The sequence below is a fragment of the Phaseolus vulgaris genome, chromosome 11 (genome assembly GCF_000499845.2).
Source record: "Phaseolus vulgaris cultivar G19833 chromosome 11, P. vulgaris v2.0, whole genome shotgun sequence".
Classification (NCBI taxonomy): domain Eukaryota; kingdom Viridiplantae; phylum Streptophyta; class Magnoliopsida; order Fabales; family Fabaceae; genus Phaseolus; species Phaseolus vulgaris.
Window position 1 is genome coordinate 48538721 of NC_023749.2, and position 71725 is coordinate 48610445.

Below are 71725 nucleotides of genomic sequence, written 5' to 3' on the forward strand. Positions count from 1 at the left end.
AATGCAGCAAGCTGTGACTCATTGCAATGATCCCTATCTTGATGACTATTATCACCAAGCTTGTCTTGCTAAAAAAGCTGGGGCTAAGTTGAAACATTCATTTAGCCCAACACAAATAAAGGAACTTCCTCCACGAGCCCGTGCCAATCTGGACTCCCATGGTTTTCTTCAGGTTGATACTTTAGGGAGGGTTTCATTCCTGTCTATTCGTCGACCTCAGGCTCTTCTTGAAGTTGAATCATCAAACTCTTCAACTAGTGGTAGTTCTGAACGTAATATTTCAGAGAAGCCCCTTGAACAGGAGCCTCTGTTTGCAGCCAGAGTCACAATTGAGGATGGTCTTTGTCTTCTTCTTGATGTAGAGGATATTGATCGTTTTCTACAGTGTAATCAACTACAAGATGGTGGGGCTCAATTAAGACGAAGACGGAAGGTCCTTTTGGAAGGACTAGCAACATCTCTCCAACTTGTTGATCCACTGGGAAAGAATGGAAACAAAGTTGGGCTTGGTGCTAAGGATGATGTTGTTTTCTTACGATTAGTATCTATACCCAAAGGTCGTAAACTCATTTCAAAGTATCTTCAGCTACTTGTTTCTGGTAGTGAGCTTATGCGGATAGTCTGCATGACCATCTTTCGTCATTTGAGATTTTTATTTGGTAGTCTACCATCTGAACCTGAAGCTGCCATGACTACAAGTGACCTTTCTAAGATTGTTTGTAAGTGTGTTCAGGGAATGGATCTTGGTGCCCTAGGTGCTTGTCTTGCAGCTGTGGTTTGTTCCTCAGAGCAACCTCCTCTACGTCCCCTTGGAAGCACAGCTGGAGATGGTGCCTCCCTCATTTTAGTATCTGTTCTTGAGAGGGCCACTGAACTTCTTACAGATCCCCATGGTGGTTGCAGCTATATAGCCAATCGTTCATTTTGGCAGGCCTCATTTGACGAATTTTTTGGCCTTCTCACAATGTATTGCATGAATAAGTACCAGAGTATCATGCAATCACTGCTTGTACAAGGGACGCCAAATGTGTCTGTAATTGGATCAGATGCTGCTAAAGCAATTAGTAGGGAAATGCCTGTTGAACTCTTAAGGGTAAGTCTTCCTCACACCAATGACCACCAGAGGAAATTGTTACTAGATTTTGCTCAGCGCTCGGTGCCTGTGGTTGGATTTAACAATTATACCGGGAGCAGTGGTGGTCATGTTAACTCAGAGACTGTGCTAAGTTGATAGATGATTGGAGATAAGTTCTCCAAACATAATAGCTGTGCTGAAGGTCTCATCAACTGTACAACCTTGCATCTGTACTTGTTGAGTATATATGGAGCAATCTGAAGTGGAAGTGCAAGTTGCTTCTATGGCAAAGTTTCTGCCCCTTCTGTATATTTATCATAATGCCATGACAATGTAGTAGCATTGTGATATATTTGCAATCAGGCTCTCCGTGTATCATGATATACTCAGCTTGATCTGTTCCCTCTTGTCTTTTCTTTTTCTCATGACAGGGGAGCTTACTTTGTTACTTTGTGGCTGGTATAAACTTTTAGTGGTTAGCCTGTACAGGTTTAGGCACATTTGATTCCCAAGTTCCCTTTCTACTATATATACAAGGCGTGGGGTGGGGTGTATTCAAATTTACTTGTCACCATTCTACTGGAAGTGGCACTGGGTGCCATAAACTTTACTGGGAAAACATGTTTACAAGTTGGTGGTGTACTGAAAAACATAGGAACTAATGTGGAATAAATTATGCTGATGCATAATTTTCTCTCATCATTTCCTAAATTGTCAACTTGCGTATATCTTTTCTTATAGCCTCCCTCCATTTAATTTCTGATTTTTGGTTTAAGTTTCTTTGGAAATTTAGAGATTCGTTATATGTTCCTGTTTGAGGAAAATGTGACTTTATCTCTGCCGATGCCCGTTTATAATGAGATAAGAAAGGTTAAGACTTTTTTAGGTTTTTGTATGGTGGCTGGATGCTCTCTTTTTAAGGACAAAGAGGGCTTTTGTTTTCCGGTATCATTTTTTATGGCTAATTCTCCCTGCATCAGATCAATTGTGATCTGCACCCAACATTTATTTTAAAACCCTAAACTGCCTTTGTCACAAGAATAAGGCAAATAGTAGTAAACTTTGCCACAAGAGAGAATATACGAATAAAATTATGACCCTAAAAAGATGAACTTTGTATCCTCAATTGAACCATCTGAGTTATATTTAACCTTGTAAACCTGGTAAATTAAATGAAAATTTTGTGAGGAGGAAGACCGTGGATACCAAGCGTTATTTGTTTTTAAGGGTAGTGATTTTGACATGCATGGGTTTAATAAAGGAATTGGGTTTCTTAATAGATGAAATGGAGAAAATAAAATGGCAAAAAGATTTTTGAAGATATTTTCTCTTTATGTTTTATCAAAATGTTTTTGAACTTTACCTAGAAAGTGCCTAACAATAAGAAAATTACCCTCATGGGGTATTTTAACCTCACTATCACTAGAAGAAGGAGATGAAGATGATGAACTAGAAGAGGAGGAGGATTAAAATCTTCACTTTTCAGTTGTCCCACATCTCTTAAAATCATGGTTTCCTTGTTTGGGTACTTAAAATCTTTATGACCATGGCCCAAACATCTAAACAATTTAACGAACTTGAGTTTTGAGAAGTGGAAGGTGTGGAAGTTTTATGGTCCAGAATTACTATATTAAGCAGAATCTTTATATAATAAGGAAGAATTTTTATCATACTTATTTTGATTTGTATCCTTGTTTTTACAATATAAGAGACCGAATATCCTCTATTTTCTGTCTCCTCCCGTTGTCAGTTCGTTTGATCCGAGGGATAGGGTACCTGCCAATAATATGTAATTCGTTCATTACGTCTCCGTCTTTCCTAAGCATTTGAGTATAGATGTTGAGAATCCCCGCTTGTACAAGTCTTGTCGATTGACATAAATCTTGATACTTTTCGTCTCAAACATGGATCCGGTATGTCCCTTCCGGCATCTCGGTCTTGCACTGCTCTCTTCACAGTGGACAACCAGTCTTGTGGCGCTGCATCTGTGTTTAGGCATAACTTTGTTACCACTGTAGGTCCGGGGAGTATTTGCTGTATAACTGTGTCGAGTCCTTTTTTCTTTCCACCACTAGATTAAACAACATGTCTACATGGGTGTTTTCCTCCATTCGAATATGATGGATTACTATTTCTTCGAATTCACCCATGAGAGCTAATACTCGATGGAAATACTTTAAAAGTAGGGGTTTTTTTACTTGGTATTCTCTTTGGACTTGGCTAACCGTTAGTTGCTAGTCGCTTCGGCATCGGACCTTGCGTGCCTCAATGTCCTTGGCTAATAGAAGACTGACCACCAATGCCTTGTACTCGACTTGGTTGTTTGACGCTCTGAATAAGTTCAAAGATTGTTTGCTCTTTATGTGTCCTGGTCCTTTGAGAACTATCCTGGCTCCACTTCTGGATGTGTTTGACGACCTGTATACGTACAACGTCCACCATTTGTCAACTTTCGGAGTATCTTGTAATTCCGAGATAAAGTTTGCTAAGCATTGGGACTTTATAGGTCTCCTAGGTTCGTATTTGATCCCAAATTTGGATTGCTCCACAGACCATGCTATCATCCTTCCCGTGAGTTCTGGCTTCCTAAGCACCTTACTTATCGGACAATCGATTTTTACTATCACCTCGTGGCTTTGGAAGTAATGTTGGAGCCTTCGGGCACCAGTGCCAGTGCAACTTTTTTAATAATTTGATATCGTGTTTTCGAGTCTTGGAGGACGCGACTTACGATCTTGGAGGGTGGCGTTGCTAGTCCTTGTTGGACCGAGAGAATGTAACTTCACACACCTCATTCCAATTGAATTTATTTGCCTTCCTTAACTTGAGAATGGGCTTTATCTTTTCTGTCACTAGGGACGAATCTAGATAGCGTTGTCAGTTGGTCGATAAGCCTTTGTACCTCTTTCAAGTTCTGGGGACTCCTCATCTGTTCCAAGGCCTTGTATTTGTCCGAGTTGGCCTCTGTCCCACTACTTGTGAGTAAAAAATCGAGAAACTTTCCTCCTTCAACCCCAAAAACGCACTTCGTGGAATTACATCTCATATCAAACTTTCGAAGCCGACCAAAAATCTCTGCTAAGTCCAAGGCGTGCTGTGCCGGTGTATCGAACTTTACGATCATATCATTAACGTAGACCTCCACGTTTTGCCCGATTTGTTCTCGGAATACTTGGTCCATCATTCTCTGGTATGTGGCTATGTTGTTTTTCAAATCGAATGGCATCACCTCGTAACAAAAGTTGAATTTTCAATCATGAAGGCTGTCTTGGGCTTGTTGGCTTCATGCATATGAATTTGGTTGTACTCGAAATGTGTCTAGAAAACTCATGATTTCGTGGCCTGCGACGCAATCCACCAATCTGTTTATGTTTGGGAGGGGGTAGGCATCTTTTGGACACGTTTTGTTAAGGTCAGTATAATTCGTACACATGCGCCATTGGCCGTTGCTTTTCTTTACCAGAACTATGTTTGCTAGCCTGGTGGTATATTGTATTTCATGGATGAACCCGGCTGCCTGGGCAACGAGTCTTCTTTCTTCTCCCAATCTTCTTTTATTTTAGGATATCGGCTTGGCCTCTTGGCAGATAGATAACCTATGGGACATCACTTGCAGATCTGTCCCCGACATGTCTGTCGCCGTCCATGCGAAAAGATCTTTATTGTCAGCAAAGACATGAATAATCCTCTACTTATCCTTTTCTTGAAGATTTGCGTTGATCTGCGTGTCTTGTCTAAGTTTCTTGATCTACTAGGGAATGATTTCGTCTCTCGATTCCACCTGTGGCTCGTAATTCGGTGTCGGGTCAAAGTCGATGTTTCCTGCTATTGCATTTACTTCTTTCTTTCGAAACCTGTACCTTAGTGAAATTTTTAAATTGGCTGCGTAGCATTCTTGCACGATCATTTGGTGCACCCCTAGCGTCGCAATACTTCCATTTTCTGTCGGAAATTTCATGATAGACCAATAGAGAGAAGTGTCTATATTTTCTAAAATAGATATAAGGTCAAGATATCCCCATATTAGAATAAAATCAGAAGATGTACAGAAAACCGCTTTTCAAACAAGATATCAACATTATGAATATCAAGTGTTGCCTTTTGGTATGACTAATGCTCCTACATTATTAATAAGTTACATGAATATGATTTTTCCATCTTAGATCATTTTATAATTATAGTCATAGATAATAACATTGTCTATTATGAGACGCATGAGGAACATTTTCTAATTGTTTTTCCAACTTTAAAGGATAAAAAATTGTAAGCCAAATTTTATAAACATCGCCAAAGAAGGTATATTAATGGATCCAAGTTTTATGAATATGATTGTTTTGTCTTGTCTTAAATTATTTTAAAATTATATTCATAGATGATATCATTGCCTATCTTGGGACTCATTTGGAACATCTTAGAATTTTTCTTCCAACTTTAAAGGACAAACAATTTGATTTTTTCTTCCACTTAGTGAGGGTCTAGCCTACGCTATTAGCTTCAAGTTAGAAAGGGCTCAAGCCACAATATTAATGTCAGTCTTTGCAAAGAATGAGCACACTCTATTAGCCACAAGTCGAGGCAAAAAAAAAATTAGCTTCCACGTTCAAAGCGTTCATTTTAAAACCCACCCATGGTTGACTCAAAAATACAATTAGAGTCGATTTTTTTATCCTTTGAGACGATTAGTTACCCACTCTATGTTTTCTTGTAATGCATCCTTATGTAATTATATAGGAGTAGGTAATTATATACGAATTTAGTTTGTAGGTAACTCATATGGATTTAGTCCAGGTTAATTTGCAAATTCAAATTTAGTTTATTGGTAGTTAAATATTAATGTAGTATGTAACTAAGTACATGTGTACATTATATATGAATATCGTATATGAAATTATTTTTAAATTTCTAAAATTCGTAGGTAATAGCTTTTTAAGAGGGAGTTACAGATAACTCTTAATGTTTTAGTATTTTTCTAGATTAATTGCGTTTTCTTGAGGTTTCTTCTGTTTTTATTTTTTATTTTTAAAATAAATTTTCATTTTCATAAAAAATATAGACTTTTTAAAAAATGTCTTTTTTTAGCTTATATATTGTTTGATTAGTCTAATGTAAATTTTTTACCTTTTGTATATGACTTTGAACTGAAACTGACTTAGGAAGCATGACCAAAGCCATTTAAGAAGGGAACTTAAAGACCAACAGCTTAACTGAAGAAAACGTATTGGAAACCTACAATATAAGGTCCATGAAAAGCATTGACTTACGTTAGACAGTCAACAACAATTGAAAAGGAAAAGTCAACAACAATTGAAAAGGAAAATTTACAAAGTTATTTAAGAATGTAACTTGGAATTTGAGGTTGTTGACTGTTAAATCTGAAACTCCTTCCAAAATAGAAACTCTATAAAAGAGCATAAAGAAGAGACAGAAAAAAATCACACAACGAGGGAGACTAGAGTCAAAGTAGATTAGTTTAGTTCCTTTGCTTTTAGTTATCTTCTTTCCTATGCGTTCTATGTTTTGTAATTGTTTTTTGAAGTTAACTTAGTTTTGAAAACGGGTAACAATAAAACAAGAATCGTGTCAAATGATGTACTCTATTAGTATTTTTCTTCTTAAAAATCTATTTGGGAACTCTATTTTCGATTGAAAAGTAGTTTCTCTAAGAATATTCGAATCTATTGGCTTCATTTTCTTTAGTGACAAGGATTCCACATTTGAGTCTCTTGCAAATTGAAGATGAAGATTACTAACCATGATTTTCAATTCGTTTTAATTCTTTTTTGTTTACATTAATGCAGTTTACAATTCCAATTTATAATTTCTTTTCATTTCAATTACATTTTAATTCAATACCCTTTACATTTCTCACAATATCCTATTTTAAGTTCATACACTACAAGAAAATCATGAAATAGAAACCAATTTTTAGAGATCAATATACAGAAGCTTAGGGAAATGAAATGGTAGAGTGTAATGAAAAGTGTTATAAAAAATGGGAGGTTGATAAGTAGGAAGAAAGAAGATAAGGAAGGCGAAAGTGGAAAGCATAAACATAGCAGCAAAATATGATTTTCTGGAGATGAAATACAACTACTGTCAAACCTATAACCACTGCCTCAAACTGGAAACACCTTGGTTTCACTCACTACTAAGAAAAACCTAATGAAGGGATAGAGGTTAATATTGTAATATAGCAACATTGTTCACAATTTTTTTTTTAAAATAAACTAAAGTTAAAAATATACTTAATATTATAATTAATTAAAATTAAATAAAGTTTCTATAGAGGATAGAGAAAATAAAAAATTATGTTTTATAATGACTGTCAGTATTATAAGTAGATAGATAACTTCTTATTTATTCTTTATTTTTTTCAAGTAATTGTTTTTAATTTTAAAAATAAAGAAGTTTTATTCAATTAATCTATGACGTAAAAGGGAAAATATTGGGTTTTTTGACCATGATGGGGTTTTTTTTTTTTGTTTTTACCAAAATGGGGTCCGTTTAAAAAAAAATTACAAATTTAGGCAAGTCGTGCCAATTCGATACGACTTCATATGCAGAAGTCGTCCCAATTAGGCACGACTTCTGCCATGTCATACTAAAGTCGTGCCAACTTGGCACGACTTCAACCCTGTCATACTGAAGTCGTGCCAACTTGACACGACTTCTGCCCTGTCATATTGAAGTCGTGCCAACTTGGCACGACTTCTGCCACATCATAATTTTTTTTTAATTTTATTGTTTATATATTGGGTAGTAAGTTATGTAATGTTAAAAACTAATGATACATCATTTTCTAAGAGTGTTAGTTTTAAGGAACAAAAAATTGGATAATCATGTATGGATCATATTAGACGGTAATGTAATACAATAACTTGATTATTTGATTAATTAAAAAAATGAAGAAAATTGTTATTGAATTTGGAAATAAATACATAAATGAAAATTTATTGTATTTGAAAAATAAATAGAGAATTATTGTTGTGAATCTGTAAAATAAATAGCTTGAGAAGTAATGATTTTACAGAACACGTAATAATGAGAAGAGATTAATTAGAACTAAACAAATTAGTAAGATTCATTACAAGATATAAAATAAAACTATAAAGTTGAACTAGAAGTAAATTATTTATGGGAAGACGTGACACAATGTGGTCTTCGTATTTGTCGTCGAGGTCTTCGTGGAAGAGGATCATCAACAACATGTTCATCATCGTTGTTATTGGCTTCATTATGAGATGCTGGTGAGGGCATTGTGGGTCGATAGTGCATGGATGATGTTGGATTATATGCAAAACGAGGGGTGAATGCCAAAATTCCAAATATATTTGGTGGAGTGGAAAAAGTACCTGAAGGAGAAGGTAAAAAGTTATACGTGTAAGGAATCTGATGGTGTGGAGAATGAAGTTACAGGGTAGAAGTCGTGTCAACTTGGCACGACTTTAGTATAACAGGGCAGAAGTCGTGCCAACTTGGCACGACTTCAGTATGATAGGACAGAAGTCGTGCCTAATTGGGACGACTTCTACATATGAAATCGTACCGAATTGGCACGACTTGCCTAAATTTGTAATTTTTTTTAAATGGACCCCATTTTGGTAAAAACAAAAAAAATAACCCTATCATGGTCAAAAAACCAAAATATTGTCATCACAAAAACTACAAAAATATATACGATTTAGACCAAATTAATGTTAAAGATATCATGTTAAATACCAGTTGGATCTCTTTCCGTGCAAAAGCAAAGTTAAAGTTAAAGTTATCTGAAAACACGTTTCTACAAAAGAACAGCCAACGAAGATCCCTTCCAATCGTCATATTAATGGTTGCTAACATGCCACATATATTTTTGGTTAGATTTTACTTTCTAGTTTAAACTTATTTTTTGCTCACTTTTATTTATTAACTTTTTTTTAAATGTCCATCGTAGTCTTTTAAATTTTTGAAACAATTCATCGCATATTGGTTAAGTTAAATCTTACTAACATTCCTAAACTATGTGATACAATAATTCATATGATAGTTCAAGAATGTATGGTGCTACAAGACTCTCTTTATTGACTAGTTCGTCTATCTTCTTCAATGCGCCCATCTTTAGGGTTTGATAGTATTAGATAGTCTATCCTATGATGGTAATTTTCTTTGTCTCTCATCCTTCGTAACGTTTCGAGTTTATGTGTGAAAGTATTGTTCAGGTGACTTTTTCACTAGTTTATGTGTAATTTATGAAAACTAATTATATAATATTTATTTTTGTATAAATAAGGTGTTGTATTAACAGTTTCAATTAGTTGAGAATTATGAGTTCTTCAAGAGAAACTATACGTTAATAGTGAATTTCTAACCATAGATGTAGATTGAAGTTTGTTAACACTTCAATTGAGCCATGTTAATTTCTTCCTATGTTTTCAACCTTATTCCTTTTTATTAACAATCTAGCTGTTCTGGCAAGTTTCTCCGTTATGATTTTATTTTATTTTATTAGTAGACGATCTAGTTAATTTGTTTTAACTATTTCCACATCATTTCATTTTATCCTTTTCTGTCACATTGTCTATGAAAGATAAAACTATAAATATTAATGATATGACATAGGGTGCATGAAGCTTCCCTCCCATTTCATCCTAATATGTTTTAGTAGATTCAATTTTTCATGGTTTTTAGTAAGTTCCATTTAGTCCTTTACATAGTAATCCAATCAATCTCAATACACACTTACTAAAACCAAATCTCCCTTTCATATTAATCCCAATTTTGATCTGAGCAACTCAAACTCAAACTCACATACAAAGTATGTTAATGGAGGTATGATAAGTGTGATAACTTGGTTTATCGTGTTAATTGAATCTCTTGTTTCATGCAAAAAAAAATAAGGCTTTAGCACTTTCTTTTGGATATAAAATTGATTAATAATAAGTGTCATAATTCAGTAATATTTCAAACAAAAAGATAGACATTTATGGACTTTAATTGTTAATAAAGTTATAATTCAAACTTTAATTTAGGAATTTGAACCCTTTTACATATTTTTAGATTATAAGATGAATATGAACGATTTATTCTCAAGTTTGTGCTAATTTTAGAAATCTAGGGGAAGATGGAGATAAAAGAACTAAGGAGTATGAAAAAGTTTAAGACAAGATGAAAAGACAAAGTTGGAGATTTAAAACTCGCCCAAGGCTCGCTTAAGCGAGTTCACTCTAGTAAAGTTGGACTTTTTCTTGTGAAACTTGTTTATGCAAGCAATATTTCGCTTGACCGAGATGTCACTTAATCGTTGTTTCACCCAGTGAGAAAGACGTTTTCTCAGTGAAAGGATAAAGTTACAACTGTTTAAAAAGTTGTTTCTCATCCAATGAGTGGTTATTTTCTTCTAGCGAGAAGTCACTTTCTTGGAGTGGTTGAAAAGGAGAAATCAAAACGAGAAAGAGAACTTTTTGGAAATAAAGATAGAAGAAGACTGTGGAAGAGCTATTGGAGGAAGAAGGAGCTCTAGGAAGACTTTCACCTCAATCTTTCCACTCTCTTTGCCAATTTTGAGCTCTAAATGTATAGGAGTAGCTAACTCCCCATTTCGTTGGGGTTGGATGTAATGAATCTCAATTTTCTGTAGTTTTCTCTTTGCATTAGAAATCTAGACATGACTCTTATGTTGTTTTTTAGTGTTTCCTATTGTGTTTTTTTATGTTTCTAGATATTGAAAAATGTTTTTAATTAAAACTTGATTTTAAGATTAAACAACTTAGAGATGTGATTTTAGACATAGTTTATATCTTTTGGTCATTCTCAACTCTCATTCTTGATGCAAAAATTGTGTAAAAAGAACTAAGAGATTGATATTTTCACATTAAGATTTAGAACTTGTCTCTAAAACATTAGGACTAATGAGCTTATGGTGTGAATGCTAGAGTTATTAGAGATATATTGATAAGAGGAATTGCATTTAGTTGAGTTCATGAAACCCAACCCCAATGAACCTTTGTCATGATCAGATAGTACCAATCTATTTTGGTTGCTTTTGAATGCAATAAATTTAGATTTATTATAACACTTTAATTTTGAATGAACCAATGTCTTTTTGACTTTGTAGTCCCAATTAGTAAAAATACATATCGACTAACTTCTATGATTCGGTACACTTGTCAAATAGTTAACAATGTATACACTACAATTTGTAGCTGAATAGGATGTCTAGCTTATGCAGCAAACATTATCTATCTATTGCTTCTGGGGTGTTTGTTCATCTCTTTATTCTTGGAGATTCTTAATGTGATTTGGTTTATGTAAAAGGGTTGGGATACCCCTTTTGTATCCCTCTTAATTTAATTTCATTCTTTGCTAATAAAAAAAAAACATAACCTAATACAACATCTTATTCAACCTTATAAAATGTATATATTTTATACTTTAAAATATAAGTAAATTGAAGAATGTTCAAAATAGGTAATTTAAATAACTTGAACATACCATTTACATTTTTGTATAACATTACACAACAAAAGATAATCCACACTTGAAACATTTCTTAAAACATTTTAATTTATACAAAATACCATTAGAAAAATCACTACCACAATTTCATCCCTTTTACACAATTAAAAATGGTTAAAAATATAAAAGGAAATTTTACTTATGAACGACTAATTAATCAATCATATAAGTAAAATTTACAGCATTCTAAATCCAAAATATTAAGGTATTAGGTTTATAATTTTTTCTTGTCCAACTTTTCCATTTCTCAAAATTTTATGAAATTAACAACGTATTAGGCACAAACCTTATCTCATAGGATGTCAAAGCTACATTACTTTACAAAACCATTAAAATATTAATCCTTTTTCATTTATGATTTATAAGTAAGAAGAATACACTTTTATAACACTAGTGTCATCATATAACCTTTTAGATATACATTCAAAGAACATAAAATCCTTTAGTTACTTAAATTTTTCTTTTTGTGGGATCAATAGTCCATTTACTTCAATAATTGCAATAAAGTATACTGCTTTTTTTCTTCTCTCCTAGCTTGTGCTGACTGGCCATTCATTTTTGCTGCAGAATTCCATAGCCAAAGTTGGAGTGTTAAGCTCTGAAGCTTGTAATTAATAAGATTTGGAATGACCCTCTTTCACATGTTGTGAGTATATGCTTCTGACATATTCAATGCGTGTCTGGTTTTAATCTCAGAACTTAGTTTTATGTTGTCATACTTTTTTTTTTCTGTATCAGAAAGAATAACTCTCAGCTAATCACTTTGTAAACCGTCATGCAGCTTATTATTTCCATGTTTGAAGCATGCTATGAGGCATAAGCTACAGAAGGTGCTTGCTTTCATGTGCTTGTGCTTGTGGTGGAGTACTTGCATTCATGTTGAAGCAGCAAATGACAGTTTAAAGCCTGGTGATACATTGAACTTAGATACAGGACCAGTATATTCAAAAAAGGGCAACTATTATCTATGTTTTGGTTGGCTTGATGTTGGTTACAACCAGTATTTGTTTTTATCAGATATAAATAATAATTATGTAGTTTGGATGAGTGATAGAAACCAACCTGTTGCCGGGGATTCTGCAGTTCTGTCACTTAACCTCTCAGGTGTGCTGAAAATTGAATATCAACGTGGGAAGCCAACAATCCTGTATTCTCCACCTCAACCTATCAACAACACTAAGGCCACCTTGTTGGACACAGGCAATTTTGTCCTTCAACAACTTCACCCCAATGGGACAAACACTCTCTTGTGGCAGACTTTTGATTATCCCATGGACACTTTGATCCCCACCATGAAGTTAGGTGTTAATCACAAAACAGGCCATCATTGGTTACTGGTTTCATCTTTGACCAAAACACTTGTCAATTCTGGTGCCTTTAGCCTTGAATGGGAACCTGTGGGACAAGAATTGATCATAAGGAGACGGGGAAAAGTTTGTTGGAAAAGTGGGAAACTGAGGAACAATAGATTTGAGAACATTCCAGAAGATGCACAAGGCGTGTTGAAGTACAGTATAGTGTCGAATGGGGATGAAGAGACCTTCTCTTTCACATCTACAAATGAAAACATTACACATTTCTGGTCCTTATCGGATACTGGGCGGTTATATTACAATGACAAAGAGGGTTATGTTGCAACGGCTGATCTGTGTTATGGGTACAACACAGATGGAGGGTGCCAAAGATGGCAGGATATACCCAAGTGTAGGAATCCTGGTGATGTGTTCCAGAAAAAGACTGGTTACATCAGTTATCAGAATGTAAGTCTTGAAGGAAATATAAGTTATGGTTTCAGTGATTGTAAGGCCAGTTGCTGGAGCAATTGTCATTGCAGTGCATTCAGAAAAATGTATTCTAATGGAACTGGATGCATATTCTTTCACCGGATTTCCGCGGAAAATTATACTTTTGATAGTGCTGGTGAAAACTTTTACTTGCTGGAGAACATGTTAACTAATCATAAGGGTAAGTCTACTTAATTGTTTGATTAATTTCTTTAATTGATATTACTGTGTACTATATGTACGATTTTCATAATTTTCTAATTCAATCATGTTTTTTATAGCTTAGTCAGATACAGTCAGGAACCAGTTATTGCTTTGGTTGTTGAAAAATTGTAATACCAAAATATTAATTGTTATTTATGAAAACATTCTATACAGGTACAAAAAAGTGGATATGGATAGGTGCAGTAGCAGCAACTGCTCTACTTGCAATTTTCCTATTCACTATTTGCCTAGCCTTCAAGAAACGAAAATTCGTGTTTCAAGGTAGTTACCTACTTTAAAATCAATGCAGTACTCTAAACACAATCTTTTGATAATTTATCACTGCTTTACTCTTTCTGATATTCATCAAACAGGGAAAAAAAGGCAAAGGATGGTGATGAAGATGCTACATTTGGCAACTTGTAGTCGGTCATCTGCAATGAAAGATTTTGAAGTTGATTTGAAAAAGGGAAATGGCCTAAAACTGTTTAATTATACATCAATTATGGCAGCAACAAATGAATTTTCAACTGAGAATAAGTTAGGACAAGGAGGCTTTGGACCCGTTTATAAGGTGACTTGAAACCAGTGAAGTTATTCATTAACAAGTTTGGGTCAATTAGAGTACTCAATATTTGTTACTTTACTTTCATTTTAGGGAATTCTTCCAACCGGCCAAGAGATTGCTGTAAAAAGACTTTCAAAAACATCTGGACAAGGAATTGTGGAGTTTAAGAATGAACTAACACTAATATGTGAACTTCAGCATATGAATCTTGTGCAACTACTTGGTTGTTGCATTGACGAAGAAGAGAGAATTCTAATTTATGAGTATCTGCCAAATAAAAGTTTGGATTTCTATCTATTCGGTGAGTAATATACAAGAGTACATTTAACTATGTGTTCTTTCGTATGAGAAACACAAAATATTGTTTTCACTATTATGTATCAATTAGAATACATATATAGGGAAGCTTCTAGTTTTCTTAACTATGGTTTTTCAGTGATGATTGAGGACACTCAACAATCACACTACAAAAGTTGTTTTTCTTTTACTCAAATACTAACCATCACTATATATTGACATTTGGAAGATTGTACAAGAGGCAAATTACTAGATTGGAAGAAGCGGTTCAAAATAATAGAAGGAATTTCTCAAGGATTACTCTATCTTCATAAGTACTCAAGACTCAAAATCATCCATAGGGACTTGAAAGCTAGCAATATTCTTTTAGATGAAAATATGAGTCCAAAAATATCAGATTTTGGGATGGCAAGAATATTCACACAAGAATCAGTCGCAAATACCAACAGAATTGTTGGGACACAGTTAGTTTAATAGACTCTTTTGTTCCCTATTCCATGAATATATAAAAATTATTTCATCATGTTACAAATTAGTTTTTCTTGCAGTGGTTACATGTCTCCAGAATATATGATGGAAGGAGTTTTCTCTCCAAAGTCTGACGTTTATAGTTTTGGAGTGTTGCTACTTGAAATTGTTAGTGGAAGAAGAAGCCTTGGTTGCTATGGTGCTGATCGCCCATTAAATTTGATAGGACATGTATGTAAAATTAGTCATATTGAGTTATTTTTTCTTATTGTTCTCTTTGTCTAATTTAACTAAAATATTCACAGACATGGGAGTTATGGAAAGATGGTGCATCTTCAGAGTTAGTGGATCCATCAATAAACGAGTCATTTGATTCTGATGAAGTACAAAGATGCATTCATATTGGTCTCTTGTGTGTACAACATTATGCAGATGATCGACCAACCATGTCTAACATCGTATCAATGTTGACAAACAAAAGTGAAATAGTTCCCTTACCTGAAAGACCAGCATTCTACGTTGGAAGAAAGATCATTCATGATGAATTATCTTCAAAGGGGTTTTGTACTGAGTCTACAATAGAAATTACAACATCTACAATCGATATGACTGATTCCTAAGAAATATAATCAAGGTGAATAATTTACTTAATAGTTGGAATATAAATAAAATGCTTTTAATGTTGTTTGAAGTGTTGGATAATGGTAGATATGATATAATTTTTGTTGCTTTATATTTTAACTAAAGGTGTATTTAAGTTTCTTCCTGGACAAAGACTTTTAAGAAAAAAAACAGAAGAAAAATTATAATTTATATTGAAATGTTTTTTCAATCTAGTAATTTGCTTCTTGTACACTCCAACAAATTCTAACAATTTATGTATATACTAACTTCTTATTTTATAATATGTTTGGTTCCTCTTCAAATAAAATTTTATGTTGGAACTTTATGTTTCTACTAAGTGCACTAAAACTTGGTTGATATTCTTAATTTACGGGGTGATATCTAGACACTATACCCACTAATAGACTAATAGATATGTACTTGACAAACAAATAAATTAATATTTTAATTATATTTAATTTGTTTTTTAATTTAAAATATTATTATATTATTATAATGGTTTATCAATTATATGTAATTTACTTTTTGATGTCATCTAAATCTTTTCCCTTAATTTAAGTAACAAAAATTGCATTCATAAATGACATACATTATTTAGCAACTTCACTTAGAGCTATACTGCATTAGTAAAAACAAGGTTTGAAAAAAAATTTGAAAAAAAAATAGTAAAATGTAAAAATTAAGAGATTAGAGAAGGAGGCACATTATGAAATTTTCATTCCACTGTAATAAAGTAGACTGATATTTTTTTTTTCTTTTTTTCTTGACACGTGCAGATACAAGCCATGCATGTTACCTGCAGAATTCCAAAGCTGAATTTGAAGCTTGAAATAAGATTTATTAGGATGTCTTTCTTTCAAGTTTTGTGAGTTTGGTTTTAATTTCAGAGCATAATTTAACTTTATTTTACATTTATTTTTCTAGTGTACCAAAATTTAAAGCATGGTGATACTTATTTTCATGTACATGTTGTTGTAGAGGGGTACTTATATTCACGTTAAAGTAGAATGATAGTTTAAAGCATGGTGATAAATTGATTTATGCAGAAACATAAACACTGTTTTGAAAAAGAAAAATATTATCTATATTTTGGTGGATCGATTTCTGGTGATGAGAACACTTGGTTTTATGCACTACAAATAAGGATATTGCAGCGTGGAACAGTGAAAGAAACCAACCTATTGAGCAAAATTCTGCAGATTCTATCAGCAGATCTCTCTGAAGTGTTGAAAATAGAATCTCAACGTGGGAAACCAATGGACACAAGCCACCTTAAGCTATCACCACCTCGTTGGAATATCTAACCAATGAATCTCAAACACGCTTATTTAATTATGTGTTCGTGTGTTTGAAATATACTGCACTCTGTGTACAACACTCACAATACATATTTACAAAATGTCCAATTTAAAATACATCTTTTTAGTTTTTGACATAACTGAAACACAACATTAATCAAAGTAGATAAGGTGATTTTTAAGCTAAGAATTCATAAACTTGTTGATGCGATCCAAGTTCTTGATTGTTGATTGGAATGGAGTGAGGTAGCGGAAGGCTTTGAAGAGGAAGAGAACCGAATGGAATTGAGAGAGTTAGGGTTCGATAGTGGTGAATGCAAGGGAATGAGGTTTGACTAACCTTCCAAGGTTCACAAGGCTAAAGGAGGCTCACTAGCAAATAGAGATCTAGGAGAGAATGAGCTTCTATTTCAGAATACTTCATTCAATATATATCAAATATGAATACAAGAGGTTCATGTGAGGTATTTATAGATGAAAAAGGTGAGGGTAACTTGCTCCTTAAGCTACCATAACCCTAGTATGGTGAGGTTTGGTGGCTTAATGAGGGGCGTGTATGTCCTTTTAAGACGCTCTAGAGACACTTTGTGTGACATATGAGGCTTTCTAGAGTGTCTTTGATTCATCTACAAAATACTCTTGAAAGTAAATGAAAATACAAGTCCTATACAAGAGTATTATACTATTTATACATTTGTATGACTAGAAGATATAATGGAGCACATAAGGAATGGTCACTCCAAGCCTCAAAGTGTAGCACAACTCACAATACATTAAAATTCCAAGAAGGTCAATCTTTGTGGTTTTCTAGGTTGTTTTTGGATAGAATAGTTTGGGTTGCCCAAGTTTGAAGGGATAAAAGATATCGAGGTTCAAGGTAGTTTTATGGTAGCTTTTGAAGAGTCATAGAAAGAACAAAGGTTAAGAGTTTGAGGAAGTTATAGAAATGAAAGGTGGCGGTTATCAGTTGTCTTTGAATTGTTTGGAAGTTTGTTTGTGAGGCTTTGTTGCAAACCTTTTTAGGAAGTGTTAGAACAAGGATTCATGATTTTGATAGGTGATTTTTTATGGTTAAAAGGTTTAAGGTTGTGATCTCTAGTTGGGAGAAGGAAGGTGAGGTTTCTTGATTTTCTTAGAGAAACGCAAGGGTGTGGCTGGGGTTATGGGGTGTTACCGAGTTGATCCTTTTGATTTTTGGTGATTCTTGTCAAGCTTAAAAGGTGGAAGAGGTACATGGAAGCTTTGGAAGAACACAAATAACATGAAAAAAATGGAATAGAAAAAGACAATAGAAGATAGGGAATATGAAAAAGTAAATGGAATAGGGGTGTTGGAAAGAAACTCCATGGTTTTGGAGAGAAAGTTTGCAGAAGCATGTGTTTCAATGTAAAAACCAAAAACATGTAAAGAAATGAAAGAAAAAATGGATTGAGACAACACAATGGGGAAACACATGTCACGTTCAATGGCTAAGTGCCTGAAGATTCACCACTTGAGAAAACTTCTCAAGATAAGAACCAAAGCAAAAGAAAATAACTTTTGAGACTCAAAATATCAACTCACAAAGATATTTTCATTCAATATTCACGAGTGAGTTTACAAATGGAAGAGAATCCCTTTTATGATGGGGGAACTTGTCTAAAGAGTGGAAAAGACAACAAAATTGAGTTAACTTTTCTAATCAAGAGTTAACTCCACTATGCATGATTAACACATGATAATTTCCTAAACTTAGAGAGTGCAAATGGGTAGTTCCTTCAATTTAGAGATATGTAATGATTAAACTAAGAAAATCAATGATGACTTGAGGAAAAGTCTCATGGGTGGCGCCTAAGATAGCTCCAATCGATACAAAGAAGACTCTTGAAAGGTTGAAGGGTCAAGTGGAAGAGTCAAACTACCCCATGTCATATGAAAATGATATGTAGTAGTTTAGAAGCTCCACAAGACACTTCTAACTCTATAGAATTTGTCCAAGGTGTTGCAAGTTCAAAGCATAAGGTTCTAACTTCTCTCAAGTTCATCTAATGATTAGGCAACTACTCATGCACAAAGTTCTCTAATCTCTTCTTCGAAATCATAGTCTTCCTTTTATTATCCATCCTTGGAATCTCCCTTATATTCCTTCTTCTTTGGCATACTTCTTGTCTTTATTCCTCTTAGCTTATCTTCTCTTTTTTACACAGACTCTTCTCCATCCTTATTTATATCACAGCTCCCTGAAAAGGGTAAAAATTTTAAGTGGGCAGAAAAATTTGAGAATAGTTTTCAAGAGCCTAAGAAGAGATTAACATCTACCCTTGTGTTAGCCTTTCCAAATCCTAATGGAAAATTTGTAATTTTGTTATGTCTTTAAAATGTGATTAAGGTGCATTCTTATGCAATATAGGAAAGTAGTAGCATATGTTTCTGGGAAATTAAGAGAACATGAAAGAAATTGCCCAACCTGAGATATGTCGTGAGTCTTAAATATCATGGTCTATTGTTAATCCTTGGTATCATCCCTAAGGACATACATTTTGATCATCAACATGCCCTATTAATCATGACAAGAGAAGAGGTGCATAGTCAAAACATAAGAAACGTAGGTAGTTTGACTATAAATGACAAACCACTTCATTACACAAGGGTTCACATGTTGTATCCTCGGGCGAGCAACTTCTCATAATTGGTTTATGAAGATGTTTTCATGTTATGGTTCCTGAAAAGTAATATAATGATTAATTGACCCCATTACATGATGCAACACATGATGAAATGTCGCGACAAGGATATGCCTCTTTTGTATGACCGTTTAATAATGTTGAACCAAGTGGTGTTCAAGCTTTGAAGAATCTAAAACCCTTTGAAGGATGTTGAAGGTTGTGCTTGCTGTTCCTGAGTTGTCTTAGTTAGGATCTGGGGTAGATTGTGTTTTGTAATCCACTCTTGATTGAATCCAAAACATAGGCAGTCTCAATCTTTTTAAAGAAAAGTGTTTTTCAAACTAAGTGAAAAACAACCGATTGTTTTGTCGAAACAACCGATTGTTTTATACTTAGGTGTTTTTAGAAAAGGTTGAAAACTGTTTTTCAAGTGGTTGAGCTGTCAAAACCAAAACAACCGATTGATTTGTGGAAACAACCGATTGTTTGTTTTGGTACCATAACAAAAAAACTATTTTGTGCTTTGACTGAGCATTAAATGTTTTCTAACTGTTTACGCTCCAGTTTTTAATGCTTTGACCAATCTTTAAATGCAATGAATAGTTTGTTATGATTTGATAACAAACAACAACTTTGTTTTACAAATAGAAAAACAGATTTGGATTTTTCACAACTTACTGATTTTGAAAGAGTTGAGATTGCTTAGAGATTGAGTTTGATCAAAGAGTGTGAGATAGGATTTTCTCTTGTATTCATTTCAGATTTGCTTCTGTAACAAGTGTAATCCTTGTATCTGTTGAAAGAAACCTTTGTGTGTTTGCTGAGAAGTGTTGTGTGTTCTTGAGGGGATCAAGATCAACATTCTTAGTGTTGGTGTGTTGGCCAAGAGAAGTGTGTGTCTTGAGGGGATCAATGTCACTTTCTTGGTTGTGTTGTAAGTGATCTAGGTTTGATTGCTTAGTGGAATTTCTCAGTGGTTTCTAAGAAGACTGGATGTAGCTCTGGGTTTAGAATGAACCAGTATAAACATCTGTGTGCATTCTCTCTATCCTTAATCTCTTTAAATTTAGTTTTAATATTTGCAAACTGGTATAAACAACCGATTGTTTTTCTGATGCTGTTATTTTTGCTTTGTGTTTTGGCAAACTGAATTTCTTATCATTTGTTTCTTGAAGTAATTTCATTCTTGCCTTAAAAGTTTGCGAAAACCCTCTTTAAACAATTCACCCCCTCTAGTTTAAAGCCATCCTTTCTAACAAATAACACACCTCATGTTGTATGGCATGAACTTGATGGGAGAGTCAAGATTCATGTTAGTGTGGAATAACTTGTTGGAAAAAAAACCTTGAAGAAAATGAATATCTTTAATTTAAATGGTGTGTTACATCTTGAAAGGTTTGACAACAAACATGAACAAGAAGACGAAGAAATTCCATTGCCACAAGAACATCTTGCAGGTAGTCATCCTTAGCCCGAAATCTTCCTTGAGTTGGCGATCTTAACACAAATTTAGGGGAATTCAAAATATACAGGAAAATATGCCGAGCATTGTTAGAATGTATGGCCAAAACAAAAGGAGGGCGAATTGTTTCACAAGATTTTCGCAAAGATTGAAAATCGAGTGAAAAGATCTGTAAAATTAATCAATTGATTTTTTTGTTCAATCGGATTAATTATCAGATTATCAGTTCTTTATGAAAAGAAACCATCTGTTTTATCAAAACAACTAACTATTTAATGTAGCAAAAAACAAAGAACGGAATTTAAAGTAGTATATTAGAGTAAGGAAAGAGAGATTCACACAGAGAGATTTATAATGGTTCACTTTTAACCAAGAGTTACATCCAGTCCTCAGCTAACCACTAAGAATTAACTGTGCAGTCAAAACTAGATTACAAAACACTTCAAGAATGTTGATCTTGGACCCCTCAAGAACACACAACACTTCTTAGTTACACCACAAATTCCAAAAACCCTTTCTGAAAATAATAGAAAATCCAGATTCCTACTTTACACAAGCAATTATCCAAAAGCTCTTGATATTCTCTTGAAAAGGTTTTTGATAAAACTCTCTTGTTTTTCAAATGATCATAAAATAGTATCTATATAGACTTAATAAAAAGGTTAAAACAGTTATATCATTAATTAAAAACAGTTAAAATCATTTAAAAGCAGTTTGAAATTCATAACGGAATTATGGTAAAAACACTTGATTTATTTTTAAAACAAACTGATTGATTTCTTTTTTTGTTAAGGACAACACATAAAACAATCAGTTCTTTTGTCGAAATAACCAACTGATTTTGCCTCACAGAAAAGACAAACGAAAACTAAGTGCAATTCAATCGGTTGTTATGATAAATCAAATGGATGAAAAACTTGTCGTAGTCATCAGACTTTGAACAAAAGTTTTTTCAACTAATTGAAAGCACGAAACAACTGACTAAAATTAATAGAGATTTTAGAAAACACTTCTTTTAAAAGAGATTTAAGAACACACACATTAGCCGATTCTTTAAGTCCTCAAAACAGATTTGGAAACCTCAAAACACCTTGTTCAACAAACATGAGGTTGGATATCAACACTATCAACACACATTTGGGTCGAATCAAAGATATACTTCATGAGCTTGAAGGCAATGAAGAACATTGTATTTTTATTGTGTTATTCTTATTCTTAGTTAAATATAATGTGTTATTAGACATTATTATGTTTGTAATTTGTTTTAAATTCTCATGACATTAACACGTCTCTCCATTTAGGATTCTAATATAGTGACTTCATCTATTGTGTATTGTAGTCACTGCCTATTTCATGTTCATCCCATGTTTACCAGTGATAAGTGAAAGTTGTTATTTTGTTTTCTTTGTTTTATTGGATATAAATTTAAAAAAAAAACAATACGTTAAAAATAAAATACAATTTTTTAATTTTGTCAATTCATATTTCATAATATTTATGAAAATATGCGGATTTTATTATACCAATATGTTTAAATAGTACACTATTTTTAAAGTATATTAATTATTCAAACTATTAATAATATTAATTATTTTTATTACTATTATAATTATTAATATAACTATATATATACAATGTATAATATACAAAATTAATATATTAAATATTAGATAAATTTATGTAACAAAAATATTTAATTATATTATTAATAACAACATATAATTATAAATAATAAAAATAAAATTATAATATAAAAAAATATAGTTATGTAACAAATGTATATAATAATAACTATTATTTTTATAAATTTTAATATATTTAATAATATTATTTCAATTTAATAAAAACTTATTTTGTATTATATTTTTTAGTTTTTTATAAAAAAATATTGAAAATTATGGATATTATATATTACAAAAACTTAATTAACTCAAATCTAAAAAAATATATATCATAATTTATTATTCAAATATTTTTTAATAATAAGAGTAAATTTGTAAACTTACATTTTACAAATTTAAAATAATTTTTAAATTTTCTCTTAACTATCATATCTCTCACAAACTTTAATAAATCATCTTCACTAATTCAATTTAATATTCTTCAATTAAAACAACCTCACACATTCTCGTACATCTTCTTCCCACAAATCTCATTCCCAGTCCAAACACAACAGTCCAAACACAACTGAAACATTTTTTTCGGAGGGCACCATATATATATAATAATAATAATAATAATAATAATAATAATAATAATAATAATAATAATAATAATAATAATAATAATAATAAAATAATAATAATATAATAATAATAATAATAATAATAATAATAATAATAATAATAATAATAATAATAATAATAATAATAATAATAATAATAATAATAATAATAATAATAATAATATAATAATAATAATAATAATAATAATAATAATAATAAATAATAATAATAATAATAATAATAATAATAATAATAATAATAATAATAATAATAATAATAATAATAATAATAATAATAATAATAATAATAATAAAATAATAATAATAATAATAATAATAATAATAATAATAATAATAATAATAATAATAATAATAATAATAATAATAATAATAATAATATAATAATAATAATAATAATAATAATAATAATAATAATAATAATAATAATAATAATAATAATAATAATAATAATAATAATTAATAATAATAATAATAATAATAATAATAATAATAATAATAATAATAATAATAATCTGGCTTATTTGTGATAACTTCATTTCAATTTTTTATATATTTTAAAATGTGGATAACTTTCACATGGCATAATGATTGGATAACAAATGTCGATTGAAATTCTTTGCACTTATGGTGCACACTAAAGACCTTCATCCATGATTAAATAAATATTATAAACACATTATTCTTTTAATTATTTATTTTTCTTGTAACAATTGCATAAAGGTGTACGTAACTAAATGCTCTCTTTTATTTTTTTAATTATTGCTATTAGTTTTAATATACCGAAAAATTATATAAGCTTTAGCTTTCACCTTTTCTTTTGGTGAAGTTGGCTTGATGTACATGTCGTGGTTAAGTTTAATTCTACTTAAATTCGCATTAGAATATATCAATGATTTCAAGGAGCAATGTTGTTCTTCAATTTACCATGAGCATGAATAAGTGTCTCAACAAACTGTAAGACACCTCTTCAATATACCTAATTAAAATAGATTGTTTAAATTAATTTATTTCCTTGTCATTCCATAATTAGAGCAGACTAAAATTATAAATCACTAATATGTTTCTTGCTATTACATAATTTGAAATAGTATTCAAATACTTTTCTCCTTTTGTATAAAATGAAACTAAACTTTTCCATGCTTTTCAAAAAATGTTTGTACAACTTCTACTTTTACATAGAAGAGAAGCCCAAAAGAAGTCAGCCAAACACAACCTAGTTACAACACCTATTTCAGTATGCTACTTCTGTTATATTTTACCTAGAAATTATAGTATACTAATTCACAAAATGCATGTAATCCTATTTAGGTTCCGAAGTTTGTCTGACCACAGGCATTAACTTTTCAAAAGTTCATGAATCATATTCCTTGCCTCAGCCAGAGTGTGTGGGTAAGAGACTTCTTCGGCCCATATATTCCGCATGTTATGCACATTCAGCATTTCTGTAAGGTATTCCTCTCCCAACTGGCTTGTTTCCTCTGCATCCATCCCACTAGCAACAACATTCTGCTCATATCAGGTTAAACACCTTAATTAGACAAATATGTAAGAGCCAAAGAAACTGAAATGAGATGAGGCCAGATGGAAAATGTATTATTAACTTATAAACAAGGGGAGCAAGCAGTGAGCAACAAATCACACAAGAATCACGACCAAACGTACTATTATTAACAAACGAAGTTTTTCGTTTACTTTTGCCTGTGAAGAATGTAGTTTTGATAAAATTGACACAATATACCAGTCTCAATATTTCTCTACTCTCCAAAATCTTCATGATAAACTAATTTTGTCTGACTATTTCCAATCAATATATGTTAACTCACCCATATTCCACCGATGCATGCATTGAATATTATCAACTTGAGGAGGTTTTCATCGGAACTGCAAAGAGCATTACCAGAAGTAACAGAAAAAATATGATCTTGGTGAGGAGAATCAACATATAATCCCTGGTTTTTCACAATAATTTTTTTGTGCTTTTTCAAAATTCTCCCTAGATGATGAGATGTGGTGAGTTCTTCATTTAGTCTCAACAGAGTTGCTGCCCTTTCTGCACTAGCCCAGCAACAACACGATGATGATCCATCTTCTGCAAGAATAAAGAAATGCGGGGGGAAATATCATAAAAAATGGTCACAGAGAAGCTTAGCATAAAGTGGAGATCCAAAACATGAGAAAAAGTGATGACGAGTCTTCTTTGTAGATTCTGCACATCAAGTATCATGTAAGAAGGGGCTGCTTTTTTTTATGACAAAAATTGTCGTAGGTGAAGTATTGCTTTAATGTGATAGGAGAAAGCACATGCTAACCACATTAATATCTTAGAATCCTTACAATTAGCCTTTGTTAAAATAGTGTAATTCTATAGTCTAAAAGAAGTTTGTTTCCTACAAGATTTGCTACAACCCAACATCTAAATACAACTTATTGACAGCAGGAAAAAATTGACATAATTGATAACAAAGCTCAGGTGTAAGAATGCTGGCAAGTGAATACTAATAGATATAGGCATAACACAAATAATTGAACAAGGAGTCCATGTCAGAAACGAAAGAGCAACACAAACTAAATAATAGAAGATAGGAAATAGAAACTGGGCCAAGCCAAAAAATGTGGACATAAATTATGTGGAATTATTTATAAAATATTTAAAAGATGTTTATAATGTATATAACACTAAGTAAAACAACTGTCAGTTAAACCACATTTGACAAACAATACACGCACTTGCACAGGCAAGACAATGAAAGTGATTATAGCTGACTTTTCGTGAGTAACACTTAAAATGAGCTTACTTTTTAACACAAATAACTTACCCAGCAAAAAACAAGCAAGTGGAATGTCCAAAAGTGTCCCCTGAGCATTAATTTTTGTTTCTGCAATAAAATTTGTAGTCTTTCTCTCTATAACTAAAACAAAGACCGCAACTACCTGTTCACAAAAGACAGCACAAAAAATAATGTTCTCTGAGAATGAGAGCACAAATATTTCATGGATAAATGTCAAATTAATTTACCCTGCATCGAAGCACTATTTTCTTGTGGCTCAAGCTCCTAGGCAATTGGGAGATCAAACAAGAGATATAATTTCGAGATGCATCGTCAGCATCTTTGGTAGAGTTTAAAAAAGAGGACCTGTCACCGCATTGTTTGTCACATACTTTCATGGATTTTATTACAATAAATGACACAGGCAGCAACATTAATTTATTTGGTGCCCTGCAGAGCAGAAGACAAGGAATCAATTATGTTGCAAATTAAAGACATTTCACATAATAAATGTGAGGATACTCCTTGATATAAGTGCATGTGGAAAAATGGAAGAGTAAAACTAAGTATACAAAACAGATTGACATACAAGAATACATGCAACACAGTCGTCAAGGAAATTTTGTTTTCACAGAGCAGTTCACCACTGACATTACTATTTTTTCTTTAACAGTGCAGTGAAACAAAATCTGGATTCCAATTATTTCTTGTTGGATAATCCAATGCATACCTTGCGTTGAGAATTCGATGAAATACTGCAGTTACACCAGGTCCAAATCCAGTAGGAAAAGTATGTTTATTTACAGAACCACAAATATTAACCTAATAAGAAATAAATGAACAAGATTATGCTGCAAAATAAGCACAGAATGAATATAAATATAGAGTGAGATGGGATTGCAATTACAATATGGTGATGCACTAAAACATGAATGCAGAAATTGCTTCTTGTCCCAATGAGGCCTTTCAACTGAAGAGCATCAACGTTTGCACCACTTGAGCATGAACTAAAGGAACCAGAGCCAATTTTATGAATTTCAATCACATTTCCCTCAAGAGACATCAAATTGCCCTCAGGGAACAGGCTGTTTGATCTCTGAGTTCCGAAACAAGATTTAGGTCTATCCTCTAAAGTCCCAGTACCTAAAGAAAGGTTAGCACTATCTTCTGATATTGCAAACTGCAAGCTTAGACTATCTTCCAATTCCATAACATTATCCTCCAAGACATCTGCAAGAGTGATGGGGAGATATAGGTTAACATCTGAACTGACACTTGAAGGTTCACCATAGGACCTCGGCAGAAGATTTTGATGATTAGGTGAAACTCCACCAATTGTAGGAGATGAAGAATCTTTTGCAGATGTATATTCTGATAGATGATCAGAAAGGTTCTCATCGTAAATAACTGAAAGGCTCCAAATATGTTTTCCAGAATCAACAAGTAATTTACCACTGCCACTGCTCCCACAGTTGGCATCTTTTGTACTTCCAAAGCAGTTCTTTATGTTATGATCTATGATGTAATAATCACCAATCTGCAACAACTGAAATGTAGTAGAGAGTAAATTAATACTTGGGTTTTCCCTAATATATAAAATCAGCTAATACCTACTATCCTTTGTAGGCAGGCCAAAGATAACAAGATACCTGGTACTTTAAAAATCTATCTGCTGAGAACTCTAGCAAAATTTTCCTTGAAGAAGGTTTTGAATTAAAACTTGTATCTTTCATAGGTGACATAGAGCGCAAGATAGCTGGGCAAACCTCATTCTCATTTTGAAGGCTTTTAAAAGTAACCAGACAAGATAAATCAGGAGAAGATCTCATGTTGACACAATATTTGTTCTCTTCTGGTTTCCTGGAAGAATTAGAACAAGCACTGAGCTCATAGATGGAAGTCTGAAATTCATCCTTTGATGAACTTACTGATTCCTTAATAAGTTTCTGCCTCTTATTGGAAAATTTATCTTCATTATTACCACTCAGACAAGATTTCGATAGTTCCTTTGTCTTGTCCCAAGAAGCATTGTGTGGATGAACAATTCTACTCTTCCCAGCAAACAATAAAATGAATGGAAAAAGTATGGCTTCAACAAAAGTACTTGACTTGCTACATCCTGCTTTATTAGAATACTGCAATAATTGAAACAGGGCCATTAGCAGAGTAGAATTGTTGAAAAAGAATGTGGAGATTTTACAACCATGGAACATTTTAAGATGAGTAATGCTACAAATGTAAAGATTAATAAAAAAAGCACCTCCTTTATCACATCAAAATACTTCAGCAAAATTTTACATGGATCTGCAAGCAACTAAAAGGCTGCACACCAAAAGTGGTTATGCTTTTTTGAAGGGTTAAATACAGTCTTAAGCATACGTAACATAATCTGAAAGGGTTAATTACATTAGTCTAAGCTGATACTTCACAATCTTTAACTCTACACTTCCTTTTTTACCATGCAACTGTTCTAATGAAGATTTGATAGCAGTTCATCAATGAAATTAATGACTATAATTTCTGACTAAATATAACACTAAAACAAACCTTTTCTTGAAGAGGAAATTTGTGAGATACTCTAAGCAAATGGTAGGATCCAGGCTCTAATGTCTCATTTTCATTCTTACTATTTATGCATGAGTAAAGGGGAATCTTTCTGCATTTAGCATTCTTCCAATGACAGCAAACAAAAAATGGTGTACATAATTCTCTTTCTGCTTTGGAGCAATTAAAGATAGTGCTACATGATAATGACTCACTCCCAAGACTTTCAATCTGATCCACAAGTTCGTCTATGCTGTCCATTAAAACTTCATAGTCCGTCACCTAAAAATCCAAAATGACTGTTTAAACACATAATTCTGAGGACAACCTAATTACCTAATACTATGTGATCAAGTTAGGAATTTATAAACACTACTTTCAGACTGTCAAGAAAAATAATTACTAAACCCAACTCAACCTCACAAAAATCAGCTTGGAAAAGAAATCAAATACTTGGCTACAAGTACTCACAAAATTATGAAATCAGTTGAACCCTCAATTGAGTCCACAAAACAAACCCACTTTCCAGAACTGCAGAACCTCTTCACTAATAAATTTATAAGGGTTAAAAATGTTTAGTCTGCAAAAGGCAGTGTTTAATTTTAGTCCTTCAAAAATAAATAGTCTCATTTTAGTCCCTCTTTAAGAAAATATGGATAACATGGGACAACAAACCTCATAAATTTCGTTGGGATTCCAAGTTAAGGGAATGTCTGGTATAAGAATATCAACACGACCAGTTGCATCAACCATCTGCAGTCTTCTAGTTGATGGATTAATCTGAACAGGAAAAGCAAAAAGCCATAAATATGAGAACCAAATTATTAGTAGTTATCAACAATATCCAAGATTCATTTAAATTTTTTCCAGTGAAATCATGTCACATTAAAAAGAATAAAATATATGTAACAACCATTGACAACTATGGTTTATTCGCAAGCATGGAAATGACAAATTCATTGAACCACTAACCTTAAGGTATCCAAGCAAAACAACACCTATATCTTCACTTCGAAGGATCCTCCTAAATGACCTGCCATTATATCTTGCTTCACGTGATAAAATACTGAAATGGTTGCCAATAGGCAATAATTTACAGTGATTTTCTGACTTCATAATTCTTAGCAAGGTGTGTATACAGTGACAAATGAAGATAGACATCGGTATTACCTGTAATAAAACAGATGAAGTAATTTATATCCTTCAGTGGTTAAAAACAAATTCCTTCTATGAAAACATAACGAAATTCTTTTTTTTTGGATGAAATAAAACCTGTATGCTATATATAGATCATGTTAAATCAAAACTTTACAAAGTATCAGAAGAAAATTAAATATAAACACAGATAACATACCAATTTCAGAAAACTGCAATGCAGTACTCTACCACAACCATTATAGTCATGTGTGCACAGCCCCATGAGAGCGCCTTGCTAGCAAAGGGAAACATTATTACCAAACTAAAGCAGCAAAAAATTGGTACACACGAAATTTTCCCAGCTGTCAATTTGTTGACAAACCTGAGTTTGAAATATTGATGAAGGGAAAAGTGCACTAGCATACATCTGAACTAGCCCTTCTTTCTGGTAAAACCTTGCATAATTAAATTCATTAGAAATGGAACAGAACAAAGAGCTACAGCCCAACTAAGAACACCTTCAACCCAAAGGAAGAAAATTACATGCTTTGATCCCAAAATCTCCTTGTCAGATAAGATACCAGCAAACTTTTTCCGGAAGCTTGAGACAAGAAGTAATACCCTACCACGAAAAAGGAATAACATATATTCCAGCAATCTTTAAAACTCTCAAGTTCCAAATCAATTGCAATAAAAGTAAATCAAACTAGTCAATACCAGAGTCTTGCAGAAAATGGTAACGACTGAATGAACTTCCCTAGCATCCCGGAAGATGGAAAAACTACATTACACCTGCAATACTGAACTGAATGATCACTTTTCTGCAAAGAATATGAATAGGCGACTTCAAATAGGTCAGAAACATTTAAGGAACAACTAGTGCATAATTGTTGAGGAAATCAATTGCTTTTCTCTCGGCTGCCTTCTTGAGAGACCCTTAGAAAAATATGCAGCTAATATTGTATCGTGCAAAGCGTACAACAATTCAGAACATGACCATGCATATTTCAGTCACATGCAGTTGCTTGCATTAGCCCAAGTTCAACGTCTACAGACTGTGTACTTTAAGCATTTATGTGATGACAATTTGAACAGAAGCAAGCAGTTATAGTAGCGATACATACACAGTTTGGCAAGGGGAGAAGGATTGCACAATAATGCTGGTCTTGATGCAGGCCCCAAGAATAATAATTTTTGTCCACGAAAACTTCGGATCCACAATATGCACATTTCTTACAGATAACTGCAAACGGTAATGACTTTTGGAGTCAAAACTTAAAACTCAAAATGGGTTGCAGATTATATAACTCACGAGATTAATTTGTAAGCACTGTTAAGTAAAACATTTTTACATGGACATCTAACATTAATTTACCCTATTGCCACATCATGCTAATGAATGAGATATTGTGATAAATGAGAACATCCTATTGGAAGTCCGTCGAAAGAAATGTGATCTTCAACATGGTGCTACATTTACAACCCAACAGATATCTCAGGAGGTGAAATCTATCCTGACAGCGCAAAAAGAACTGTGTTCTTCAATATGGTGCTACATTCACAATCCAAAAGATATCTCAGGTCAAGAAAACAGCAAATTTGCTTCACTTACAATGGAGCCAACTCTCAGACCATGCATCGAGGTATGCAGTTGATCAGTTAAAAGAAGCCACACATCATGGTCCAACTCCAGAACCATCCCTTGCATGTAAGCACCTTTAACTACACCAGTATAAGCACCACATTCACCCTTTCCCTTGATCCCACTCTTCAAGCTTGGCATGCATTTCTCCGAAGAAGACCCAACATGCAGAACCGACTCATCTACAGTTACATACATCACTTGAGACTCCTCCTTCGTAAAGTAAACCACCTTCTTCTTCAAACCAGACACCACAACGCGGTTGTCAATCAGTTTGGTGATTGCAGGGTGCCAAGAGGAAGCACTGTCACGAAAATACACAATCTCCATTTTGGTAAAAGAATGCCCCTTCCTACTCTCACTCAATTTGTCAATTAAAACGTCCTTGGAACAACAAAGCCTACAGTCACAACAAACTAATTGCACTAAAAACCCTGGCAGGTTCACCTTAGGGCCTGAGTTCAAGTCAGAGGTACTAGCCGCCATGGTGCACGGCACGACAGAGAGGGGACCAACGGACTCCACCACCCCGTGAAAGCTTCTCATTCTGGCGCCGGATCCTCGGGTACAATTCGGCGCCAGTGGAAGCGAATGCACAGCGTTGGAGCCGTGGTTGGGGTCGGAGAAGCGCCAATTGATGATCTCTAATAGGCCGTGGGCGACATCGCGGTCATGGCGCTTGAAGGGGATGAAATTCCAGACGGTGACGCGTATTTCCCTGTTCAGAGCGTCTGGGCGAAAGTGGAGGAGGTCGCAGCAGAGGGTGGCGGAGGCGTCGGAGAAGCGGAGGCAGGAGCACGGAGGGGAGAGGGAGAGGGCGGGGAGGGTTAGGGTTAGGGTTCCGACGAGGACGGTTGAGCAGGGAAGGGCGGTAAGGACGTGGCGGGAGGTGGAACGGTGCAGCGGGGGAGTGGAAGAGAAGAGGGAAGAGGCGGCGGCGGTTAGAGGGCGAGGAGAGTGAAGGAGTTCTGCTAGACTCATCACCGTAGCGTTTGCGTCGTCCATTGTGTTGATGAAACCGGTGGCGCGCCTAGTGTTGGCGGCTTTGAACACCGGCGGAAACCAGGTTTTCGAATTGGATGAAACTTATAAGAAGCGTTTTTGGGAGGGAAACTTTTTTAGAGTGGTGATTCACGGAACTACTCTTTTATTTAAAACAACCAAGCCAAACATACTTTCGTACAATATTATATTATTGTTTATTTTAAAATAAAGAGTAGTGATATATGTAACACAAATCCAAAGATACGTATAATCTCTAAAATGTAGGACACGGAACACGGATCTATATATTATATAATTTTGAATTATATAAATTGAAAATAAATATTTATATGCAAAAATATGTTTCAGATTCTTTGGGAGCAGGAAGATATTTCTCATGAATGGTTCAAAAGAACTTGTTCCTTATTTTTATAATCATAATAAAAATTTATACAATAAATTTGAGTTTTTAGAAAATTATTGTATTTATACCGTTTAAAATGGTGTTAGAACTGTGTTATAATTTTAAAAAATCCAACAAATATTTTTTGAATTGAACACTTCACTAATAAGTGTCCTACGAGTGTCGACACCGATACGTGTGTCCGACACGGATACGCCCATTTAAGAGAAGTGTCTGAGCCTCATAGACCTATGAAGCTCGGACACTCCTCTTAAATGGTGTGTCGTATCAGATACCGACATTCGTGTGACACCTGTAGGACACATATCCGTAAAGTGTCTAATTCAAAAAATATTTGTTAAATTTATGACAATTTTTGTACGGTTTTAACATAATTTAAAAAAAATATTAATTTTCTAAAAAATCAAACTTTATTGTATAAATTGTTATTATGATTATAAAAATAAGAAACAAATCTTTGTGAACCAGTAATGAAAGAACATTTTTCTACTCTAAAAAAAAAATCTGGAACATACTTGTTCACATAAGTCTTTATTGTCAATTTATATAATTCATAATTATATAATATATAGATTTGTGTCTTTTTATCCTACATTTTAAAGATTTTATGTATCTCTATGTCCGGGTAAATGTCTAACATCTCTATTAATATAAAAAAATAATATTATGTTTTATGTACTTAATTTTTACGATTTTATTTTTACAATAATATCATTATATTGTTTTTTTTTTATTTTGATTATGATGATAACGTATTTGTTATTTGTAAGAGTGTTTCTTCTGCACCCCATTATTCTGAATTGAGTATCTTTTAAAAATTCTAGAATAGCACAAACCTCACTTTTTTTGTTAGCATTATGGAGAGAAACGGTGGTGTGATTCATTCCCATTATTGATGATTTTGCCGATGGCATTGTGGTAGTTACGAGATAGTTTTAGAAGCATTGTTTGTTAGAGAAGAAAAGTAAGTTTTGTTCTTTTTACTTTTCGTAATTGTAATCTGAAATATTTGCAAAATTGAAAATCTTGAATGTATTCCCGAAACTTAATTTCCAGAAACCATCACACCCAATTACCATAAAAAAATGTCAAAAATAATTTTGATATTTTGAAAAATATAAAAGTGCAGGAGGAAGCAAAATGTAGGATTATGGGAAGAAACACCATATTTGTAATTATGTTGAGTTTGTTCTGTTTTACCTCAATAAAAACTTATATGATATATGTACTGGACAGGAATGCTTCATACCTCGGTCCAAGCATTTAGGTATGGTCGGCTCGGCTTTGGATCCAACAGGCGGGTCATAAACTCGACCCAGTTTTAATGGTAAGCCCAATAAGGAATAATTAAAGTAGAGAAAATATTAAGTTTATTCATATGTTAATATAAAAGTCGTTAATTGAATATATATGTTAATATATGTAGAAGTTGTTAGAATATATGAATAAAGTTGTTAAATGAGTAGCGAGTACCCGTGAATAAATGTGCACGTGATTCTCTTTTGCTGTTAGCACTGTGGGAGAAGGTGCCCGTAGGCAGAATATCTTTATGTTACACATGCTTTCAGTTGAGATTATATTCTCGTGAGTGAAAGTTGTTAAAGGGATAACTATAAAAGGGGCTTGAGACCCCCGGTAAAGGTACACTGATTCTGAGTACTTTAGATTGAAACTGATTACTTATTTTGAATGCTCTTACATACTTGATTGTCGGAGTCATTTGGCACCCACCGTGGGGCACGCTAAAACCTGATCCCATCCACATTCTTGGTTGAGCCTTCTGACGTAATGAGAAACACAAGGCAATGACCGCTAGGATCTGAAGGAAGTGATGCCCCCACCTTACAGCAACTCATGGATGTCATGAGGGCCCTCCAGGAGGCCAACTAGAAGCACAAACGAGAACAAGAGAGGTTACGAGCGAAAGCCAGAGTTGAGCAAGGGCTTTTGCAGGATCTCCTGATGGTAGAAGTCGAGGCCTCTTGAGTAGCTCTGGAGGAGCAAGCACAAGCTAATGAGGAGTTGCACAAAATCAATGAGGACTTACGTAAAAGCCTGCACCAATGTGACCGACGTTCCACCAGGGAATAATGTCTGAACTTGCCCTCGAGAGATAGTCTCAAGCAATTTTCGCGAGAGATCATGGATGAGCTCGTGCCACCTTATTACATCACACCCAAGATCGCTTTTTTCAAGGGGATAGAAGACCTTGAGAGTCATCTCATGGCATTCAATGCTCAAATGATTGTTTCTGGAGGAACGGATGTCATCCCGTGCAAGATGTTCATGAGCACTTTCACGGGTACAACCCTACAATGGTTCAGTGGGATCCCGGATGGTCAGATCACTTCTTTCTCCCAGTTCTCCAAGATGTTTAGAGAGCAGTTCTCTGTCAACAAGGTCAAGCCCCTGAGGCTGTACGACCTTTTCAGTGTCAGACAAAGGGAGGGAGAGGCATTAAAAGACTATCTAAATAGATTTTGGGCAGTCACGGTGTGACTTTAGACCCATGATGAGGAGATGATGATCGCCGCTTTCAATCAAGGGATCGCAACAGGACAATTCAGTGATTCGATAATTAGAAATTCAGCAGAGACGTTTTCGAAGGTACATGAATAAGTTGTCGCCCACATTGAAGCGGAAGAGATCGTGATCAAGAAGAATGATAGCTTGCATTCAAGACAACCTAGGACTAAGGAGAAAACCTAAAGAATAAGAAATGAAAAAGACAATCAAGAAAAATAAGGCACTCAATGAAAAGATAGCACACAAAGGGAACCTAAAGAATAGTACTAGAATAAGATGAAGAAAACCAAAAAATAGTACTATTGGAATATTTGTATAAAATTTGCATGATTTTAAAGATTTATTCTAAACTGAATAATACAAACTGGAAGTTGAAATTTAAACCACTGAAAGTTCAAGATCTTATCTCAAATTAGACACTGGAATCACACAAAAACAGTGCACCAATTAATTGTGATAAATTTTTTAAAATCACTGTCACTCACTGAAAGTCATAATTTTGTACTCTGTACGTATTTGATTTATCATTTTTTTTATTTGGAATTTTGATACACTTCTTTTTTTCACTCTTTTATAACACTTCAAACTACTGAAATCCAGAGTTTCAAAATTTTTTCTCCAACAGAATTAGTTTTCATAAGCAATTTCAGTCACCACAAAAACTGGAAAACAGAGAAAACCTATGCTGGAATTAAAAAAACATAATTAAGAAACTTCAAATACACAAAAGAATTGATGTATATGAACTTGTATAGATCTAATACACAAGCATGAACTCAAATCTAAAAATAAAATACACCAAAGGATCAAAAATAGAATTAGAAAACTGCACTCAAGTAAAAAATCGACCAACCAAAATTAGCAAGAAAAGTACTACATAGAAGTGATGACATTATAAGAGAAACATGACATGACAAAACATATATGGATTCAAAAATTAAAATGACTTAAACACAATGAATTTGTACCAATTAAAATAGCAAGAAAGACTCAATTAAAGCAAAAACATAATAGCTAACACAAAAACAGAATTAAAGTGCCAATCAACTCAAAATTTTTTTTGCACACAACCATAACTCTAGATACCACATGATGTGAGTTGAATCAAGCATAGACACTTTCAAGAATTTATAACACAAATATATGTAAAGAAGGATGACAAAAAGAAGTTGCAAACAAAGGTAAACAATTCGGTATAAGTGGAGGAACTTAAGGAAACATCATTGGAGTTCAATGCCTTCCAAATCATGAACCAAACTCAAGATTGAGTGCCATTCCACAAGAACCGATTCACAAACCCCATACAAAATGGAACCGAATTCAAATACAAGAAATTAATCACAATTACCGAATAGAATCAAGTTGTAAGTGCAGAAATGAAAAGGAAACACAAGATGAACAAGATTAACCGATTGAAATGAAAGAACAATGCAAAGAGCACAAACTACCGATTGGAATTACTAAAACATGATTCGAAAATGGACATGGAGATGGAATAAGAAAGACTTATGTGATTGTAGTCTATGGAGGGGAAGAACACGCCACTTGGAGGTGATTGATCCAAGATAAGTGCATGAATGCCGCCACTTGGAGCTTCCCAAACACTCAAAAGATGAGACAAGATGAAGGAGAGCAAGTCTCACACAATTCTCTCTCAATTCGAGTAGAGTAACAATACTTCAAATTCCAATTCTGCATTTACATGAGCATGGCCTCTCTATTTATAGTAGAAGAGGGTTGGAAATGAAAAGGCACAAATTCAAAACAAGGTTATTCAAAATCGGCACCAAATCAAGTCACATGAGAAGTGTGACTTGCTTTCCTACTTCGGCACCTCCTAAAACTACATGTCACCTACTCTTTATGTCACATGGAGGAAGGTATGACTTGTCTTTGTACATAAGCACCCCTTATATCTATATCTATATCTACATCTCCCTTTATGTTCTACTAACAGACTACTCAAAAGTAATTACAAAAAGAGACATCCAATGATGCTCATCTCCCAAAGTCTTGGCCTTGCTTCTAGTAATCCTTTGAGACATGAAGGATGTTGAGCTCATGGGTTGGGCTTCTTGGGCTTGGGCCTCAAGCACCTCCTCTACTTGGTTTTCATCGGCAACCTAGCTTGACCCTTGCGGGAAAACAAAACCTCTACCGAGAAGAGAACGAACTCGAGGTACATACCATATGTAGCCAGGAAAGATGAGCCCAAGATGAGGGTTAGGGAAGAGTCAACTGCTTGACCCAAGTTTCGAGTATCTATTTGGAGCTCTTAAGCAAGCCAGAGGTAGCGGAAAAGCTGAAGTTTACCCAGAAGACAAGTTGGAACTTAGGATCGCGAATGGACACCTGGTGTGAGTTCCATAGAGAATTTGGGCACAATGTCGAACGATGCATAGCCTTGGGTCACCAATTGACTAGCTTGGTCAAAGAAGGTTTCTTGAAGGAGTACCTCGAGGTTGACTAGGAAGAACTAAGGGGAGAGATTGCTATCAGGGACCAGACACATGAGGCACCGATCCATGGAGAGTTGAATACCATCTCAGGAGGATTTGCCGGAGGAGGAAGCTCGGCCTCCAAACGTAAACGTTATGCACGAGCGGTGATGTCCTTAGATACGAAGAGACCTGATCATCCTCGGGAGCCCAATCTTTGTTTCACGAGTTCTGACCTAGAGGACGTGATTCCTCATGAAGATGACCAAGTGGTGATATCAGTCGTCACTGTAGGTCGAAAGGTGCACAGGATTTTGGTCGATCAAGGAAGCTCGACTGATTTGATGTTCTGGGGAACCTTCACCAACTTGCAGTTATCCCCTAACCAACTGATGCCATACGATGGGTGTTTGGTCGGCTTTGCGCAAGATCGAGTAGAAGTACGAGGGTACGTTGAGCTGAGAACAACCTTCTCCGATGAAAGCGCGACCAAGACATCAGGTACATTATTGTTAACGCGCCTTCTGCTTACAACTTGTTTTTAGGGTGACCCTCCCTGAACAGGTTGGGCGTAGTAGCCTCAACGACCCATATGAAAATGAAGTTGCTTTCTACTAAGGGAGGAGTGATCACCATAAAGGTCGATCAAAGGACAACACGAAAGTGCTACAAGAGTAGCTAGAAGAATAAAAAAGGAACTTACACGATTGCTATCCAGTCAGGAAAGCCAAAGTGGATTGCAGAGGCGGATGCCATCAATGAGAGACGACCTGAACCTGTTGGAGAGGTTCAGGAAAGGGAAATCAAGGGGAAGAAGTTTAAGCTTGACACCTCGTTATGCAAAGAATTAGAAGATAAGATAGCCGAGGTGATATCTGAGCACATGAATGCTTTCGCATGGTCATCCGCGAAGATGCCTGGGATAGACCCAGACTTTCTATGCCATCGACTTACCATGGATGAAAGGGTTAAAACCGTGGTCCAGAGGAGGAGAAAGTTTAACGAGGATAAGTGCCTCGTCATCCGAGAATAGGCTCATAAGCTTTTGAATGCTGACCACATAAGGTAAATCCAATACCCTGAGTAGCAGGAAAATGTTGTGTTGGTAAAGAAGGCCATCGGAAAGTGGAGGATGTGTGTCAACTTCACTAACCTGAACAAGGCTTGTCCCAAGGATTTGTACCCGCTACCGAGCATAGATTCCTTGGTGAAAAACGCCTCAGGTTGTCGGTTGTTAAGCTTTTTGGATGCGTTCTCAGGGTACAATCAAATTCGTATGTACCCGAGGGATGAGAGTAAGACAACCTTTATAGCCGGGATCGTCATCTATTGCTACAAGGTCATGCCCTTTGGCTTTAAGAACGCTGGTGCCACCTATAAAAGGATGATGGATCGAATCCTCGCCCCAATGCTTAGGCAGAACATACAAGCATATGTAGACGACATGGTCGTCACATCAAAACAGAAAGACCAGAACATTGCCGACCTGGAAGAGCTATTTGCAACAATAGCAAAGTACAATTTGAAGCTTTGTCCATAAAAGTGTGTGTTTAGGATAGTAGTAGGGAGGTTCTTTGGTTTCTTGTTAACTGAAAGGGGCATAGAGCCAAACCTCGACAAATGTGCTGCAATCATAGGAATGAAACGCCCGACCAATGTCAAAGAGGTCCAATAGTTAACTAGGCGCATGACCGCTCTGTCTCATTTCCTATCAGCCAGTGGCGATAAGGGGTATCCTTATTTCCAATGCCTCATGAAGAACAATCGTTTTTTTTGGACCAAAGAATGCAAGGAAGCCTTCACCAAGTTGAAAGAGTACTTGGCCGCATCTCCCTTTCCTATTTTGTCCCACGCTCATTCTTCTCAATATCACTTCTCTCACTCTAACTCTTACACACTCATCTCTCTGCCACCACACTCCAGCCGCGACCTCCACCACACCACGAAACCGCCATCGTGCAACTCACTGTCCCGCAACCTCTATTACTCCAACCGCGTGACACCACAACCTCCATTACTCCAACTGCGCGACACCGCAACCTCCATTACTCTAACTGCGTGACCCTGCCTCAGCTGCATTGTATCATAAAAGCATCAACTCACGTGACACCCTAACCTTCACCCTCAACCCCAGTCGCACCGTACCGAAAATGTGCTAGCTTCGCGCTTCAGCTTTGCGTGACACCGCCCTGATCGCGACCTCCGTGTCCCGCCGCCCCTCACTGGAGTTCCTCCCTCTGTTTTTGCGCTAGAATTTTATTTTTTATTTTATTTATTATTTGTTGAATTAACGATGGTTCTAGAACCATCGTTATAAATTCTTGATTTATAACTACACCTAAATTAACGACGGTTTTTGAACCTTCTTTAAATGCTTTTTTTAATCGTCGTTAATGTTGTTTTCTGCACTAATGATATTTATTCCTGATGGTAAATTTGTTTAACTATCAATGATCTATACAAAATCTAAAGGCATTATTTTGTTAGTTAAGAGAAAGATGAAAGCTCTAGGATACAAACAAAGCTTTATTTTGAGAACTAGAAAATGAAGTATTGAATAAAAGAAGAAATTGGAGAAGACAACTCAAGAAGACAAATTAAAGAATATAAACATGTAATAAATATAGAAGAAAGTCTCCCACATGAAAACAATAGCTTGAGAAGAGGCATATGTTAGAATAACTTGTTTGAATGTTATAATATGTTATTCTAATCTAGAATAAGATATTCTAGGTTAGAATAAAAGACCATAAATGCATTTATGTGTTAAGAGAAGTTTCACATTCCTTTTTAGTCCCACACCTTTGACGTAGAAATCAATTTGAGCTTTGAAAGTCTTTTGTGAGAGTGTGCTTGTTTAGTTGAGTGTTCCTAACTAGCCTCTCATTCTCTTGCATTCTTGCATCACCAAGAAGAGTTTCAAGAGCTCCTCTAAGAGTCTTAGCCATCCATCTTTGGGTATTACCCTTCCTAAGGTAATCACCATCCTAACTTACTCCTATTCCATTTACTTTTTCATATTCACTATCTTCCATTATCTTTTTCTATTCCATTTTTTTTCATGTTATTTGTGTTCTTTCTAAGCTTCCATATACATCTTCGACCTCCTAAACCCGAAAAGAATCACAAAAAATCAAAAGCATCAACTCGGCCACACCCCCACAATCCCAGTCACACTCTTGTGTTTCTCCAAGAAAATCAAGAAACCTCACCCTCCTTCTCCCAACTACAAGTCACAACCTTAAACCTTTTAACCATAAAAAATACCTGTCAAATTTATGAAGCCTTGTTCCAGCACTTCCTTAAAAGGTTTGCAACAAAGCCCCACAAAGAAACCTCCAAAAAATTCAAAGACAACCCATAACCACCACCTTTCATTTCCATAACTTCCTAAAACTCTATTTTCAACACCTCAATAGAGATCTGGTGATAGAATCTGCAGAATTCTGCTCAACAAGTTGGTTTCTTTCACTGCTCCAAGATGCAATGCAATATCTTATTTGTAATGCATAAAACCAAGTGTTCTCATCACCAGAAATCGATCGACCAAAATTTAGATAAGATTTTTCTTTTCAGAACAATGTTTTTGTTTCTGCGTAAATCAATTTATCTCCACGCATTAAACTATCATTCTACTTTAACGTGAATATAAGTACCCCTCTACAACAACATGTACATAAAAATAAGTATCACCATGTTTTAAATTTTGGTACACCAGAAAAATAAAGCTAAATTAATGCTCTGAAATTAAAACCAAACTCAGAAAACATGAAAGAAAGCCATCCTCAATCTTATTTCAAGCTTCAACTTCAGGTTTGGAGTTCTGCAGGTAACATGCATGGCTTGTGTTTGCACGTGTCAAGAAAAAAAAGAAAAAAAAGATCAGTGTACATTATTACACTGGAATGAAAATTTCATAACATGCCTCCCTCTCTTATCTCTTCTTAAGCTTTTACTTTTTACTATTTTTTTCATACTAATTGCAGTATAGCTCTAAGTGAAGTTGCTAAATAATGTATGTTGTTTATGAATGCAATTTTTGTTACATAAATTAAGAATATCAACCAAGTTTTACTGCACTTAGTAAAAATATAAAGTCCCAACATAAAATCTTATTTGAAGAGGAACCAAACATACTATAAAATCAGAAGTTAGAATATACATAAATTTTTAGAATTTGTTTGGTTCTCTTGGACTGTACAAGAAGCAAATTACTAGATTGAAAGATACATCGCAACATAAATTATAATTTTTCTTCTGATTGTTTTCTTAAAAGTGTTTATTCAGAAACTTAAATAGAGCTTTAGCTAAATCATAAAACAACACAAATTATATCATATCTACCATTATCTAACACTTCAAACAAGATTAAAAGTTCACTGTATTTATATTTCAACTATTAAGTAAATTATTCACCTTGATTCTATTTCTTAGGAATCAGTCATGTCTATTGTAGATGATGTAATTTCTACAGTTGATGCTGCGATCTCTATTGTAGAATCAGTACAGAACCCCTTTGAAGATAATTCATCATGAATGATCTTTCTTCCAACATAGAATGCTGGTCTTTCAGGTAAGGAAACTATTGCACTTTTGTTTGTCAACATTGATACAATGTCAGACATGGTTGGTCGATCATCTGCATAATGTTGTACACACAAGAGACCAATATGAATGCATCTTTGCACTTCTTCAGGATCAAATGACTTGTTTATTGATGGATCCACTAACTCTAAAGATGCACCATCTTTCCATAACTCCCATGTCTGTGAATATTTTAGTCAAATTAGACAGAGGGAACAATAAGAAAACAATAAAGTAACTTAGTATGACTAATTTTACATACATGTCCTATCAGATTTAATGGCCGATCAACACCATAACAACCAAGGCTTCTTCTTCCACTAACAATTTCAAGTAGCAACACTCCAAAACTATAAACGTCAGACTTTGTAGAGAAAACTCCTTCCATCATATATTCTGGAGACATGTAACCACTGCAAGAAAAACTAATTTGTAACACGGTGAAATAATTTTTATCTATTCATGGAAAAGGGAACGAAAGAGAGTTTATTAAACTCACTGTGTCCCAACAATTCTATTGGTATTTGAGACAGATTCTTGTGTGAATATTCTTGCCATCCCAAAATCTGATATTTTTGGATTCATATTTTCATCTAAAAGAATATTGCTACCTTTCAAGTCCCTATGGATGATTTTGAGTCTTGAGTACTTATGAAGATAAAGTAATCCTTGGGAAATTCCTTCTATTATTTTGAACCGCTTCTTCCAATCTAGTAATTTGCCTCTTGTACAATCTTCCAAATGTCAATATATATATAGTGATGGTTAGTATTTGAGTCAAACAAAAACAACTTTTACAGTGTGATTGTTGAGTGTCCTCAATTATAGTAAGAAATATTCAGTTTAAAAACCATATATAGTTAAGAAAACTAGAAGCTTCCCTATATATGTATTCTAATTGATACATAATAATGAAAACGATATTTTGTTTTCAAAAGAACACATAATTAACTGTACTTTTGCATATCACTCACCGAATAGATAGAAATCCAAACTTTTATTTGACATATACTCATAAATTAGAATCCTCTCTTCTTCGTCAATGCAACAACCAAGTAGTTGCACAAGATTCATATGCTGAAGTTCACATATTAGTGTTAGTTCATTCTTAAACTCCACAATTCCTTGTCCAGATGTTTTTGAAAGTCTTTTTACAGCAATCTCTTGGCCGGTTGGAAGAATTCCCTAAAATTACAGTAAAGTAACAAATATTGAGTACTCTAATTGACACAAACTTGTAAATGCATAACTTCATTGGTTTCAAGTCACCTTATAAACGGGTCCAAAGCCTCCTTGTCCTAACTTATTCTCAGGTGAAAATCCATTTGTTGCTGCCATAACTGATGTATAATTAAACAATTTTAGGCCATTTCCTTTTTTTAAATCAACTTCAAAATCTTCCATTGCAGATGACCGACTACAAGTTGCCAAATGTACCATCTTCATCACCATCCTTTGCCTTTTCTTCTCTGTTTGATGAGTATCAGAAAGATTAAAGCATAGATAAATTATCAAAAGATTGTGTTTAGTGATGTACTACATTGATTTTGAAGTAGGTAACTACCTTGAAACACGAATTTTCGTTTCTTTAAGGCTAGGCAAATAGTGAATAGGCAAATTGCAAGTAGAGCAGTTGCTGCTACTGCACCTATCCATATCCACTTTCTTGTACCTGTATAGAATGTTTTCATAAATAACCATTTTTCAACAACCAAAGGAATCATTGGTTTCTGTTAGGCCATACACAATCCTGACGGTATGTGACTAAGGTATAAAAAACCTAATTGAATTAGAAAATTATGAAAATTGTACATATAGTACACAGTTGTATAAACTAAAGAAATTAATCGAACAATTAAGTAGACTTACCCTTATGATTAGTTAACATGTTCACCAGCAAGTAAAAGTTTTCACCAGTACTATCAAAAGTATAATTATCCGCGGAAATCCAGTGAAAGAATATGCATCCAGTTCCATTAGAATACATTTCTCTGAATGCAGTGCAATTACAATTGCTCCAGCAATTGGCCTCACAATCACTGTAACCATAACTTATATTTCCTTCAATGCTTGTATTCTGATAATTGAAGTAACCAGTCTTTTTCTGGAACACATCACCAGGATTCCTACACTTGGGTATATCCTGCCATCTTTGGCACCCTCCATCTGTGTTATATCCATAACACAAATCAGCCCTTGCAACATATCCTTTACCATCAGATATCTGCCCAGTTTCTGAGAAAATCCACATTATGTCAGGCTCTTCATTTGTAGTTATGAAAGAGAAGGAGTTTTCATCCCCATTAGACACAATGGTATAATTCAACCTGCGTTGTGCATCCTCTGGAATGTGCTCAAATCTATTGTTCCTCAGTTTCCCACTTTTCCAGCAAACTTTTCCCCGTCTCCTTATGATCAATTCTTGTCCCACAGGTTTCCATTCAAGGCTAAAGGCACCGGGAGTGCCAAGTGTGTTGGCCAAAGATGAAACCAGTAACCAATGATGGCCTGTTTTGTGATTAACACCTAACTTCATGGTGGGGATCAAAGTGTCAATGGGATAATCAAAACTCTGCCACAAGAGAGTGTTTGTCCCATTGGGGTGAAGTTGTTGAAGTACAAAATTGCCTGTGTCCAACAAGGTGGCCTTAGTGTTGTTGATAGGTTGAGGTGGAGAATACAGGATTATTGGCTTCCCACGTTCAGATTCAATTTTCAGCACACCTGAGCGGTTAAGTGACAGAACTGCAGAATCTCCGTGAACAGGTTGGTTTACATCACTTGTCCAAACTACAATATTTTTATTTACAGTGGATACAACCAGATATTGGTTGTCATCAACATTCGACGAAGGAAGATCTAGACAATATTTGCTCTTTTTTGAACATAATGTTCCTGTATCTGAGTTCAGTGTATCACCAGGATTTAAACTGTCATTTGCTGCTTCAACATGAATACAAGTACTCCACCACAAGCACAAGCACATGAAAGCAAGCAGCTTCTGTAGCTTATGCCTCATAGCATGCTTGAAACATGGAAATAATAAGCTGCATGATGGTTTACCAAGTGATTAGCTGAGAGTTATTCTTTCTGATACAGAAAAAGAAATGTATAGCAACATAAAACTAAGTTCTGAAATTAAACCCAGACACATTGAATCTGTCAGAAGCATATACTCACAACATGTGAAGGAGGGTCATTCCAAATCTTATTAATTACAAGCTTCAGAGCTTAACACTCCAACTTTGGCTTTGGAATTCTGCACCAATTGAATGGCCTGCCAGCACAAGTCAAGAGAGAAGAAAAAAAGCAGTATACTTTATTGCAATTATTGAAGTAAAGAAGATAATTATATGATGGATTGTTGATCCCACAAAAAAAAAAGTTAAGTTACTAAAGGAATTTATGTTATTTGAATATTTAAATAATATTTATAATATTATTTAATGTATATTTTAATTGATGACACTTGTGTTATAAAAGTGTATTCTTGAGAACCGATAATTTGACACCCCAATTAAGTGTTTGCGCCATATTACACCTGCTGATGTGGATGAAAATATAATAAAGTATTATGTGGGGCCAGTATTGTTGAGGTGGCAAAATTTTAAAATTTAGGGTTCTGTAGTAAAAGATTAGGTTTTAGAAAGGCAAAATCAGCCCCATTTTCTCAGTGCGATTTGGAGTGGTAGCGATTCTCATTCCGATTCCGGTGAAGTCTACGATCAGCACGATTTGTAGTGCGATATCGGTACCGCATTACATTGGATTTCGTTTTTGTTTGGATATTTTTGAAATTGCGATTCCGATTCTGGTAACGTGTGCGATTCTGATTCCAGTAACGTCTGTGATTCTGATTCCGGTGAGCTCTTTGACTTGGCATCTATTTTCATATAATTTTTCGCCAAGTTTTCATTGGTTTCGTTTTGATTTTTTAGGACTTAGTGTTTTTCGATTTCGTTTATTTGTTGGATGTTGGGCTTTTGGAGTGTTGGACACTGGGGTTTATTGGTGTTTTGATTTTCTATATGTTGAATGACCATTGTATTGGTTTGGATTTGACTTTTTAGGGTTTCCTAGCAATTGGTGAAGGAGGGAACTGCAGTGTTGGTTAACTCGTATGCGAGAGAGGGTTTTTCTTACAAACCCCGGGAGGTTAAGACTTTGGTCATAAAGGCGTTGGTGTCTGAAGCTGCAGCTGCATCTCAAGCCAATGAGTTCTTGTTGGCTAACCAGGCTTGCTTCTAAAACCTAATCCTATCCTAACTTAATATTTAAAATATATGCTTCTGGATTTTTGCTTATTTTTCTTAACTTAACTTAACATATAGCTTCTTCCATGTACAGTTTATGCAGCATGTGATGCACCTATAGAGACAGGAATTCGTCAAAGCATGTTCCTGGTAATCTACACTAGTTAGTTTGTCTCTTGGTTTATTTCTACATTTTAATTCTATTAATAGTAATTAATTGTCATCCTTGTCTGTTTGGTGCCAATATGTCGTTCTGTAACCGATAGTTATTGTATTATATTGGATCCGACCAAAGATGAAAAAGAGGTTAGTAGAATCAATTTTGGTTAAAATGTTATTTTATTTTCATCTAATTTCTTGGGAGTTTAGTTAGTTGAGTAAATTTGGTCTACATTTGACTCATTTGCATTCTACATTCGTTGTGAAAAATATTTGAAAATATCATTAAACCTTTGTTGCCCCAATTTAGTTATTGGTGTCTTGAAAAGCCTTACGTCATTGATGTTACAAGCCTTCCTGTTAGAGTGAAGATTCCACCATGTACCTTTTTAAATTAGTTTTAAATTATTCTGTTCTTTGGTTCTTAAATTGTAAATGTGTTGAAATAGTTATTTAGTTTTAAAATTTGCAACTATGTTGAAATTGCTATTTGGTTCCTAAATTTGCAATGGATGGGTGTGTGAGACACTAATGTAACAAACAACTATAGGACAATATTCTTTTATGTTAGTTATTGATGAAATTGTGGGACAATATTGTTTTATGTTCTCTCTAAATCCCTTTGTAGTTGCTAATGATGTGCCGCCACCTGGTGATGGAAAAGGCTTGGTTAATTGAAAATCTGATTGCTCCCATTTGTAAATGTATGTTGCCCTATTTGATGAGCTGAAGAGAAGTGCCAATTGATGCCACTTTTGTGATCATACTGCTTAGTAATTGCTTGGAATTAAATTGTAGTTTATAGTAATTCTGATCCTTAACTCTTCTTCCAATATTTAAAATTGATTACATGCATTATGTAATGTCCTCCAGACAATCTTTTTCAAATAATTTCTTACTAGTGAGATTCAAATAGAGATATGATTCCCCTTTGTATGGAGAAAACTTTATTAGAAGTGTATGTTGGTTTGGTTCTGAACAGGAAACATTCACACAAATTATTTTTTGTTAATTTTAAATCAACGAAGATTAAATAGGTTTGGGGTATCATATATATATAGCTTTATATTATTGTTTTAATTTTTTTAACACTGGGACTTCAACTGTGTCTATTTTACATTATTGACAAAAATATCAAAAGTGAGAGAATATGAACAACGTCATATTTACCCAGCAAGATAAAAATATAGTATAAGACCACAACTGAAATAAGTACGAGTAAGCTGTTGGTAGTCCTTGAGATTATTTAGGTTGAGCAATTTAATCCCTATGATTTCAAAAGCCTTGTATTATTAGACACTGTAATCATGCTTCACTGCCCAATCCTCATGGGCCTTTCTTTGAAGGACCACCACTGCCACCAAAAAATATTCAAAACTGTTTGCATAGACCCAAATCTGCATGTAGAATAAAAAACTTATTTATTAATAGAAATGCAAATATATTTAAGAATTGAGGTATTAATAAAACTGCACAACAATTCATGTTGCTCTAAATTTACTGAATGTTCTATTATTGAAGCATAAGCATACTGATGTTATAAGAGTGTATGTTGGTTTCGTTCTCAACAGGAAACATTCACAAAATTGTTTGAGGATATAATGTCAATTAGCGGATGTTCAGATGAGGAGGTTCTTACGATTGATCGTCATCCTGAGGGTCAAGCTAAGGTTTCTTTGAAATGATGTTTTTTGTTTTTAAGTAGACATGACAATTACATTTATTTATCTTTAATTTTAATTATTATAGTGTATTTGTATTTGATTTTGATATACAGGTGTTTAGGCATAATTGCAGGTCAAAGCGTTTGGCTGTTGTGAACATGGTTATAACTTTGCAACAAAAGAGTATTATACAGTCCAGTTAAAATAAAAGGGGTCCCCACTTACATCAAAACACCAGAATTTGAGGTAGTCTTTCACCAATGAATGGCCTGAACCTCCAATGAGGTCCCTGGACTCCTATCTCAACCCTCTTTGCAGCAAAAAATCCAAAACTAATCACTCAATTGCAGGATTAAGTGACTGTGCAAAAAGTACAACATAGGTCCCCAGTTAAAATAAAAGGGGTCCCCACTTACATCAAAACACCAGAATTTGAGGTAGTCTTTCACCAATGAATGGCCTGAACCTCCAATGAGGTCCCTGGACTCCCATCTCAACCCTCTTTGCAGCCAAAAAATCCAAAACTAATCACTCAGTTGCAGGATTAAGTGACTGTGCAAAAAGTACAACATAGGTCCCTAGTTAAAATCAAAGGGGTCCCCACTTACATTAAAACACCAGAATTTGAGGTAGTCTTTTACCAATGAATGACCTGAACCTCCAATGAGGTCCCTGGACTCCCATCTCAACCCTCTTTGCAGACAAAAAATCCAAAACTAATCACCCAGTTGCAGGATTAAATTACTGTGCAAAAAGTACAACATAGGTCCCCAATTCAAATGAAAGGGGTCCCTACTTACATTAAAACACCAAAAAAACTGAGATGTTAATAATCGTCATTTAACATTATTTGACGTCACATACAAGTTCGAGCTACATAATATTCAAGATTGTCTAATTCCTTATTTTTTGATGGCCTTGAATAATAACTCCATCTTTTCTGCATCTGAAAATTGATGAGGAAGTCAAATGTTAGACAATATACATGGGCAACTTTCATTATAGTTTTTAAAGTGTTGTTCATTTCTTGTATTGTACCTAGAGTCGTGGGTGGAAGTCTTACTACTGGATGACAAGCACGAACTAAGTCGTTAGTGGGTGGACATATGTCAGAATTGAAAACCTACATGAATGACAATTTAATTTCAAGCATGTAATGTAATGTAAAGAAGACGATTATTATTTTAACCTATACAGTTGTATTACATTTATGTTGTTTGACTACATACCTTGACAATGTTGTTAAAAGTGATATTAAGGTAGAAGTTCCTTCGATTTGGAGTGAAAATGCCCACCTAAAAAACACACAAAAATACTTGTATGAATGACATGACATATGGAATTGTAAAAGAAAAGTTTGTTTTTCGTGCGTTAATACATTCTTTAAGACTAAGACAGAGCCAACTTCAATTAGAGAACCAAATTCTTCATTCTTTAAAACCTTCCCATGAACACTTGCACTTGCAGTCCCCGTCGGATCCTGTAAAGCAAGAAATTTAATATACAACTTCTTCTGCAAAATGTAAGAAAGACTACATAATAGGTATATTACCTTAATTGTTATTAACACGTCTCCTAGACCAGTGTGCTTGCATGATTTGATTAGACAACTTAAGAGTGGGAAAACATCTAATTCTTTCAAACTTCCCAAGAATGATCTCTGTTCAGAACCACGTCCTTCAATTTCTCCTTCGCAATAAAATGAAAACATCATTAGACATAAACTTTTGTTGTTCCATTCTAAAAAATGTGATTGAGTATTACCTTGGAATTGAAGGAATTTTTCTGCCCATTTCCATTGGTTGGATGTAAAATCACGGTCATAAGTTTGTTGACCTATACGGTTTATAAGTTCTTGAGTGTTTACTGGCTGCTCAGAGTTCCGATTAAGAATCATGGCTTGCACATTACCAGCTGGTCCCGGAATGACATTGGTAGTAGAGTTGCAACGTCGTACATAACTACCAATGTCATTGTCGTCGATATCAAGCCCTTCCCATGACTCCATTTGGAATGGATGTATAGTTCAACAAATTCATCCTATCGCATGCCATATATAGATGAACATTGGGCACATGTTATTGAAGGAAGGAAAAGGGATGAAAAAGCAAATGTATTGTCTAATTAATAACATATCATAAATGCAAGAATAATTTGTTTTTTTAAAATATTTTTTAAGGTGAGGTGCAGTTTAGGTGTGGTGCAGTTTAGGTGAGGTGCCATATAAAGATGAACGTTGGGCACATGTTGACGTTTGAAGCAAGGAAAAGAGATTTCTGTGAAAAAGCAAATGTATTGTCTAATTAATAACATATCATAAATGCAAGAATAATTTGTTTTTTTAAATATTTTTTAAGGTGAGGTGCAGTTTACGTGTGGTGCAGTTTAGGTGAGGTGCCATATAAAGATGAACATTGGGCACATGTTGACGTTTCAAGCAAGGAAAAGGGACTTGTGTGAAAAAGCAAATGTCTTGTCTAATTAATAACATAGCATAAATGCAACAATAATTTTATTTAAAATATCTTTTTAAGGTGAGGTGCAGTACGGTACTCTTCTTAAAATGGCAATAAATGCTGAATTTGCCATGAATGTTACGTGGAAGGATAGTTTTGCTCCAACTTTAACTTTACTTTTTTGCAGGTGGGGTTCATTCCTTAATGCTACAAATGCTGATTTTTCCATTCACACATTAAAGAGAAAGTGTGTGCCCTTCCTCAAAGTCCAACACCCCGTCCATCACCACGTCCAGCACCCCGTCCAGCACTGTCAGCATTCATTGATAGCAACAGTTCTTTTTCATTGTTCTTCATTGCATTAACTACAAATTCAAGAGCAGATGACGTCCAACACTATCAGCATTCATTGATAGCAATAGTTCTTCTTCATTGTTCTTCATTGCATTAACTACAAATTCAAGAGTAGATAACATCCAACACTGTCAGCATTCATTGATAGCAACAGTTCTTCTTCATTGTTCTTCTTTGCATTAACTACAAATTCAAGAGCAGATAACGTCCAACACTGTCAGCATTCATTGATAGCAACAGTTCTTCTTCATTGTTCTTCATTGCATTAACTACACATTCAAGTTAGCAGATAACCATTGAAGGTTCTATTGGTGAAGGTACTCTTGCATTCAATACATAGCTTATTTGTAACTTTGTGCAAATTGTTAAATAATGCATAAAACTAGTCATAGTTGTTTAATAATGTAGTAGATTTATTTTGTTCATTGTTTGAAATGTTTAAGTTAAGTTATATAAAGAAAATTGTATACATATGCATTCATGTTTTTTGTCAATGTGAGTTAAGCTAAGCATTGTACACACAACAGGTTTAAGGTAATGGCAGATTTGTCACTTGATGACATTCCGTTCTTTGAAGAATCTCAGCATTCGAATCATTTAGCTGGGAATGATTATGTGGCAAATATACTTCCTGATACAGATTCCCAGATCAATATTGATGAGTCTGTTCCAAATGTAGTTGATGAATCAGCTCCTACAGTTGGAATGTGTTTTGACACTGCAGATGCCGTGAAAAGTTATTACCGACAATATGGCATTAAAAAGGGTTTTGCAATTAGAACTCGAAGTTCGAAAAAAGGACCTGACAAGGAATTAAGGTACTTCATCTTGGTATGTGCTAGGGCGAGAAATTATATGTCTGCGATTCCACCAGAATTAAGCACTCACCCTACTCAGACGGTTGAATGTTCGGCTCGTATAACTGTTGGAATAAAAGAAGACAAGTGGTATATTATGTCGGTACACGAGGAACACTCACATCAATTGAGCCCGACGAATTCTAGATTGTTTCACGGTAATAGGAAAATATCTTTGTAGACAAAAAGAGTGTTGGATATTAAAGACGATGTTGGGGTTCGTATAAATAAGACTTTTAGGTCTTTTGTGTCTGTTGCTGGTGGTTACGAGAATCTTGACTTTGTTGAACGAGATGTGCGTAATTATGTTGCCCAAAGTAGGAAAGCATTGGGGAAGGAAGGTGATGGAAAAGCTCTCTTAAATCATTTCTGTCGCATGAGGGAATTGAATCCACAATTTTATTTTGACATTCATTTGGGCGATGATAACCGCATACGACATGTATTTTGGGCTGATGCTAAAAGCAGGGCATCATGGGATAATTTTGGAGACATTTTATGTTTTGATACCACATACTTAACAAATAAGTATGATATGTCGTTTGCACCTTTTGTTGGTGTAAATCATCACGGTCAATCAATATTGTTGGGATGTGGACTCCTATCTTCTGAGGACACTGATGCTTTTGTGTGGCTTTTTCAAAGTTGGTTACGTTGCATGTCAAACAGACCCCTGTAGGCATTGTGACCGATCAATGCAGAGCAATGAAAATTGCAGTTGAAGTTGTGTTCCCAAATGCACGTCATAGGTGGTGTCTTTGGCACATTATGAAAAAAATACCAGAAAAACTTCAAGGATATAGTCAGTACAAGGAAATGAAACGTGGAATGAAGACAGTAGTCTATGAGTCCACAAGTGTTAATGATTTCTTGTCTTCGTGGGCAAATTTGATAAATACGTTTAACTTAAGTACAAACGATTGGCTTAGTACATTATTTGAAGAACGACATCGTTGGGTTCGTTGTTATCTAAAATCATTTTTTTTGGGTCAAAATGTCAACAACGCAAAGGAGTGAAAGCATGAATGCTTTTTTTGACGGGTACATTAATTCAAGCACAAGTGTCCAACAATTTGTGCAACAGTATGAGAACGCTTTGCAACATAAGGCCGAATTAGAGTGTGAAGCGGATTTTGCTTCTCTTAACACCATAATTCCCTGCACATCTCAATCAGGCATTGAAAGACAGTTCCAATCGGAATATAGACATGCAAAATTGAATGAGGTGCAAGGGGAGTTTAGAGGAAAAATGAATTGTGCTGTTACTAATGCCTATATTGAGCGTCATGCATGTCGTTTCACTGTTGTAGAGGAGTCTTTCCAAAATGGTAAATCTGAACACCGCAATGTAGTAGTTCTTTTTGACCGTGAACAACTACATGTATGTTGCACTTGCTTGTTATTTGAATTTAGGGGAATTTTGTGTCGGCACTGCCTTGTTGTCATTGCTCAAGAAAAAGTGACAAAAGTCCCAAAAAAGTATGTATTGGAAAGGTGGAGTAAAAATCTAAGGCGAAAGCACACGTACATAAGATCATCCTTTGGCACAAAAGACAAGGATCCACAAGTTCAAAGGTATGATGGATTGTGCAAGAAGTTTTATGACATAGCTGAACATGCCAGCGGGGAAATTAATACAACAGAAATCTTGCATAAACAACTTGACAAATTTGTGTTGGAATATGGTCAACGAAGACATGATCAAGATAGGACAAAACATAACATTTGTGGAGGTCCTGAACAACCAACACCAAGTACTCCTACCACAACAATCAACATCAACGGTGATATCCGTAGTCCTATACTTGTGAAAAGAAAGGGTCGGCCGCGATCAACACGACAAAAATCCAGGTGTGAAAAGGCTCCGAGAAGAAAAAATACATGTACTAGACGTCAACTTCCTAGTCAGCCAACTACGATTAGTAAAACTATTTCTTTTCATTACCTTTTCATTATTTTGTTTACTTTGATATGTCAAATGTAAATATTATATCTAATTCAAAACTAAATGCCTTAGGGAAATGAGGAAGGAAGTTATGTGGGAGGTGTTCAAGCAAATCTGCCTGATCAAACTGAAGGGAACATGAATACATTCAATGGGATGACTAATGCAATTGCAGGGGTACGTGTCTATTGTATTTGTTGTTGTACTTTTTCACTATTTTTCACGTTTGGAACTTCTTGTTTTGTTTAATTACTACGAAATAAAGTGTAGGTGTCAAGTACGGGGTCTGTTGGCTTTCTTTCATTGTTGAACTCAGTCCAAACTAATTTACCAATATCTCAAGAATCAAATGCATCAGAGTTGTTTAGGTTTGTGACCTTAAACCCAACAAATGTTCTATAGATATCAATTTGTTCATGTAAGTTAAATTCATTATTTGGTTGCAGGTTGTAATGAAGGATCCACAAAACATTTTGCACACAAGGAAGTGTTTTATATGACATAGAAGAGAACCTTTATCATTTTTGGTGCATCACAACTCCTCACTATTTGAACATCGTACATGGGATAAATTCCTATATGTATTGATAATATTTGTTGTACTGCAATGTTAAGTTACAAATCAATTTCATGTCTTCTTTATTTCAATAGATGGTTATATAAAAACCATTCTTGCACCATTTGGTTGTACCTTGGGTATTGAACAAAATGATAACCATGATGTCTTCAAAATACAATCATTTTAAATTTGTTGCATTGAATTTCGTTAAATTGAATGACAATTAGGTTGGTGATAAAATTATTGTAATCCCCTCCCCTGCATGCATGCAATTGCAGTGAGAAAAAGCAACATGAAAACCATAACCATGCAGAAAGTAATTCATGGGTCCCCACTTATTAACACATGGGTCCCCACTTACAGTATAAGTGTTTCTATGGCCACCACATCATGGTAAAATCCACCCAATTAACATCCATACACTGCAACTATGTCTCACTTACACACAACATTCACTTCCATTTACAGGAATCCAAAAAAATATTTGAAAACAATGACCAAGCATAAAGTAATTCATGGGTCCCCACTTACAGTATAAGGGTTTCTATGACCACCACATCATGGTAAAACCCACCCAATTAACATCCATACACTGCAACTATGTCTCACTTACACACAACATTCACTTCCATTTACAGAAATCCAAAAAAATATTTGAAAATAATGACCATGCACAAAGTTATTTTGGGTCCCCACTTTTTAACACAAGGGTCCCTCTTACACTATAAGGGTTCCAATTAATTTATTAACAAAGACCTTCACATTCATGTGCTCTAGTGACAACTTTCTGCCCAAAATATGATATAAAAAAAATTCTTAAATTAAATAACTTAAATGAAATTGAGAATGCCTCCATTCATTAAATAAAAGTATCTACATTGTTCACATCAACTCAGAATAACTAACACTTTTTTTTTGTTACAATTGAAAGTGTCCAATAAAAATCAAGGGCAATCTACTTCCAAATCTGTCAATACGGCTTTTCGTTGAACGTTAGACTCATGCAGCACCCATGAAGTTAGCATCTCTTGACGAAAGCGTAGGAGCTCCTTCTAAATAATATATCATGGAATCAGTTTGCAATCACCAAACTATAAATAAAATGTGTTAAGTAATCAAAATAACTCTTACCGTGGTGTAATTGGGAAAGGTATTCCCTTCCAAATGTTGTGAACCATCCCACAACTCCATATATTTCACAACTAAAATACCACAGTCATAACTGCATACAACCAAAATAAATTTAACCCTAAAGAAGAATTCAAAATATTAACTCCAAACCAAATTAGAGAAAATATCAAATCAAAATAAATATGAATATTACTGTCAATACTAACCTATTCGGTTGTAGGGGAACATTTTCTTTTACCAATGAAATTTGAGCACCACTCTTTCCAGAAAATTCGTCAAGAATTTCAAAAAGGTATTGTAGACGATCAACCTACATCATGCAATTTAACAACAATGATAAAGAAATCCAAACCAAATATATTCATAAGTATTCAACAACATCCAGGTATTTACCATTGCTTTATCAATCTTGAATCGATCTTGAATTCCATGACCAATGGAGTCCAATACATGCAATTGCCTGGTTCGACAATTGAGTGCGTACAGCCACCAGTGTTCCTTGAACACGGTTGGGACAAACACCTACAAAACGTTGCAAAGTTTAAAGTCACACTCAACATCACCATTCTAACAAACACCAACAAATTTCACATAAAACATCAATAATATTAACTTACACAATCACAATAAGATATTCCCTGATATGGGAATAAAGAATTCTCATAAAATGACATGTAATCCAAACTGGACCATGAATTTTGTACCCCATTGTTGATCATCTCCTCAATTACACGAGTCTGCAACAACAAACTCTATTATTAGTAATAAAAAAAACTTAAAAGAAATCAAAATGAATTTAAATCAACACTAATCGCAAAAAAAGGATTGAATGAAAAGCGATTCACCACTCCAAAATGAACAATTTGATTCATATTTAAGAAGCCGGTTACAAATAGCATAACCTACAAACACATTCAACATAACTAAGTAAATATTACAAGTAAATAGAACAACTACTACAATATGTACATTTTTACCATATTGTCAACTCTTGATCGCGGCCTTAATGATTGCAAATCCAGCCTCGTCAACATGTTGTTTTGTATATCCACAATGACACTACATCAACATTTAACACCAACTCAATAATCAAGCAATAACAACAAATGAAGTAATGCCTACAATTATATGTACTTACCGTTTCATGTCAAACTTGAATGCAAAAAATGTTTTATAAATTTTGGAAATATCCAAACTGCATGAGCTTGGACCAGCACAGCTTGCTCCATGAGAGGTTGGGTTGGCTCCACGCACAAATCCAACTGACCACTCATTTTCTTTAACAAGCATTTGTCGGACCTCTTTAATTTGCTTATCCAAATGATCAATTTTTAATTCGTTATCTGCAACTTTCTTCTCACAAAGTTTGTGCTGGTAAACTAAGTCGTCCACTCACTTACCACCACTACCTTCCCCAACACCCTCATCAGAATCTGCTAAGGCTTCTTTCAAAATTTGGATTCCTTCCTCTTCAGCACTTACTGGCCAATCGCATACAATCTGAAAAAACACTTACTTTTGAGTTAATCTAAATTTTCTGCAATAACATGCACCAAAAACTAAACAATTCGCAAATATACCTCAGCAGATAAAAAAACTTCATGTAACCTTCTTCCACGATTATTAACACTCGGCCAATGCAAAAATCATGGAAAACCAATACACTGGGCACGGTCGCCAACACCCACATGGTGGACCGCCCACACCTATTTCCAAAAATATAATACGTAACTAATTAACAATTAAACAAAATCATTAATAATTTAAGACAACATAATTTTAGAAATTTTAACTAACCTGCAAAACAGCGACACAACCTGCCAAATATATTTCACTAACATTCTTGTCTTCGTAGTAAACTTGGGATGCCCTCGTCAAACTTGTAACTAAGACATTATACATTGCACCCCTCCATTTATATAATTGTAATGCATCTAAATTGTCTAAACACTTAAAAGCAAAATAAGTAAATGTTCTAGAAGTTCTAGGAACATAAAATACATATAACCCTAGCAATATGTATAACCTAACAAAATCATCAACATTTTTGTTCAAATTTTTATCCTCCAACTTTTTCAAAATTGTTGATAAATTCATTTCCTCCCCTTCTTCAAACAATGTATTCACAACACCTCCCCCATCATTCTCCATTTTCACCTCTTCCCCCACAACCGGAAATCCTAATGCAAAACACACATCAAGAGTTGAAAATAAAACTATACTTTTTCTAATCCTAAATACTTCCTTATCGGCTGCCCATCTACTTAATAGTTCTCTCATGAGGCTGTTAGATATATCCAACACTTTGTCCATTTCAAGCATCCACTTTAATGGAGTTTGTTTAATCCTTTCTTGTTGAAACCTACTAAGTTTACGGTTGACATCAACAATATATTGAGTCAGCACATTGTGCCTAACTTGTACCTGCAACATCAGAACATAAACCAATAACAACAACTTTATTTATTCAACCATGTCAATTCACAAAATATTCAACTATTATGAACAAAATGTAAAATTAGTACCTTCATATCAGCTTTTGCATGACGGACAAAATTCTTGGACCGTGAAGTTTCCATTCTCTAAAACTTCAAAAAACCAATGACCACCACATCATGTTAAAACCCACTCAATTAACATTAATACAGTCCAACTATGTGTCACTTACACATAACATTCAGTTCCACTTACAAGAATGCAAAAACAAAATTTAAGACAATAACCATGCACAAAGTTATGCATGGGTCCTCACTTACATTATAAGGGTTCCAATGACCTTCACATCATGCTAAAACCCACCTTATTAACATTGATACTATCCAACTATGTCTAAACTACATACAACAATCAGTTCCACTTACAGGAATGCAAAAACAAAATTGAAGACAATAACCATGCAGAAAGTTATTCATGAGTTCCCACTGATTAACACATGGGTCCCCACTTACACTATAAGGTTTCCAATGACCACCAAATCATGCTAAAACCCACCCAATTAACATTCATACCATCCAACTATGTCTAAACTACACACAACAATCACTTCCAGTTCTTGGAATCCAAAAACAAAATTTAAGACAATGACCATGCAGAAAGTAATGCATGGGTCCCCACTAATTAACACATGGGTCCCCACTTTCACTACCAGGGTTCCAATGAACACCACATCATGCTAAAACACACCCAAATAAGATTCATACCATCCAACTATTGTCAACTACACACAACATTCAGTTCCAAATACAAGAATCTGAAAAAAAAAATGAAGACAATCAGCATGCAAAAAGTTATTAATGGTTCCCCACTTATTAACACATGGGTCCCCACTTACACTATAAGGGTACCAATGAGATAGAAATTTAATATACTGACTTCGTTTCTGGGTGTGTGCGACAATTCCTCTTGTCGGCTGAAACATAAAATATTTGCAGTATTCTAGACAACAAATACATACTCAAGGGTAAAAAACTAAATATAATATGTACACCAAATGATGATACCTATTTGCTGTTAACAAAATGTCCAAAAAGAATAACCTTAGAGGAGGCTTTTGGAATTACAAGTACTTTTATGAACACATGATTCTCCAACTTACCAAATGTGTTAGGACTTGTAAGATTTTCATGAAATTTCATATAAAGGATTAGGAGACCAAAAACCTTTAACTGCCCTTCAGGACTTAGGCCATGAACCCACGTTAATTTCTAAGATACATTTGTTGCTTCTTAGTATATCAATTTCGAACGTCAGCCAACGAAATAGAACATCAATCCAAAATCCTTCACAGTCACACACCCCATACAGATTCAGTTCCCAGGATTACCTATCATCTTGTCTATGAAAAAAAGAAGAAGAAATTACCTACACATTGAATTTTTAACTTTAAATTTCTGGATAAACAGATGATGCTTTTTTAAAAGGTTCTTGTTATGCATGCACAATCTCAAATACATCCACTATAGCAGTCAAATTTGGTCAATCACTACACCAAAATAAACAAACTTACCTTCTCCTCCTTCCTCGTATCGTTTCGCAAACCACCTTCTCCTACTTCCTCGCAGCGTTTCGCACACCACCGTCACTTCGCACTACTCAGCCGTCAGTTCGCACTAAACCACCCTCAGTTCGCACTACTCCGCCGTCACCGTCAGTTCGCACCTTTGCCCTCTCCGCCGTCACCGTACACAACTTCTTCTCCGCAGTCACCGAAGTCACCGTTCGTCTATCTCTACACGTTCCTATGCTTGCGGGAAATTTAAATTTCAAACCCTAATACACTCTTCCCCCTTTTCAGATCACATGCCACGTTGCTTTTACCAAAAATACCAAAAGTGCCCATGCCACATCATCCATTCCTCCACGTCACACAGGTGTAAATTGGAGCAAACGGTTTGGAGGTGTCAAATAATCATTTTCCATTCTTCTTACTTATAAATCATAAATGAGAAATATTAACATTTATGTTTTTTTTTATAATTTTAATGCTATTGTAAAGTAATGTAGCTTTGGCATCCTATGAGATAATGTTTGTAGACAGAGGCCATGCCTCTTCTAAACTAAAATGAAAAACCGACTTTAATTGTATTTTTGCATCAACCATTGGTGGGTTTTAAAATGAATGTGGAAGCTAATTTTTTTTATGTCGGCTTGTGACTAATAAAGTGGGCTCATCCTTAGTTAAAAAAACACTAATAGTGAGCTAACCCTGGGTACCGTGAAGCTAATAGCGTAGGTTAGGTCCTGACTAATAGATTGGACTAAGCCATCGTTAAGTGGAAGTTAAAAAGCGAGGTTCAAACCCTAACTAAGTTAAAGGTATGATCATTAAGGACTTTGTATCTAACTACATAATAAAATGAAAGAGTCTAGAGTGGGATACGCCTTCTTTAAGCTTCACATACCGATGACTCTTTTTACGACAAGTGTACCGAGTTAGAAGTAATAATTTGTTCATAAAGACGGATATTAAACCCACAAGGAACATTTATTTAAAATCTTAATGGTAACATTCATTAAGATTAAAAATATGTACAATAATTTGATTTGATTTGATATTGATAATAATTTGCATGAAAATTAAATAAAAGCAAAGTAAAGAGTTGTTCATTCAATTGAGAAGATTGGGATGAGGTTCATTCTTCTTAGTCTTTTGTATTTTGAAAAACATAGTAATATTCTATCATTTGATTGATATTGATGCCCATATAAAATTCATTTATATCTATTTCTCGCATATAAAATTACTAAGAGTCTTTTAAATATCGATTCCTCTCATATTATAAAAAATCTTTATCATTACGATTAGATGTTGATAGCAATTAATATTTCAAATCTATTCCTAACATTCAAATATGTTAAGCATTATCACTTAAATAAAAAACTTAAAAGTACTTTTCGGTGATATCTAAGGATCAAAATCATGGTAAGCCTTATGAATAAAATGACAATGCCAATCATGAACCAAGAACAAAATGTTATATTTAAATATCACCTCAATACATAATAGTTTGAATAGATTAGTCCTAATCCCAAATGGTAGAGTTAGCCACTCATGTTGGCCATTACAAGCATGGAAAGCAAGAAAAGAAGATTCAGGATGTTTCTCCTTGATGACGACCTCTTCTAGGGTTTTCTATCACCTTCTATTCTGCCAATGAATGTTTAGGGTTGTGCTACACTTCCTATTTAACCTAATTGGGCTTGGGCTAAGTGACATCTTTATTCATAATATATTTATATGCTTCATCTCTCCTTTAATTCCTGAAAATAACACAAAATGGAGAATAAATCATTCTTTTCATATTATAATAATAAAATTTATAAAAAGGTTTAAATTCATTAATTACCAGAACCAAAAACAAGCTCACCTTTTAACTAAGAACTAAGAACGAACTATGAATAGAGATTCAAATCACTAGCTATTTGAACTCCTCCAAATTAGCTCAACCAATAAGGAGCCTTGCCAAATTAATTACAACAACAACCTCCACAACAACCACTACAAGAAAATCATGAAATAAAAACCAATTTTTAAAGACCAAAATAATTAGTTGCAATAGTAACTAAATTAGAGACCATTTTAGAAACAAAAACAAAAATTGGTTTCTAAATTAGTTTCTAAAATGATCTCTAATTTAGTTATCATTGCAACTAATTATTTTGGTCTCTAAAAATTGGTTTCTATTTCATGATTTTCTTGTAGTGAACAAATACACCAAGGAATGGAGACACCAAGAAATAAGAGGAAGAAAAGGGTGCACATACGAGTTAGGGATTTGGGAAAGTTGGAAAAAATGGCTCGCATGGAGAAATGAGACGCATATAAAGAAATATATATTATATAAGTTTTAACACTCTAAATTAAAAAAAAAATCAATAATAAAAACTTGAACTACATTGGATATTCTCATGCCATATATATATATATACATTCACAAACACATCCAAATATAAGAAGACCCACATTCTATAACTTACTATATCCATAAAACCGTGAACTTTAATCACCATTTTTGTGGTTTCGATTTTAGAATTACTTTTAATTTATTAGAATCCACTTATATACCTTATTCGGATAACATGCTTAGAAATTTTGGCATACAATTGTTTTATCCTTTAAAGTTCGAAAAACAATTCAAAGATGTTTCCATGAGTCTCACAACAAACAATGATACCACCTATTAATATAATTATAAAATGATCTAAAACGGAACAAAAAAATATAACTTAAATCCACCGATACACCTTCTTTAGAGATCATGTTTAGAAAATTTGGCATACAAGTGTTTGACCTTTAAAGTTGGAAGAAAAATTCAAAGATGTTCCTCATGAGCCTCATAAGATGTTTGCTCAAAAGGTTGGTTTCTCTCACTACTCCAAACTGCAATAATCTTATTTGTAGTGCATAAAACCAAGTTTCTCATCTCCCCTGACGCTTCTTCCATGGGCGAGGCCTCTTCGTATACTTCTTTTATTGACGAGGCATCACCTTATCATCCTTCTTCTTCTTCTTCTGCTTCTTCTTCTCCTTCTTCTCCTTCTTCTCCTTCTTCTTCTTCTTCTTTAAAGTCCATAAGTGTCTATCTTTTTGTTTGAAATATTACTGAATTATGACACTTATTATTAATCAATTCTATATCCAAAAGAAAGTGCTAAAGCCCTATTTTTTTTTTTTTTGCATGAAACAAGAGATTCAATTAACACCATAAACCAAGTTATCACACTTATCATACCTCCATTAACATACTTTGTATGTGAGTTTGAGTTGCTCAGATCGAAATTGGGATTAATATGAAAGGGAGATTTGGTTTTAGTAAGTGTGTATTGAGATTGATTGGATTACTATGTAAAATGGAACTTACTAAAAACCATGAAAAATTGAATCCGCTAAAACATATTAGGATGAAATGGGAGGGGAAGCTTCATGCACCTTATGTCACATCAATATTTTTAGTTTTATCTTTCATAAACATTTTTAGTTTTATCTTTCATAAACATTGTGACGGAAAAGGATAAAATGAAATGTTGTGGAAATAATTCAAACAAATTTACTAGACCGTCTGCTAATAACAAAAAAAAGAAACCATAACGGAGAAATATGCAAGAACAACTAGATGGTTAACAAAAAGGAGTAAGGATGGAAACATATGAAGAAATTAACATGACTCAATTGAAATTTTAACAAACTTCAATCTACATCTATAGTTAGAAACTCACTATTAACGTATATTATAACTCAAAGTTTTTCTTGAGAAACTTTTAATTCTCAACTAATTGAAACTGAAACTGACAATACAACACCCTATTTATACAAAAATAAATATCATATAATTAGTTTTCATAAATTACACATAAACTAGTGAAAAAGTCACCTGAACAATACTTTCACAACAAAGGAAATTACCGTCTGAAATAGGATAGACTATTTGATACTATCAAACCCTAAAGATGGGCGCATTGAAGAAGATAGAAGAACTAGTCAATAAAGAGAGTCTTGTATCACCATACGTTCTTGAACTATCATATGAATTATTGTATCACATAGTTTAGGAATGTTAGTAAGATTTAACTTAACCAATATGCGATGAATTGTTTCAAAAATTTAAAAGACTACGATGGACATTTAAAAAAAAAGTTAATAAATAAAAGTGAGCAAAAAATAAGTTTAAACTAAAAAGTAAAATCTAACCAAAAATATATGTGGCATGTTAGCAACCATTAATATGACGATTGGAAGCGATCTTCGTTGGCTGTTCTTTTGTAGAAACGTGTTTTCATAGAACTTTAACTTTGCTTTTGCACGGAAAGAGATCCAACTGGTATTTAACATGATATCTTTAACATTAATTTGGTCTAAATCGTATATATTTTGTAGTTTTTGTGATGACTATTTTTTCCCTTTTACGTCATAGATTAATTGAATAAAACTTATTTATTTTTAAATTAAAAATACTTGAAAAAAATAAAGAATAAATAAGTTATCTATCTACTTATAATACTGATAGTCATTATAAAACATAATTTTTTATTTTCTCTATCCTCTATAGAAACTTTATTTAATTTTAATTAATTATAATAATAAGTATATTTTTAACTTTAGTTTATTTTTTTTAATTTTTTGTATTTATATATTATATATATATATAAATAAAAAAATAAAGTCAGGAAATAAATAAAACAAAATTTGTGAACAATGTTCCTATATTACAATATTAACCTCTATCCTTTCATTATACCTATGGTTTTGTTTGCTTACTGTAAGTGAAACACAGAGGAAGAAATAGAATTGATAAGTTGGAAACAATAATTATGTATTATATGAAAATATACCACCAAGGGTATATTTATAAAATACAACAATCCTGTATATTCAGTAAACTAAATACAACTTATGAGTACCCCTAAATACCTCTGTATAAGGCAAACATTAGATGGGTTTACATTCATACTTAACATTCCTCCTTAAACTTATGGTGGGATTAATGACTACCATAAGTTTATCTCTGAAATGAGTAAAAGCTGACTTAGAGAGCGGTTTGGTAAGCACATCAGCAACTTGATATCGTGCAGGAAGGTGAACCAAAGACACTTTCTTCTTTTGAACATAGTTTTGAACAAAATGCATATCCAGTTGAAAGTGTTTGGTCATGGAGTGCATAATTGGATTAGCACTTAAGAGAACAGCTCCCAACATATCAGAAAAAATCTGAGGCAAAGAAGGGTGAATATGTAGCTCATTGAGTAAAGCTAGAAGCCATATAATATCTGCTAAAACTGCCGCAATGCTTCTATACTCAGCTTTTGTACTGCTCCGTGACACAATTTTTTTGTTTATGAGAACTCCATGATATAATGTTTGAACCAAGGAAAACCACATAACCTATCATTGATTTTCTATCATCCAGATTTGTGCCCCAATCAGCATCGGCAAAACCAAGGATGGAGGAATGAGAATTGCGTTTGATAAGAAGACCATGATTTGTGGTACCAGCAAGGTAGCGAAGAATTATTTTGACTGCTTTCCAATGATGATCTTGTGGGTTATGCATGAACTGACATGCTTTGTTGACTGCATAAGATAAATCAGGTCGAGTGATGAGAATATATTGTAAAGCTCCTAACCATAGATCGATATAGAGTAGCGTCTGAAACAACAGTGGAGCCATCCTGTTGAAGGCGAAGAGTAGACAACATAGAAGTTGGTTGAGCTTTGGCAGTGGTCATATCAGTACGTCGCAAAAGATCATTGATATAGTTGGTCTGAGAAAGGTGAAGACTTCCATCAGCAACCTTTGAAACTTCAATGCCAAGAAAATAATGCAGTGGACCGAGATCCTTAAGAGCAAATCTGGAACTTAAATGAGAAATAAGAGATTTAATGGCATGCGTAGATGATCCAGTGATGATTATATCATCCACATAAATGAGCACAAATAACGTAGAAGTATTAGTAAACTGAATAAACAGAGAAGTATCACTTTTTGTAGAATGAAAACCAAGATCTTCAAGAGTGCAACTTAGCTTAGTAAACCAGGACTGTGGTGTTTGTTTTAAACCATATATAGCTTTATGTAACTTACAAACAAGAGAAGAATTAGAGGATTCAAAACCTAGAGGTTGATTCATGTAGACATCTTCTGTGAGATCTCCATTCAAAAAAGCATTATTAACATCAATTTGATGTACAGGCCAATTGTTAGAAACAACATGAGATAACACAACTCTAATGGTAATAGGTTTGACAACAGGGCTAAAAGTTTCATTATAGTCCAAACCTGGAGATTGGGTGAAGCCTTTTGCCACTAACCGTGCTTTATGTCGTTGAAAAGTGCCATCCGCATTGAACTTGTTTTTGAAAATCCATTTGCAACCCACAACTTTAGCTCCAGAGGGCAGAGAAGTGAGACTCCATGTTCTATTTTGAATAAGAGCACAATATTCATCTTGCATAGCTTTTAACCAAGATGAGGATGATAAGGCAGCTTTAAGAGAGACAGGTTCGTGAGCATAAGCGATAGTAGTTGTGTAAGTCTTAGGTTTAAGCACTCCAGCTTTGGATCGAGTTATCATAGGATGAGCATTATCGATTATAGGAGGATCAGTGGAAACCTCATTAATAATAGAAGAAGGGAAAACAGTTTCTGAAGATATAGATGGTGTAGTGTGTGAAACAGGTGTTGGAACAGGTAAAGTGGTATGAGAAGGAGCAGGTAAGAGCATAAGCATAGAAGGAGTATGAGAAGAAAAATCCATAGAATCAGAAGAGACGTTAAAACTGTACTCAGGAAGAGAGTAAGGAAATAATTTTTCATTAAAAATAACATGGCGAGATACATATAGTTTTCCAGTATTAGATAAACAAATATAGCCTTTGTTTTGTAAACTATACCCAAGAAAAACACAACATGTAGACCGAAAATTGAACTTATGCTTATGATATGGACGTAGAAGAGGATAACAAGCACAACCAAAAGGTTTTAAGTGAGCATAATCAGGTTTAATACCAAATAAAGTTTCATATGGATTGTTGTTGTTAAGCACAGAGGTAGGTAAAATATTAATAATATGAACAACAGCATGAAACGCTTCAGTCCAGAATTTTAAAGGTAAAGAGGCAACAATAAGAATGGTTAAACCAGTATCAACAACATGCCTATGTTTACGTTCTATGGCACCATTTTGTTCATGAGTGTAAGCACTGGTTAGTCTATGGTGAATACAATGCTCATGCAAGAAAGATTTAAAACATAAAAATTCTTTGGCATTATCAATTTGTATAGCCTGAAGACGCTTACCAGTTTGATTTTCAACTAAAGACTTAAACTGTTTAAAAATAGAGAAAGCCTGAGATTTACTATGTAAGACATACAACCATGTATACTTAGAAAAAGCATCAAGAAAAGAGATATAATAACAAGCTCCAGTGGAAGAAAGAATTGGTGCAGGACCCCAAATATCAATATAGATCAATTGCAAAGGAGAATTGTAAATAGTAGTCGAATCTTTAAAAGGAATTTGAGTAGCTTTGCCAAACACACAAGCATCACAGAACTGTTTGCAACCATCAAATTGAATATTACATTTTTGTAAAACTGTTTTGACAGTATTGTAACTACAATGGCCTAGTCTAGCATGCCAAAGCTGTATATCAGAATTTCCATATTTAAGAACAGTGTTGTTTGCATTAGCAGAGACAGAAAAAAAGAGGCTCAGGAAAAACATAGATGCCATCTTTAACAGTTCCGTGAAGCAAAGTCTGTTTGGTTACCTGATGTTTCACATAGCAATCATTACGAAAAAATTCAAAGTAGACATTGTTATCTTTGGCAAACTTAGATACACTAAGTAAATTCTTTGTGATGTGAGGAACATGAAGAAGATTTCATAAGATAAAAGTTGTATTAGTGTGTGATGAAATATATTTCGCAGTACCAATATGAGCAATACGCATACCTGTACCATTACCAATTCGAACTTGATCAGCTCCTTGATAGGAAGATTTATTGATAAAGACTTCTGAATCATTTGTGGTATGATGGGATGCCCCACTATCAGGGTACCACAGAGGATCAGTTACGGTGGATGGTGCTCCAAGAATGGAAGATTGTTCATCTGGGTGAGAAGGAAATTGAGACATGTTAGCAGTGAAGGAATTTTGTTCAGACTGATCATACCTGTGCCAACAACGAAGCGCTGTATGACCAATTTTGACACAAATCTGGAACGAATGTTTAACGGTGTGCCAAGGCATATTGAAATTTGAAGCATTATTGTTGGGAATACGAGTATTGGTAAAGCGATTGGAGCGGGAAGAACCATGGTTTCTTGAAGACATATGGCCACCACGAGAAGAATTAGGGTTACACCGAGAACGAGAATTTGTAGGGTTTGTAACAGCGACATTTCCCGAAACAGTATTGGCCTGAAGAAGAGACGATTATGTTTTGTGCTTTTCAAAACGCTCTTCTTGAGCAAGCAGCAAAGCTTCAAGGTCATCAACACTATATGGATCTGTGCGAGATGAAATTGATGTAATGAAACCATCATACTCATCGGAGAGGCCATCAAGAATCGCTTCGATGTGTTCCTCAGTTGAGATATCAGCACCCACCGCTGCCAAATTATCTACCGTTTTCTTAATATCCAGAAGATAATTGGATACAGACTTATCATTTTTGGGGGTTTTAAGAAGAAGCTTCAGTTTCTTGATTGTGGCCATGGTACGAGATGCGTATGAAGTGCAGAGGCGTGAGAACTGTGGACGTCATCGACGCAAGGAGCCAAGCAACAATAAGGTGATCTTGCTGGGTATAGTGAAGATAGGCATCATTAGGTTTGAGAGGTTGACCAGCGGTGGACGGTAGGTATCGATCAGGGACACCATTGCCATCAAGAAAATGTTCAAGATTAAGATCCCTAATTGTAGCTAGAACTTGCTGCTTCCAAAGAAGAAAATTGTCATTATCTAGTTTTAGTGTGATGGGAATAGTGAACTGATGTGGAAGAAGAGACCCCATGGGAAAGGAGGAAGATGAAGAATTCGTGGTGGAAGATGTAGAAGAAGAAGAAGTAGTAGCAGAAGACATGGCTGAAAAAAAATTCAGCTCTGGATACCATGTAAGTGAAATAGAGAGGAAGAAATAGAATTGATAAGCTGGAAACAATAATTCTGTATTATATGAAAATATACCACCAAGGGTATATTTATAGAATACAACAATACTGTATATTCAGTAAACTAAATACAACTTATGAGTACCCCTAAAACCCCTGTATAAGGCAAGCATTAGATGGGTTTACATTCATACTTAACATACCTCAATGCTTTATGATTTTGCTTAGTACTGAGTGAAACCAACGTGTTTCCAGTTTGAGGCAGTGCTTATAGGTTTCACAGTAGTTGTATTTCATCTCCAGAAAATCATATTTTGCTGCTATGTTTATGGTTTCCACTTTCGCCTTGCTTATGTTCTTTCTTCCTACTTCCTCAAGCTGGCATTTTTTATAACACACTTCCGTTCTACATCTCAACTCTCTACCATTTGATTCTAAGCTTCTGTATATTTGATGTACCTTATGCATACATATGATACACTACCTTCTGATGCACGGTTTATTTTAAATGAATTTGTCCTAATATGAAAAACCAATATTATTCATTTTGATATTTCCACCCAAGCCTTTTAAGTGTGTCATTATCAAATTTTCTACATTTCACACTATTCCATATTCTTTTTTTATGTTCTTTTTTCTGTTGTAACATGTGCTACTTAGTATCATCGTTTGAAACATCACAAACCAATTTTAAAAGGTTGAGTTAAACTTAAAGTCGACTCTTTAAAATGATATCAAAGTCATTTAGAGTTTATCCTAACAAGAATTGTTGGGCCTATCGTGACATCCGCTATCGAATTATCCATAAATATCTAGTCACGTGCAATTCGCTATCAGACCACCCATAAAGATCTAATCTCACGCATGAATTGATAGTCTCAACATCAGGGGGTGTGTGTTGGAGATGTCACATCGAATAAATATAAGGTCAATTCATAGTATATAATTTGTGCAAACCTCATCTTACAAGTCAATTTTGTAAGGTTGACTCAAACTTAAATTTCACTTCTTACGACTCATGAATTACAAGCATTTCATAGCTTTTCTATTCTAACTTTTTGTATTATCAAATGCAGAAGTTACTACAAGAAATCCATAAGTAAAATTGAGCTATCTATGGGAGCAATGGCCAAAAATATGTAAGTAACTCCCATGTATAAGGCTATTTACCTACAAATTTTTAAAATTTGTTGACAATTTCATATATCATATTCGTAGATAATGTTCATATGTACTTAAATACAACATTCGTATATATTACCTATAAACTAAATTTATATTGTAAATTACCTATAAACTAAATCCGTATGTATTACCTACATACTAAACTTATAATGATCAAGAAGAATGGGTGTTGAATTCTTGTAATGTTTCTGGATGTGATAAGTTGTGATCGTGGGGTAGAAGAGGGGCATTTTCACACGACCTGCATACCAAATGAAGAGGATGATAATGTTTTTGGTGAAATTCACAGCTTAACCTTTAACTCTTTTCAAAACATCGCCAATTTTTTTATGAAGCTTGTGTCACTGAGAAGCTTTTCATAAGGGAATAGAAATTGCTATAGCTTGAAGACTAAATAGGGAAGGTATTAGATACTTTGTGAGTGCTTTGAACATGTTTGATTCGGGAAAATATGGAGGAATTACAGATTTTGCAGTATGGTGCCATCTGTTTTTGCAAGTTTTTGGTGCAAGACAAACTGGTACTCTGTTTTAGGTTTACTGTTTATATGAGGAAGCCTAAGCTTGTTATCTGTTATACTACAACTTTTGTTTTATGCTAGATGACAGACTTTGGTTATCTGTTGTACACGTGGTTGGTTTGTATGAGAAACATGCATAGTGGAAAGTTGTAAGACAGTTATTTTTTGTCTTCTACTTAGGAACGTAAACTTGACAATTTTAAAAAATTTCAGGGTGCAGAGTGTTGAAATCTCTAAAGATACTCATAGTGAAAACTCTATTTATGGATGTAGACTTGATTAACAATCGAACCACGTAAAATTGTTTTTGTGATTTTTGTACTTTGTTCTACCCTATTTCACTTTCTCATTCATATTTTCTATTTATTTTCGTTCATATTAATTTGATTAAACGATCTAGTGAACTGTGTTTGTACTCAACAAAATGGTATGGTGAGCATGGAATGAAGAAACTCAACCAAGATGAATTTTGCAAAGTATGAGGTTGAGAAATTCACTGGTTTGAATGATTTCGGGCTATGGTGGTTTAAGATGCATGTTCTTCTAGTTCAATAGGGTCTTCTTGAGGCTTTAGAAGGAGATTAGAAGGGGTGTTTTGAAGTGAGTTCGTAAGAATCCTAAGGTTTCTAATGATAAAATTAATGCCAATGGACCCAAATTTGTTAGGGGACCAAACCTTGCTACTTGATCTTATTTTCTTGCAAGTACTCTTAAGAACCAAGAACCTTTGGATTAAAGAATCAAGCTTGAAAGGGAAAGATCTAAACTGGACTTCTAGTTGCTTATCTTAATTGCACTCTATTATCTTGAAAGTCAAAAGGATTTCTTAAATCACGTACCATGGCTCCTTGTGAAAGTAACTTTGTCTAAATGATAAGAACTTATGTCTTCTTATTTCTTAAACTTGTATCTCCTTTCCACTTGAATTATGTAAGATATCAATTGATGTCTTTAATTGTGAAATCTCCCATCTATGCAAAGGTTATGTGAGTATTTTTATTTTGGTTCCTCCTTGCCAAGAAATCTTGATTTGTGAAAAATCATAATTGCTATCATAGAAAAACAACCGATTATTTTCACGAAACAACCGATTGCTTCCCCTCTGGCAACATTGCATTAAAGTTGATTTATTTCTCTATGCATTGATTCTGCTTCTGATTCCTTCTCAAAGCTATCATGAGTCAAAATTGCACTTATCATAGCTTTGAATTCACTTTGAAAGGAAGTTATGATGATCATAAATGGAATATATTCCATATCTTCTTGGAAAATTAAGAGCCATTATGACTAGTCAAAGTCTACATGTGCTAACCATGTG

At 34.3% G+C, this 71725-nt stretch overlaps 7 protein-coding genes across 8 annotated transcripts in view; 4 read left to right on the forward strand and 3 right to left on the reverse strand.

The window, feature by feature from the left end:
* Positions 1-1815, forward strand: part of LOC137818274 (protein PAT1 homolog) — a 9415-nt gene extending 7600 nt beyond the window's left edge. Inside the window, exon 5 of the mRNA XM_068621589.1 lies at positions 1-1815. This exon is cut by the window's left edge and continues 1078 nt beyond it. Within this exon, the coding sequence (XP_068477690.1) occupies positions 1-1231 (1231 nt within the window). The 3' untranslated portion in view covers positions 1232-1815.
* Positions 1816-11955: 10140 nt separating this feature from the next.
* Positions 11956-16544, forward strand: LOC137831937 (G-type lectin S-receptor-like serine/threonine-protein kinase At1g67520). Its single transcript, XM_068639852.1, has 9 exons — positions 11956-12215; positions 12351-13534; positions 13732-13839; positions 13932-14131; positions 14216-14426; positions 14652-14886; positions 14971-15121; positions 15196-15524; positions 16291-16544. The coding sequence occupies exons 1-8, from the start codon at positions 12196-12198 to the stop codon at positions 15508-15510; spliced, it is 2424 nt and encodes an 807-aa protein (XP_068495953.1). The 5' UTR covers positions 11956-12195; the 3' UTR covers positions 15511-15524; positions 16291-16544.
* Positions 16545-24239: 7695 nt separating this feature from the next.
* Positions 24240-32369, reverse strand: LOC137828759 (CST complex subunit CTC1). The gene is made up of 16 exons (XM_068635447.1): positions 31226-32369; positions 30738-30856; positions 30331-30405; positions 30157-30235; positions 29996-30058; positions 29831-29908; positions 29449-29646; positions 29152-29256; positions 28480-28758; positions 27582-28067; positions 26840-27478; positions 26663-26754; positions 26181-26382; positions 25981-26095; positions 24988-25253; positions 24240-24670 (listed from the first exon to the last, which is right to left on the reverse strand). Exons 1-16 carry the CDS (start codon positions 32258-32260, stop codon positions 24500-24502), a joined length of 4002 nt encoding a protein of 1333 aa, XP_068491548.1. The 5' UTR covers positions 32261-32369; the 3' UTR covers positions 24240-24499.
* Positions 32370-37797: 5428 nt separating this feature from the next.
* Positions 37798-39167, forward strand: LOC137809190 (uncharacterized). Its single transcript, XM_068610330.1, has 3 exons — positions 37798-38128; positions 38350-38594; positions 38715-39167. The coding sequence occupies exons 1-3, from the start codon at positions 37798-37800 to the stop codon at positions 39165-39167; spliced, it is 1029 nt and encodes a 342-aa protein (XP_068466431.1).
* A 2043-nt stretch (positions 39168-41210) lies between these two features.
* On the reverse strand, positions 41211-45535 carry LOC137836707 (G-type lectin S-receptor-like serine/threonine-protein kinase At1g67520). 2 transcript variants are annotated; one of them, XM_068645441.1, is made up of 9 exons: positions 45392-45519; positions 44081-45258; positions 43776-43883; positions 43481-43680; positions 43186-43396; positions 42711-42945; positions 42474-42624; positions 42044-42393; positions 41211-41469 (listed from the first exon to the last, which is right to left on the reverse strand). In XM_068645441.1, the coding sequence occupies exons 1-8, from the start codon at positions 45409-45411 to the stop codon at positions 42058-42060; spliced, it is 2439 nt and encodes an 812-aa protein (XP_068501542.1). In that variant the 5' UTR covers positions 45412-45519; the 3' UTR covers positions 41211-41469; positions 42044-42057. The 2 variants fall into 2 exon arrangements, with proteins under 2 accessions (XP_068501542.1, XP_068501618.1); XM_068645517.1 differs by lacking the exon at positions 41211-41469 and having other exon boundaries at positions 41993-42393; positions 45392-45535.
* Positions 45536-52948: 7413 nt separating this feature from the next.
* On the forward strand, positions 52949-54352 carry LOC137809196 (protein FAR-RED ELONGATED HYPOCOTYL 3-like). Its single transcript, XM_068610335.1, has 4 exons — positions 52949-53761; positions 53972-54076; positions 54170-54267; positions 54346-54352. The coding sequence occupies exons 1-4, from the start codon at positions 52949-52951 to the stop codon at positions 54350-54352; spliced, it is 1023 nt and encodes a 340-aa protein (XP_068466436.1).
* A 1953-nt stretch (positions 54353-56305) lies between these two features.
* LOC137810601 (uncharacterized) lies at positions 56306-56959 on the reverse strand. Its single transcript, XM_068611959.1, has 3 exons — positions 56728-56959; positions 56567-56648; positions 56306-56491 (listed from the first exon to the last, which is right to left on the reverse strand). The coding sequence occupies exons 1-3, from the start codon at positions 56877-56879 to the stop codon at positions 56375-56377; spliced, it is 351 nt and encodes a 116-aa protein (XP_068468060.1). The 5' UTR covers positions 56880-56959; the 3' UTR covers positions 56306-56374.
* Between the last annotated feature and the right edge of the window lie 14766 nt (positions 56960-71725).

Excerpts from the sequence above, each read along its gene's own strand:
- LOC137836707 (XM_068645441.1), bottom strand. The coding sequence starts at position 45,411 with ATGACCCTCCTTCACATGTT. Across the intron at positions 43,884-44,080 it reads CATGTTAACTAATCATAAGG|GTACAAGAAAGTGGATATGG; the intron begins GTAAGTCTACTT and ends CATTCTATACAG. Across the intron at positions 42,946-43,185 it reads TTTGGATTTCTATCTATTCG|ATTGTACAAGAGGCAAATTA; the intron begins GTGAGTGATATG and ends GACATTTGGAAG.
- LOC137810601 (XM_068611959.1), bottom strand. The coding sequence starts at position 56,879 with ATGCTTGTTAAAGAAAATGAGTGGTCAGTTGGATTTGTGCGTGGAGCC. Across the intron at positions 56,649-56,727 it reads TTCAAGTTTGACATGAAACG|TGTCATTGTGGATATACAAA; the intron begins GTAAGTACATAT and ends ATGTTGATGTAG. Across the intron at positions 56,492-56,566 it reads GATCAAGAGTTGACAATATG|GTTATGCTATTTGTAACCGG; the intron begins GTAAAAATGTAC and ends ATGTGTTTGTAG.
- LOC137809190 (XM_068610330.1), top strand. The coding sequence starts at position 37,798 with ATGTCCTTAGATACGAAGAGACCTGATCATCCTCGGGAGCCCAATCTT. Across the intron at positions 38,129-38,349 it reads AAGCGCGACCAAGACATCAG|GAAAGCCAAAGTGGATTGCA; the intron begins GTACATTATTGT and ends CTATCCAGTCAG. Across the intron at positions 38,595-38,714 it reads GACTTACCATGGATGAAAGG|CAGGAAAATGTTGTGTTGGT; the intron begins GTTAAAACCGTG and ends TACCCTGAGTAG.
- LOC137809196 (XM_068610335.1), top strand. The coding sequence starts at position 52,949 with ATGTCAACAACGCAAAGGAGTGAAAGCATGAATGCTTTTTTTGACGGG. Across the intron at positions 53,762-53,971 it reads ATATCCGTAGTCCTATACTT|GGAAATGAGGAAGGAAGTTA; the intron begins GTGAAAAGAAAG and ends TAAATGCCTTAG. Across the intron at positions 54,077-54,169 it reads TGACTAATGCAATTGCAGGG|GTGTCAAGTACGGGGTCTGT; the intron begins GTACGTGTCTAT and ends AATAAAGTGTAG.
- LOC137828759 (XM_068635447.1), bottom strand. The coding sequence starts at position 32,260 with ATGGACGACGCAAACGCTACGGTGATGAGTCTAGCAGAACTCCTTCAC. Across the intron at positions 29,647-29,830 it reads ATTGCAGTTTTCTGAAATTG|GTAATACCGATGTCTATCTT; the intron begins GTATGTTATCTG and ends GTTTTATTACAG. Across the intron at positions 25,254-25,980 it reads ACTTGCTTGTTTTTTGCTGG|AAGATGGATCATCATCGTGT; the intron begins GTAAGTTATTTG and ends TTATTCTTGCAG.
- LOC137831937 (XM_068639852.1), top strand. The coding sequence starts at position 12,196 with ATGACCCTCTTTCACATGTT. Across the intron at positions 12,216-12,350 it reads ATGACCCTCTTTCACATGTT|CTTATTATTTCCATGTTTGA; the intron begins GTGAGTATATGC and ends ACCGTCATGCAG. Across the intron at positions 14,887-14,970 it reads AACAGAATTGTTGGGACACA|TGGTTACATGTCTCCAGAAT; the intron begins GTTAGTTTAATA and ends TTTTTCTTGCAG.